Raw genomic sequence first — 72,089 nt, forward strand, 5'->3', positions numbered from 1 at the left:
CTCTTTGGGGGAAAAATGGAAGATAAAATGTTGAAAAGAACATAGAGTGTTCACTGCATTTGGTCAATGTTGCATTACAACTTTGAAAAAAAAAATCTTCTGGGAAACTTCCCACCTGTGCAATCTGAATGAAAGTAGTTCCTGTCAATTTACTCATGGGTGAATGCTGCCTCTTTGTGGCAGGATGCCATGGCAAGTGTGCCTTGAACGTGAACTTCATGAACAGCCCTTGAGACACCTGCTAGGTGAGATCATGGGGACAACCACCAAGCTGCACTGGAGCACATGGCTCATTTGGATTCAGATGGATATTGCCTGCTCATAAATACTCATGTATTTAATGGCAACATTATGAACATGGAGGACTCAGGTCAACTTTTGAAAAACTACCCATCACAATTGTCTAAGGAGTTTCACACAGTTAAAAATCCAGACATTATGGAAAACCACAGGCTGAATAAATAATATAGGTATGACAAAATAGAATATACTGAAATGAAACAATCAATATATAATATATTACTTACCATGATCCATGGATTAGATGATTACCTCAGTAAATACAAATGTGCAATTAAAATATCATTAATAAACATATTAATTGGCACATTCAGAAAAATATAATCTCCTGCATCAACAAAAGCATATTTCATATATATACATTTTGAATTTTTTTGTAATCAGAGGTAAAATTTAACTATTATTTCCTAGATTATTAGTAATGGAGTTGTCACCATTCACACATAGCTGTCTTTTGCACACCAAGTAATCAGTACTTAAATCCCTCAAATTTGACATAGTTATCAAGTGTTTATTCAGAAACTATTTAAAAAATTACATGTGCTGGGATACATATGAGACTGTAACAACAGTAGCCCATCTTACAGAGATCCTGTTTCTCATTATCATCATTGCTTGCTGCCCACAGGGATAAAGACAGTGTACAGTCCGTCATTTGGTCTTCTGAGGTGTCAGTACACATGGACCTGTACAAATATAACTGGGTTTGGTTACACAATCAAAAACTGGCTACAATAGTAGTCAAATCAATACATCATTTTGGTTCACTACTAAAAATACTTTCAAATCTTCTCTAAGAAAAACCCCAGATGTCCATACAGTTTTCACATCAAATGGCCCAATTAGTTGCCCTCACTTGGTCTTCGTGTACACACTGGGATACCATCACCTTTTTATTATTATTATTTTTAAATTCAGATTCAATTGGCTGGGTTGCACTGGCTTTTTAAAAAGTTTTGCCATGAAATGCTCCATATTTTTAAAGATTTAAAATACCATCCCTGGTATCACTAGAAGTTTGGAAAAACAGCTCCTAATACAATTGGACAACTCTGTGAAAAATCATAGGCTAAATAGTCAAGGAAAGAGGAAATGCTAAATGTGCATATAAAAATAGGTGCTACAATAAAATATTTGTATATTTCATCAATAAGTTATTTTGACTAATCAATTATGGATCATATAGCTCTGTAATTTTAATGATTTGTCCACATCTCTAGCGATCCTTTTAAAAAATTTTTTTCTCTTATTTTTGGATCACAACACTTTCCTTGTTGCTGTGTTGTTTAATTCAAATGTCCAGAATGCATACAAACACATCCTTTAAAAGCAAAGAAACAGAGTAAGAAGGGAGGTGAGAGGGAAGGGGGGGGGGTGGCAGAGAAAGAGAATAAACTTCCTAGTAAAGCTGAGGGAGGGAGGTGTTAATATCTCCATCAAAGCCATTTAGGCCCACCCATGGCTTTCAGGGGGGACGGTGGGGTGAGGGGAAGGAAGGGCGGGAAGATGTGGGAAGGTGGAGCCTAGCCACGCCCACTATTCCAATCCCGCAGCACTTCCAACACTCCTACCTCCCCACCCCCCAAAAAGAAAACAAAAACCACCAACTTCCTGTGACTTCCCTAAGACCTCCCATGCACACGGCCGTCCACAAAGCCCTTCTCTCCTCCCCAGCACACCAGAAGAGAAGCGATGTGCCCAGTGGACACACATGGGTTCCCGCGTGGTCAAATGAAAAAGGAATTTGCACACCCTTTCCGTTGTCTTCCGCGGAAACGGAGAAGCCCCGTGCCAAGGCACTTCACCCTAAACGTGGAAACAACACAATGAATCCAACGTGTTCACTGTGTGTGTGTGTGTGTTTGCGTGTGTCTGCTTGCTTGTGGGGTTTCAATGCCAACGCTCCCACGGAGGGTCCTTGCTCTCAGAACTGACTGAATGTGGTCTGTTTTTCCAGCACTTCGAGGTAGTCCGGCTCAACGTTTAGTTTAGCTTTTAACTCCAGATACTCGTTCCGGTTGGGTTCTACAAACACAGCACTCGGGGGGCTGTAGAGCACCGGTTCTCGCAGCCTGCTGTCCCCGGCCCCCGGGTGCAAATACTGATGGGGGCGTCTCAGGTCATAATTGGGGGAGAAAGTGTAAGCAGCAGGGCTGCAGGGGAACTTGGGGTACTCCGGCAGGCTGTTGCCCGCGGGGGTGCTGGAGCAGTGTTTATCGGGCTCTAAAATGCCCCTGTAAAAGCGGTCCGCGTCCTGCACGGGCGCCAGCAGGTCCTCCCGGGGCTCGATGGTGCTGACGCTGTAGGCGGGGCTGCGCAGGTGGTGGCTTTCCCGCCGCTCCTCGTCCCCGGGCTGCAGCTGCAGCTGCGGCGGGGGCGGCGGCTGGGGCTGCGGCGGCGGCGGCGGCGGCGGCGGCTGCTGCAGGTGGTGGTTGCTGCTGTAGGTGACCTTGAGCTCGTGCAGGTCTTTGTAATCCTCCACCGAGTTGCCTTCCCGCGATCGGTAGATGGGGTTTTTGCACATGTGACCCAGGGGATGGGGGATGTACTCGTACACGTGGCCCGCGGGCGTCTTCACCTTGGGCAGCGCGGGCCCGCGGTGGTGCACGTGGGCGTGCGGGTGGCCCCCCGCGCCGCCCCCGCCCCCGCCGCCGCCGCCGCCCCCGCCGCCGTACACGCTGTACTGCATGTTGAAGGAGCTCACGTCCGAGTTGTTGGTGCTCGTGGGGTCGCTCTGGTTCTTCTTCCTGCGCTTCATGACCAGCACGAAGAGACCCGCGGCCACGAAGACGGACATGATGAACACCAGCAGCAGGCTGAGGATCAACACCGACAAGGGCACCGACGAGGCCCTTCCGCCGGCCCCCAAGCCCGCGGGGGGCCCGGTGCTGTTCAAGCGCACCCCCGGGGTCACCACGCTGGTCCTGGCGGGGACCTGGATGGACGAGGGCGTGGGCGTGGAAACCACCACGTCGGAATAGTCTGGACACAGCAATTCCGACTTGAGGGCGCGCATGTCGGTCTCGGCAAACTTCTTGGGCGCCTTGCAGATCACCTCGTCCACCAGGACGCCCGCTTTGAGCTGCTCCACCCACAGCTTCATGCCCACCACCTCGCACGTACAATCCCACGGGTTGTCGTGCAGGTCGATTTGGATGAGCGACTTTAGCTGGTCCAAGACGCCACTCACGGGCAAAGAGGTGAAGTGGTTACTCCTCAGGTTCAACCTGAGCAGCGTGAGGCCAGAGAAGACCCCCGAGGGCATGGCCTGCAGCAGGTTGTTATTCAGGAATAGCAGCTGGAGGTTGGGGACTGGATCGAACGTTCCAGACTGAATCTCGCGGATGAGATTATACTGCAGGAAGAGATACTGCAGGCTCTGGAGGCCGTAAAACAACTCTGGGCTCAGCCTCTCGATCCTGTTGCCATTCAGGTAGAGGCGTCGCAGGTTGCTGAGATCCCCGAAGGCTCGGTCCTGGATCGTGGAGATCCGGTTGTTCCCCAGGTGCAGGAGGTCCAGCCCCATGGCCTCGAGGAAGTCGGCCCTGCGCACCACGGCGATGTAGTTCTCCGTCAGATACATCTTCTTGGGGTTGTAGGGCTTGGGCTGCAGCTCGGCAATGCTCTCGATCTTGCGCTCCTGGCAGTTGACGTTGAGGCCCAGGTCGGAGATTTGCAGATTACAAGTGCACGCGGTGGGACACTCCAAAGGCACCGGGGATTTGGTCTGGTAGGCAATGCTGGGGCCATAGTTACTGTAGCCCAAGTCCTTAGAGGGCTGCCTAGAGGTGGGGCGTACTCTGGGCTTGTTGGGTTGGCGGGTCCCCTTAGGAGGTTTCAAGGGGGGTTTGTAAACAGCAGAGGAAGAAGTAGCCACGGAATTCACGGAGGCTGGAGTGGTGTGCAGGTACCCCGTGGTGCTCAAAGGCGTTTGTGGCCTCATCTCATAGTCTGAAATCAGTTTTCTGGGGCAAAGTTCCTGCTTGGATACCTCATCCAAGTCCCGGCCATGTAAGCGGAAGGGGGTCTCGCAAACCACATCCCCCACCAGGGCGGAGTAGGAGATGCTGTCCAGCCAATCCTTGAGAGAGATCAGCTCACAAGAGCAATTCCAGGGGTTTTCCTCCAGCTGTAACTCCACCACTTTATCCATGTGCTGCAACAGGCCCACATAGGGCAGAAGCTTCAGTCGGTTTCCCCGCAGGTCCAAGTGCGTTAAGGGCACGAAACGGAAAAGATTATTGGGTAAACCTGACAAGAGATTGTCATTGAGAATAAGCACCTGCAACAAATGCAGTTTCCCAAAAGCATTGGGTTCAATGACACTGATGTAATTGTAATCGACCTGTAGGTATTCCAGATTCTCCAAGCCAAGGAAAGTATCATCGCGCAGAAGTTCCAGTTTATTATTGTTCAGGTGCAACCTCCTTAAACCCCGCAGCCCATGGAAAGCCCCCGTCTCGATGTCTTGGATTACATTGCTACCCAGATGCAAAATCGAAGCCCCTGTATAATTGACAAACTCATTGGGATAGAGTCGGTTCAGAAGGTTTCCAGACAAGAGGAGGTGATAGACTGGGAATCGGGGAGGGCTGATTTCAGAGAGGCTGATGATCCCCCGGTTTTCACAGCTCACAGTTAAAATGCCGTCCTTTTCTTCACAAGGACATGCATTGTCACAGATTTCCCCATAATAATCGATGGTTTCTGCACACGAAAGGACGAGAGATGTTACAGCAAATGCTAGAGTCTGCAGCATCCAGCTATGCATTTTTCTGTGAAGGTCCTGTTCCAAAGTTACTGGGGGGCAGCAAGTGTGCATTTTACCTCCTGCAAGGGAGAGAGGAAGACAAGGAAACAATAGGATATGACCAAAAACAAAATGTAAGGATGGATCAGAGTCTCTCTTCCCTTATACTATTGCTCTGAAATCCAGGAGGAGATATGAATGACACCCCCTCCCTGCCCCAGTGGAACATAACACACTCCAGACTTGATTAAATTTTGATATTCATTGTGATTTAAAGGCTCACTTCATTTCCTAATGAGCATAGCACCAATGTGCCACTCTTTACAAGACGAGGGCAGATTGGAGTCCCATTTTTAGTGTTCTCTGCTCCCCCCCCTTTCCAAAACCAATCCATAAATATACATAAAATGGCTGTCAGTTCAGTTTCATGGTTCTAATTTAAGAGAAAAGAAGCATCATTTTACAATGCTCCCCACCTCACCTATTCCCTCCCCCCTTCTCTTCAGTTAACAGTTCACCAGGAAGGTCTCTCATTTTTTTTTTTTAAACAGAAAAGCAAGGAGCCACAATACTTGGGTTATTTTAATCCATCGCAAGAAATGTTAGGGTGGGAACCTAAAGAATACTTTTCAGAAGCGAAAGGGATCCAAGATAATGCATCAAAGGGGGCCAGGAGGAGCTCTTAAATCACCAGTTGTCTCCCAGAGCTCTGGATGGGTAGGAAAAGGAGAGTGTGCTTGCTTTGATGGTGGACTTCACTATGACACTATTAAGCACATCAGCCTCCTAATTGCATGCACGGTGCCACTTAGCAGCTCTTCCCCGAGAGCGCCCTGCGACCACTTCTCTTCATTGATCATGCCTGCCACGCCACCAAACCGCATCTTTAAGCAACTGAAATAGTTCTGCACGATGGATTACAAAGAACTCAGCGAAGGCATCCGCAATCTCGGATTACCTCTGAATACCTTGAGTTTAAAGAGGACATTCCTGCAGCTTACCCATAATCAGCTAAAAGTAAACCAAGGACCAGCGCCAAAACCTCCCTTACCTCGGGCTCCGCGTCTATTTGCCACGGTATGCAAAACTAACCCTACTGAATTAGCTGGATTTGAAAGGCGCTACCACCTCGCCAACATCTCCATTTTTAGATGCTTATTACATTTAATTGTCCATGCCCCCTCCCCTCCCATTTTTTTTTCTAAGTGAAAGCGATCCGGGGTAGTTTAAACAGCAAAAGAGAGGGGTGAAAGGGAAGAGAGCAAATGACATAGGTCAGGGCTATAACGTCCGAATTCCATCTCTCCAAGGAATCAATCTGACCCCCTCCTTTCTTCTCTTCCCTCCCCCCTCCCCATCTCTCTCTCAGAAGGCTGCTTTTGACTTGCGACTCTTTGTGGACAGTAGCACTCTGAAAGGAAGGGCATGAGTGTGTGTGTGTGTGTGTGTGTGTGTGTGTGTGTGTGTGTGTGTGTGGTTGGCTAGGGGGGTCGGCGCTCAGAGAGGATAGACTGGCATTTGATAGGAAGAAATGTGTTGGGCTCTGAGAACCGATGCCTTTTCTCTTTTACGTTGCCTTCTGCCTCACCACCAAAGTGTAGTGTAAAAAAAAAAAAAATCGCAATCCCTCACCTAAAGCCCCAAAGCCAAGATGTTTTTGAGGGAGGCACAGGTTCAAGCCTGGACACCTTGCTTTTGATGCCCAAGTCGACTCTAGCACGCGTTATTAAAACTGCCTGCATTCACACGCACACGCACAAGTGTGCATGCGAATCTTTCACGTTTGGCCACTCAGATGTGGCGAGACGAAATCGGTACCACCCGTTATAAGCCTCGCTAGCATACCCACCCTCCCGTCACAATGGCAAACGTCTCCTGGCATAAAACACCCTCTTAGGAAAGCAAAACGTTTACCTTGAAATTTGGGTTCTCCGCTGGATCAAATCTGCACATCCATTCAACTGGGCTGTGTCCCCTCCCCCACCCTCGCTGTTCCTCCCCGCCCCCATTCACCTCCTTCCTCATCTGAGAGCCCATGGCAAATTGTGTCCAGCCAGTATTCAACTCGAGCGTTTACAACTTTAATTCAGTTCTGCTTAGCCAGGGTGGGATTGCTGCTTCTTGCTCCACTCCCGGCCATCAACGGAGACCGAACATTTGAGAAAATAAAGTTGAATGAGCCGGCGATGGCTAACATTCCGACTGGGAAACGCACCGGAGATGGAGATTCGCGGGTACATATCACATTTTCAGATTATCAAGGGGGAAAAAAAAATCTGGAGAGCGGGGGCGAGGGACTGTAATAGTTCTTACACCCCCCACCCCCCAAAAAAAGAAAAATAGAGCCTAGATCACAGCCGGGTACATGCCTGCATTAAAAGCAGCGTGGAGCTGCTCGGGCTGGAGCCCAGTACCCAGGCCCAGACCCGTAGCTCGGGACACAGCTGCCCGAACGACCGCCCAGGCAGAAGCACCCGGAGTTCCAGGACGCGAGGATCCCCTCCCCCACGCCTCCCCAAAGCGAAGGAAGGGTAAAGGGAGGAAGAAGGGGGGGGGGGGGAGGAGAGGAAAAGAAAGCCACTCCGCGACACACATACACACACACACACACATACACACACGAGATGTGTGTGTGTGTGAGAGAGAGAGAAAGAGAGAGAGGAGAGGAGAGGAGAGGAGAGGAGAGGAGAGGAGAGGAGAGGAGAGGAGAGGAGAGGAGAGGAGAGGAGAGGAGAGGAGAGGCTCTTTTACAAAGTAAACGCCAGACTTACCCCGTCTCGCATCTCTGGGGCCCACTCATCAGAGCCATCCTTAGGACCGTGCACTGGGCTTTTGAAGCCCAGGCGGAGAGAAAGCCGCCAGCAGCGCGGGGTGAACCGCTGGAGGAGAGCGGCGCCTGGACGCCGCCAGCCCCGGGCCGCCGCCGCGGTGGCGACCGCGGGTTCCGGGGCTCCCCAAACGGCTCTCCCCGGCGCTCTCCGCGGTAGTCGGAGCGGGCAGCGGGGTTTGGGGGGGGGGGGGTGGAGGAAGCGGGAAGGGGGGGGGGGAGATCGCCAACGGTGGGAGGGGAGGAGGGGGAGGAGAGGCGCCTCGCGGTAGGGGCTGGGAGCCCGAGCCGGGCGGGGCGGTAAGGGAGAGCGCGGAGCGGGAGGCGGGGGGCCGCGGGGAGAAGGAAGCCAGCCGGGCCCCGCCGGCTCCGCCAACGTGACGGTCAGCCTGGGCGAGCGCTGGCACCCGGCTCACACTCACGCTCGCTTGCACAATCACACCCACCCGCGCTGGGGTGCGCGATCGGCGGGGTCCCCGGCACCCTAGTCCTCACCTCTCCCCCCTCCCAGGGTGGGTACTTACACTTCCCATTTGCACCGGGGGGTAGGGGGGCAACTTTCTCCGACCCAGCTGTAGCCGCCGCCCCCTCCAGTCGCCTCTGGCTCCTCGCACCCCGGGGCCTGGGTTGGCGCGGGCCGGCCCTCCCCTCCCCCCTCAGTCTTTCCTCCTCTCCTTCTTCACCACATTCCGCCCCCCCTGGTCAGTGGCGCACGCCCGAGGACGAGCCAGAGGGAGCCGGGCGCCCGGGTGTGCGCGCCTCGCCCGTCTTCTTCTTGCAGCGCACGCTGTACATGGTAGTGAGGGGGCGAGAGACGGTGGCACTGGCCCCTCGCCGGCTCCCGCGGCGGCGGCGACACCGCGGCTGCGGCTTCTCCGCGCTGCTCCGCTCCCTCCCCGCTCGGCGACCACCGCACTGGGATCCGCCGCCGCCGCCGCGGCCCCCGCGCCCAGCCCGCCGCCGCTGCCGCCGCCGCCGCGACTCCCTAATTAGTATGTGCACGGCTCCCGCGTCCTCGGGGCTATGGCGTGGCTCCGGCCGTGTGCGGGTTCTGTTTCTCCATCGCTTTCCCAGCTGCGGCGCGCGGCCGTCAGGATTCGGAACTCTCCCCCCTCCAGGACCCGCGTCGTCCTTCTGCCCAGCCTGTGGCGGGTCCGGCGCGCCCCGCGGCTCGGAGCAACTCAAAGAAAGTCGCGTCTCCTCTCCCGGGGATCCAGGAGGTGGCACCACGGTAAGCCCCGTCCGCGGCTCTCCGACGCGGGGGCTCCGCAGCCGGCGCCGGGCCCCGTCCGGTGGGGCACTTGTTTATGGTCGCGCCGCCGGTGCCAGCCAAGCTGCAGCAGACATGATGGGCCTGGGGCGACGCGAGCGCCCGGCGGCCGATAGGTGGCAGCCGAGGGCGCTGGCGCGTCCCGGGGTTCCGGAGGCTCAGCCCCGGCCCCCCTCGGATGTCAAAATGTGGAAGACAGAAGTCTGGGACCATGTGCCTAAGACGAGCGTGGGACTGTGCGGTGCCCGGCTCGGAAAGGGAGGCCGGGAGATAGCTGGACGGTGCTCCCCGGTCAGGGGCTGCCGCCCGGCCTCTGCCATTCACAGTGCAGCTTGAACTTGGGGCGCAGACCCCAGGAGGGGGTGCCTCACCCTACCTGGGAACCCGGGGCTTTCCAGCCTCTTTTGCGTGTTTCAGTTTTTTTCCCCCCCACTAGTTTTAGGCATTTCAGAGTAGTTCAACGGACAGGGAAGGACTTTCAGAGAGAATGTGGATGTGTATTGGGGTGAAGGGGAAAGCTGGGAACGCCTCAAAAGGGTGCAGTCTCCATAGCAAATGAGGGTTTTTCTTCTTTTTTCTGTTTTGAAGAGTTACCTGCTAAACTCCACCAGCGCCATCTCTACAGTAAGTATTCTTGGCTCTTGCGGTGACACGACATCAGTCCATCCCCAGAAGCGGGACTTCACTTTCTTAAAAGGTGATTTCCTCCTTTGTTACTATGAGGCCTGCAGTCAACCCCAGGGACCCAAGAAGAGTTGCCCAGTGCCACCTGAGCCCCACTCCTGCCTGTTCCTTTAATAACTGGGTAATTTTACTACGTACATAGATTCTCTCCCTTTTCTGTAGCAATACGTTTTTAAATGTGCTTTAAATTAAAAGGATATTGTTTGGTCCTTAGTAGTATTGGGGATAATAGGGTTGCACTCTTAAGTAATATGAATAGATTACACATGTGTCATCTATGGTGTATATATCATATATGTGATATCCTAACTGATACATATAACATGAATATCTTTCCACAATACTCTCTGCAAATATGACTATATTACATGTTATTATATGTTGCATTAGAAATTTATCTTGAGGTGGTTAATATTTTAGTCTCTTGAGAATTTTTTTAATAATACTTTTCGGCTTTCCTCTGAATCCGATATTTAATATTGCAAATTAAATATCCTTTGTTAAACCACGGATGTTTTATTTAGAAAAAATATTGCTTATTCTGTGTAAAAACAAAAAATTAATCATTATATTGGAGGATAACGATAAAATCTTACAACAGAATTCTGCATTAAATTTAGAAATATTTTAATGGAGAAGTAGTAACTCTTTGTCCCCAAATCATATAACAGACTTAACAAACTTTACCCCAAAAACAATTTTTCCTATGGATTTTAACTAGTTATTCTCTAACAGGATGGTTTAAAAGTTTTATAAAAAATATAAGCATGAGATAAAATCATACTTTGTTTTCAAAATATATAAATTTAAATGCTCACAGTAAATATTATAAAGATATAGCTTTTAAATGTACACGTTTGTCACATAAAACATTGAGTCTTACCAGATTTTTTTATTGTTCATCAATTATACAGGAATTCTGAAACTTAAAATATTTTAGCCATTACGTTTCTTGAGACAGGTAATACATAGTTATTTTACTTTATTGATTTTCTAAATTGTCACAATTCCATTAATCACAAAAATTCAGTTTTATGTTTGATTATTTTAGGCTTAAGCATTTGCTACCATAGTTATTTTTTTAAACTGAGAAGTGATTTTAATATTTGGTAAATTTATTTTATAGTTTTGTAAGAATCCCTTATGCTAGCTTCTAAGTTTCCTCTCGTGTTTCAAATAAATAAATGTACAGTTTCTACCATTAACTCTTATGTCAGCTGTCATTTTTTTCTACCACTAGGTGTCTCTACAAACTACACTGCAGGAAAAAAAAAAGAATTTTAAGAAATGCATGGCTTGATAAGCTAGATCATCAATAAGGAAATTCCTAGCTTTTAATCAGTAGACTTCTACTTGGTGTGAATGTGTAATATTTCCTAGGAATCATATAAATGAATTGCGCATTAGTGAAAAATTTGAGTCAAGGCTTTTATTTACATAAACATACCTATGTTTTGTTCTATATTAAGCAAGATAATTTCTAACAGTATTTAGGCATATTTTCACAAAATATTAAAGCAGTGGTGGTTGAATACATGTAATTTGAAGCAAGAGAATAAAATTACTGATTCAGAATTAAGGTTATTGCTTCATAACAATTATTTGATTCAGTTGGATTTAAAAAGACAAAACTATTTGTCTAAATGTTTGTGGAAGTAATTTGTCATATTATAATTTATTCACAAGCAAATATTATTAAACATATAGTAAATATATTAATATATTTTCCCTAATTGGTACAACTTTTGGGCCACCTATTAAAATTAAAATATCGTACTTATCCTTTGGAACTGAATACATATATTTTCAAGTTGATATATATTATTGCCTAGAAGGTTTGTTTAATCCTCTAAGTGCCTTTCTTAAAATATATTTTCTTTGTCCATCACTATGTATTGTCTTTACAACTATGAACTGCTTAGTTAACAGTCCTCATAAACAAGGAAATCATGTGGTAATGTGACAGGAGACTTGAATAGCATTAAAAGCTACAACCTGTGAAGAGTTCCTTTTGTTAGTTTCAATGGTGAGTTATGATTGGACAATTCTGTTAGACATCAGACTTTTCCCAAACTGGATGTAGTAAGTTACTTTTGTGATATTAAGGACTAAAAAGTATGTGTAACTCAATTTAGTAATTGACACATATTGACAATCTAAATTAAAATGTATTTTCTTAAGTCATTGAAATGGAAGACAAATCAACTACATACCTACAAAAGAAAGAAAAGCAAACATCTTCCTGGAAAGAAAGAAAAGGAGTCATTATTTTTTATTGTTGATGCAGCCGTTAAACTAATTATAGGTTGTATGTCTGACTAGACTCATACATGTGGACTTACAAAAAACTATTCATAACATATAACAATGTTTCTGGAATCCAAAGGAATGAGAAAACTTACTAGCATAACAGATTATTTACACACCATGGACTTATTTAGTCTTAGAAAAAATGTTTTCATAATTTTCGAATGTATGTAAAATGCTTAGTTTTCTTCCTTGCTTCATACACTTTGTATAAATACACTCTGAAAATATTTCATAGTTACTTACTAGTATATCCTCCTTGGGAGACAATCGGGTAACATGGACCAACATTTTCAGTATAGTATCGTTCAAATATTTTTTTTCCAGAAAGTAGCCTACAGTTTTACCAAATTAAAACATACAAACTAATGTATGAGCAGAAAATCAATATGGTGAAGCTTACATTTGAAAATTATTAAGAACAGTAAAATCTCTAGATGAAAAGTAGCATATATTACCTATGCAATGGCATGGTCTTCTACGTGAATATCAATGTATACAGGAATGGCGTCTTTCATTATAATAGCATATATGGCATCATAGAGAGATGGGTGGAGATAGATAGATAGATAGATAGATAGATAGATAGACAGACAGACAGGAGAGAGATGTAAGAGAAAGAGGAACGAGAGGGGAAGGACAAGAGGGAACAAAGGAGAAGCAAAAGGGAAGAGCAAGAGGGAGAGAAGGAAAGGTGAAAAGGGCCTGAGTTGGGGAAACTGAGAGATAAAGGAGAGGGCTAGAGGAAGAAGAGAGACACAGAGACAGAAAGACATAGAGGCAGAGACAGAGTCAGAAAGACAGATAGAGATTGGGATTTGTTCTTGGAAGATATACCTATACAAATCCAGAACTGGCGATTGCTTCTTAGAAGACAGGAATACTTGAATAAAATGTAGACTAACATTATTAATATACTCTGTTATTTAGTAGTTTAAAATTTCATTTTATGTACCAATTGCAAGTTTTAAAATAAAGTTGAAAATAAAAGTATGAACTTGAAAAATAAGGGCATAATTTAGAAGAAAGTTGAGGGACAGATGGAGAGCTGAGTCTGCTCTCAAAATGATTTCATTGTTTACATGATAAATTAGTATGAAAAGAGACAATAATGTTTTTAATATGAATGCAAAATACTTAAAGAAGTTTCTCTTAAGAACTCTTAATACAGTGAGACTTAATTCTAGCTGCCAGCATCAGCAATAGAAGAACTAACAGAAGCTAGTAGACAGACGATAGTGTGTACAGATAACATTAGCTGTATTTTGTGTCCTTTATGTGAAGAGAAGGATCCGAAGGGTCAAATTATCATACTTACTATCATCCACAGTACTGTTTACCCTACCCACATGAAGATGAATGAATACATAATTGTGAGATTTATTAAATATATATACTACCATCAGACCTTGTTAGAACAAAGACTGCTACCATTTGGCCTGTAATGACCTAAAAAATATTTGTGTCCCACTGGAAAAGAGGCTGGTTAATTATATAGCTAGATTAGTTTTTCTATGGATGTCTCTATTAGAATATCTTGTGAAACATTGCTTCTTTGTTCTCACATATTTCTAGTCATTTTCAGAAAACATGTAAAAACAGCCGTTATGCTTTCCCTTTCTTTCAAAGAAAAACAGTTAATCATCAAACATAGCTGTGTCCCAACAATTTCAGAACCATTTCCTATATAACAATGCCTAAATATACTTCATGCATTCAAAATACTCCTTTCCCTCAAAGTAATCAGTTTTCTCACCTACTGAAAAAAATTTGCTCTTTGACCCAAAAATCTTTCCCCCTTTTTTTTTTTATTATCCATTGTTCTAAAGAACTGCCTCTCCAACAGAGGAATGCTCTCAGCTTTCCTTAACCAACGTTGTACACTTGAACATCTAAATATACTCTCACATTGTCTATCACTTCATCTAGGATGGGACTTTCTAATGTGTTCTTTTTATTCCATATTAGACTAGGATTTCTTACTGAGATTTGTATCTTATTATTTGATATACCTTTAATGGCAAGAAAAAAAGAACTCTAGAATATTCCCTATGTATCAAAAAGTGGTATTTATTAATTTCTTCATTCAACAATATTTGTTTAGTATCCACCACATAATAGACCCTCTCTTTCATATTTCAAGTGAAAAGAAGATTCACAACAGGAAACTTAGATACATAAATATTTGGACTTTTTGATGAATCATCTATATTTTCAACTCAAAGTTAGTATTATACAGCATGTCAAAATACTGTTACATAAAGTTTAGATTCGGATGGAATTTGGTGTATAATAGGAATGCCAAGCCGCTAAAGGAGGCTGACCAAAAGAATCGGCTCTGATGAGTGATCTTATCTGTTTCTTACAGTACAGCCTTTAAGTATTCAATTGAGCATTTGAAGTACTGGTGGTACCACAGAGAATAATGAATTTGATGATATTTATAGTTGTCTGTGTAACTTTAAATAGCCATATGTGTATAAGTGATTACCTTATTGAACTCTACAGGATTACACCAGTAATCATAATGATATTGAAATTGTGTTTCTTGCACAGTTTCTCAGATACATCGGAAATCTAATTATTATGAACAGCTCCACTCATAAGTAATGATGATGTTTATGGTAACCTAATAAATAAGGCCAATTATGATTTGCAATGATAGGGAGCCAAGTTTGCATTCTATCAAGGGTCTATATTCAGTTCTTCTAAATGTCATTCACATAATGGCTTCTACCCTTCATTTAGAGGTTTTTATGGAATTTTACAGGCATTTCATTTCCCCATTAACCCCCCCCCATTATATATTATATTATATGTTCCCTATAAAGAAGGAAAAATAGATTAACTTACATCAGTAAAATTTTATTAGAAAGTAACTATTATTTTAGGTATGTGAAAGAAGCTGTACTCCTCCTCCTCCTCCTCCTCCTCCTCCTCCTCCTCCTCCTCCTCCTCCTCCACCCCCCTCCTCCTCCTCCTCCTCCTCCTCCCTCCTCCTCCTCCTCCTCCCTCCCCCTCCTCCTCCTCCTCCTCCCTCCCCCTCCTCCTCCTCCTCCTCCTCCCTCCCCCTCCCCCTCCTCCCTCCCCTCCCCCTCCCCCTCCTCCCTCCCCCTCCCCCTCCCCCTCCCCCTCCTCCTCCCCCCTCCCCCTTCCCCTCCCTCTCCTCCTCCTCCTCCTCCTCCTCCTCCTCCTCCTTCTCCTCCTCCTTCCTCCTCCTTCCTCCTCCTTCCTCCTCCTTCCTCCTCCCTTACCTGGGGATTGGGACTCAGGGCCTGAGCACTGCCCCTGGCTTCTTTTTGATCAAGGCTAGCACTCTAGCACTCTACTTCTTCAGCTTCTACAGCACCACTTCTGGCTTTTTCTGATTATGTGGTACTGAGGAATGGAACCCAGGGCTCCGTGCATGCTAGACAAGCACTCTACCGCTAAACCCACATTCCCAGCCCTGTACTTTCTGTATATCTCACAGTGGGGTATTGATAGAACTGAAAAAGAAAGACCTAATGAGACTAATGCTTTAAGAATGATCTGGAATATGATTTATACAAAAGGTGATTGTCAATCAGGAAAAACAACTTTACTTAAACTTCTGCATTACATGATACCTATTTTAATACAGAAATTAGACCTTGAAATGTAGTGGTATTTTGAAAACTAGAGTGGGTAGATTTTGAATGGCAAATTACAGTTAATTTATTAATAGATTTCTTCAAAATGTTCTGACAAAGGCTAGATAGATATCATTAAGAAAAAAGATATTTGTATATTTCAGCCATACAGGTAATAGCTAGAAAACTCACCCTAGTCTAAGAATCTACTATAATTTATTGAAATCAAGGTGTATTTAAGTTTCATAAACCTACCTAAGTTTTAGTATATAATTGACCCGAATTTTCATATTATTAATCTTTTATGGAAAAAAATCGTGAAACTTACCAAGGAAGATTCATTCTTTAAGAGTGTACATCTGAAATAAGCAGATTGTAACTTGGCTCAGAACAATCAAATAATTTTCAAAGGTCTTCTGTTTATTTTTGCCTTTGCCTTTGCATATGTACATATATAAGCGAACTTATATACTTATTGTAGATGATGAATTCATGTGTTTTCTTCTTTAATGGCAGCATGACCATCAAGATGGCGAAACTTAGCATGATAATTGTTAGAATTAAATCTCTCTGGGAGAATTATATTATTTACAGATTAACTTTATATGACAGACTTTGTTATTCATTTTCATTTTGAAACTTAAGATATTGATAATTGTATGTTAACTTCATTAAAATTGCTTTCTTTTTAAGCTCAGTTCTCAGTTTTGCTTTACAATTACATCATACGTTTTACTTCTAGTGGGTTAAAATTTTCCTTCAATCTAATTCAATGTGTGTGTGTCTGTGTGTGTGTGTCTCTGTGTGTGTGTGTCTGTGTGTGTATGTGTTTGTGTGTACCAGTATGAGATATTGGACATAGAACTTTGAGAACTCAAACTTTTTACACTCATGGCTGGCACTCTACCATTTGAGCCACACCTCTAATGGATGTTTTAATTGGGACAACAGACCATAATTAGTGTTATATGACTTATTACAGTGTATGCTTCAATTTCAACCAGATATATCAAGGAAGAAATAACCAAATTCAATTAGCATCACTTTTGTCGATGCAAGATTTACTCTTCAGCCAACCTCTCTTTCAACATATGTTGTCATGAGTAGCAACTGCTGTTCAGATAAACTACACTAGTAACTAGATTACTAAACGAATCATAATTATGATTTTTATGATATTTTTATACTTAATGTATTTCTTTAAGGCACTTGAATGGTAGAATTTCCTAGCTTTTGATTTATGACAAAGCAACAATCTATTTGACTGAATATAGTGATATACAATGTAACTTTCCAGCCAAATCAACCAAATAGTCACAGATGGTTTACATATTAGTTTTCATTAAAAATAAGTTATACACACATACATGTATACATTTGTTGGTATCATTGGTTATATGTATGCATATATGTATATATTCACATATGTACATATATTTCCAATAATATCAACAGTTAAAGGCAAAAAATGGCTCTTTGTGGAGGAATTATGACAACTTTTTCATGTATAATTTAAGGACACCCTCCTATAACCCTTTTTTAGATGAGGCTAATATGGATGTTTTAAAATAAAAATGTATTGATATATTTGTTACTTTTTCAATATGCATTCAATAAGATAATACATTTCCAAATAATGATTACATTTCTAAAGAAGTAAGAAATACATTAATAACAAATGACTAGCATTCATCGAAATGGTGGTTTAACTTATTACTTTAAAACCTTTGAGTTATTGATTGATCAACACATGAAATAGTCCACCTTTGTTGTGAATACAATGTGCATTTCTCCACAAACTCAAAGAAATTGAGTGTTATCACAGTTCACTCTTGTTCTCTGTGTAAACAGAATGACATGTGGAAGGCTACGATATATTTATGAATCTCAAATTACTACAATTTTGGGGGTATTAAATCATTATTTATATCTATATCTATTCAGAAATAATGTGTATAAAGAAAGAATAGGTTTATCTGTCCCCCTTATGATCTCGTCATTTTGTAGCCACCTTCTCACCTGCACTGAGAGCACCAGCAGTGGCATTTGAATCAGCAGAAACTCCAAGTTAAAGAGCAATGTCCATATTCACAAAGAAACATTCACAGCTGTCAGGAGTTCAATGTCGAGAGATACATTTGGCTGCTACCGTCTTGCCAGTCCACTGGTAATATATAAAAAACAATAAAATAAAATAGAATTTGATAACATTTCCTCCTTGGGAAAAAAAATCTCTGAGAATGATGAATATTTTCCTGACCACTAATAAATACTTATGCATTTTCAGCACATAGAACATCATTCTCCTACATTTCCTTGCCTGTAGTGGGTTTGGAGAATATCTGTTTCCATTGCCATTTAAAGTACTTATGTTACAATAAACTATTAATGAACTTCTTGTGTGCAAGCACCTGTGGACACCTGTTGGCAGGGTGTTTGTAAGATTTAGCATTGAAGAAATTGCACCATGAACAAATGAATGCAAAGCTGCGTGTGTGTGTGTATGTGTATGTGTGTATGATAGAGAGAGAGACAGAGAGAGACAGAGACAGAGAGACAGAGTCAGTAAGAAGGAGAGAGAAAGCATGATTAAAAAATGACATCCATAAACAGCTTTTTGCATTTTCACTTATAGTCAATGACATGAGTGTACCTAATTATCTTCTGAAATGTATAATATAGCTAAGCAGTAAAAATAAAAACTGCAATTGCAGATAAACCTTTTTATTTGGAATAACCTATCTTAATTTTTTCAGTGTTTCTCAGGATCAATGATTATTATGCTGAAAATATTTAGTCATATATTCTGTATGGCCAAAGAGATAGCAAATCTAAACTTTCAATTGTATTTCATAAAAAAAATGTAATGTGAACTAGGAATGTGAATCATATGGTAGAGTGTTGACAAGGAAAGAATCTTCCCTCCAAGACCTATCCAAGAAAATCTTAGCATGCTTTTGTAAAAGTTTATAAAAAATTGCAAACTGAGATTTTTAAATGCTTCTTTAATAGTTTTGGTTAGTCTTCCAAAATAGAGATAAGTAGATTAACTCACGTTTGAATTATTCTTCAGCCTTTTCATGATGAAGAATCCACTTGAAAATATAGTTACTAATAATTGTTGAGTTACTTAGGTCAAGTTCTCTAATGTAGAAATATGGCCATAAAATCTAGTACGTATGAAGTTAGTATCTTATAATTACAAGTTAAAAACCACCTAGACTTTTAAAATGTTACTTTTTTTTCTTTTACAAATTTATTTGTTATGTTTTTCTTTATTGTTTGTTGGATTTGTGGTAGTGGTGTTTGAACTCTGAACTTTATACTTACTAGGTAGTTTCTCTACTACTTGAGCTACATGCCTGGACCTGTTTTGTAGTCATTGAAGTGACGATAAATGAGAAGCTAGTTGGACTGATTTTGAGAACTGTCAGAGCCCTTACTGTATCCTGGATACAAAATATTATATGTACATACTCACCTATTCTGATTCCTACTCAGCTGGGTTACTTATTACCAGTATGTTTAATATATATGCATATATATTAATATATGCATCCTCATGAAATAAGCAATTTTATTATAGAGAAATATTGGACAAACATTTATGATCACTACATTCCGAAAACAATATTTCTTTCTTAAATATGTTTTGCACTATGATTATTTTATTTAATCTTACACATGAATTGTGGAGCATTCAGCTTCTAGATATTGCCTTGTTATGACCTCAAGTTGTTTAACAACCTTGCTTTTATAGCTGTGGAGATGGATATCTAAGATCTCTTTGTCTCTGTCTCTGTCTCTCCATCTCTCACTCTCCCTTTTTTCTCATATGCCTGTGTGGGTACATCCACCAAAAGTGAGGGAAAATGAGAAAGTACTCACAGTAAGTGCATGTATCAGTCAGCTCATTTTTGAAGATGGAATTGTCCATACAACAACTTGTGTGCCCTGTCAAAGTTACTCTGTTTTTTCAGCAAAGGACAAATATAATTTAAAAATTAATGACCACCAAATAATAAATTCAGGACTTTTGATATACAAGTCATCATTGGAACTTGTCTACATGTATTTTCACTCTCGGATTATAAAACCAAGTATTTGTTAACTTATGTTAGATTGTTGTATTCAAAAATTCTCCATTAAAATAGAAATCATTTTCTATATTGTCATGCAATATTACACTAAATTGTAGAGAATGTGAGATTTATCATACAAAAATGTGGCCTCTAAAGACATAGGGAAAAATGACAAAAAAAAAAAAAAAAAACATGAGCTACTCTTGATATCATCTCAGGTATGGGTTCATTTTCTCCACCAATTAAAGAATTAAATGGCAGGAATGTGTTAAATTTCCTACCGGATTTACTTATATGCAAAAGAAACAAATAAACTTCTTGTGCAAGGTGTCCTGGAACCAGGTATCTGCTTTCTTTCTTAGGGCTTGCTAGATATGGGGCCTCTGTTCTCTGAAACATAGCTTTTGGTCCATTTAGTTGAGGGCTGGAGATGTGCTGCAAGGAGACTTCTGATTGGTTCCCCTGCTTTGCAACATGAGCATGGAAGATGTTCTATGATATAGGATGTACTAACTTTGCTTACTAGTATGGAAAATGCTCTTGATTGAATGAAGGCTGGGGTAAATACCATGACTCTGAAAGGCACATGTGTGTTTGGGATATGTAGCCTGCAGGAGCAATGGATATTTCTTACTATTTCATTCTTTTTCTCCATGTCTGAGCTGGTCATGGCTGACACCTTCTATCCCTTATTGTCTAGCTAGGGAGGGGTAAATTCTTCTCACCCTTAACATTTTCACAGAGGTCTTTGAGTAATTTGATAGTAATGCACGTGTGTGAATTGGAATAAATAGGTCTACCAAAAATTGGCAATTTTTAAGACACTATAAAAGGATTATCTTAATTAACATTTTCTATTTTCCATAATATTTTGTCTAAATCCAAGCTTTATCTTTGTAGGAGCCCTCCAGTTAATCAGAGCTGAATTCATTGACAGCTTGCTCTGGTTAATTATAGCAATGCTTTTACTGAGTGCCCTAAGGAATTAATGGAGTCAACCACCACTTCAAGACTCAGCACACCAGAAATCTAGAAGAAATATGGTGACATCCTTGCAATATCTAAGGTATTTCTTATTTTAGTAAACTGCACCAAATCTATAGATCAATGTGTAATTTCAGGCCTTTAAAAATAATAGGCTTAAATGAAATTATGATGTGCTGGGGGTTGGGAATATGGACTAGTGGTAAGAGTGCTTGCCTCATATACATGAAGCCCTGTGTTCATATATATCAAAAACAGCCAGAAGTGGTGCTGTGGCTCAAGTGGCAGAGTGCTAGCCTTGAGCACAGAGAAGCCAGGAACAGTGCTCAGGCCCTGAGTCCAAGGCCCAGGACTGGCAAAAAAAAAAAAAAAATATATATATATATATATATGATGTGCTAATTCTTGGACCAACTACTTAAAAAATTTCATCTGTGATTAATTTTTGCAAGATAAATCTCAAGAAACTTTTAATTAACAATTCTTAAGTTATTGAATAAAACATGGCATTTTATTTTTAGCAGTTATTTGTGCCATTGAGTTGAGTAGCAAGCAGCCATTAGTATAGCCTTCTTATCTTTGGCCTAGGCATCAGAGTGGATCAAGAACTTTTAATGTCCAGTTTTGTGCCTGTTGTTCATATGATTTTACTGACAGATGTATTTTATGGGAGGTTTTGTTTTTAAATTTTTGTTGACTTCTTTTTCACCCACTTTCTATGAAGCTGCTTTACTTTTTTATCCAGGTTCATGTCTTTCATTCCCACCTGCTATCTATCAAACTGTAGCACAAGCTATAGTTACAGCTTGGATGGCTTGTGGTCTCATTTGGTGCTGGTTCATTGGTGTGTACTTAGAAGGAGAGGTCTTGGAACACTCATCCCCTTCCCTGAATTACATTTTCTTTGGGGGTATATCAACTCATCATTTTGGCACTGTATTGTTTTCACATCTTCCCTGGAATATTTCCTTGCTCTTCTTTCCATCTTGAGATGCTTACCTAGGTGGTCTGTCTTTTCACCATGGTAAACACATTCCTTTTTTGCGAATGTAGCTCATTTTATGTCTCTTTTTATCTCTTAATTTTAAAGTAATCAACTTCAGTCTCAAGTACCTAGGTTGTACAATAAAGGACAAAATTGCACAACATACTATTCCCTTTCATTTATATCCTTCTAACAGTAATTTTGTATTGTTCTTGTCAATTGAATCAACTATTTTCTTCAAAAGCAAGAAAAGCCTTTAGCATGGGTTCAATTTTATCTTGTTGGGTTCTGTATGACAAGTGGCCAGATTTTGTGTCTAACTATCTATTATGATAGGATAATGTTATTCTCAATATTTGTGTTGGTGGAAATTGGAAAATTGTAAACTCTACAAACAATGGCAAAATACTATTGATTATGAAGCATCAGCAAAAGTAATGTATGCATACTAAAATATTTTAATATCTCATAGTTCTCCAGGCAGCCTATACTTCCATGAAACATACTGAAACTTTTCTAGAATGTAACATGGCCAATTGGACATATGATCAAAGGAATATTTAAAACCTTTTCCTTAAAAAATGATAGCACTATTAAACTTCATTTTTCTTGTTTTGCTCCTCAGAATTTCGGAAGAAAAAATTAGTGAGTTCTATTTGAATTTATTGAGTCAAGTGCTTGTTGAAGTAATCTAAAAGTTAGACATAGTAATACAACTGAATAATACAGGGACTGGTTTGTTTCTGAAATTTTTATTTGAGAAAATCCTGATTCATTCATTCAGGCTGCTGAGAGGTACTGTGACTGGAGAAATGCTTTTGGCATAGGAGAGAGAAAAGCTGTTTCTCACCGACTGGACTGTAAAAATTCCAAGATCTTATCATGGCAGAGAAGTACATGTGTGAGGAAGATCTTTGGTCATGGGTGGTGCCTTCCAGGTGTGCCTTGTGTACAAGGAAAGGAATACACACACAAACACACACACACAATTAAGAAGCACCTTCTAAGCTTTTGCCCTTCTTTACCTTTCATATCTTAACCTTATGATTCCATGATAATCCTCTTTTTAACTAATTTCGTCTACCTTCTCTCTTTCCTTCTTTAAAAAATTATTTTATTTGTGACCTATCTAAAGAGACTTTGAGGTGAATTCAGGTGATCAATGAAATACTGCAATAAAGCCAAACAGAAGCATAAGTCAGAACATTAGTAGTGATATTAATGAAAATAGAAATGTGGTTAATGAAAAAGTGTGTATGCAAAGCCCCTGTGCACTTGCTGAGGACATGTCTATTTTTCTTGTCCATGAAAGGAAAATAATGACTTACACTATGTGCTTGCTATAAGCAAAACACACAGCAATCATTATTAGACATAAATATGCAGCAGTGGCTCGTGGAAATCATGGAGGAAGTGTTCCTAAAGCGAATTTGCAATAATGGACTCAAGAGAACATAATCTTCACAAGTGTATTCAGGTTATATAAATAGGTGAATTTGAATGTTTTACGTGGTTCTCCATCACGATTGCTGACATCATACTGAGATGATTCTCCAGGACATGGATCACAAGGCTGAATCCTTGACATGCTTTAGAATGTAATGTGGAAAATGGATGGCTGTTCTTCTTTTAGACTCAGCCTCTAAATATCATTTATGTTACAAAAAGGTCTTAGATTAAAGTAATTAGAAGTTGAAGATTGTCCTGGCTGCCTATTAGTGCTCTAACAGCTTTCTGTACTACATCAGTAAAGCACAAACATTGCCAATTAGTTAAAGGGAGCATTTGTTTGAAATTTCATAGATTTGGGGGAACTAGTAGGAGGAGATAGAAGAAGAAGGGAACTGATGGAATGCTTGTGGCTAGGCTAGAGGTCATGCATATGAGTCTACCTAAAGAACACAGCTGAAAGTTTAACCTAGAAAACTGTAAGGCATTTTAGTCTTCTGTTACTTAAATAAATTTTAAAAACCTAATTTCAAGTTTGTAAAGAGTTTTTTTACCATTAATTTCACTATAATTTTTTTTGAAATTATGTTTGAAATGGAATTTTTGTTTTATTTATTAGGTGTAATATATTCAGAGCTTTTACTAATTTAATGAGAATTATTCATAATAATATAATATTTTAATGATAATAATTAGCTGTTTCTTCTATGGCCATTAAAGTAGAATGTTCTAAAACATAGTTGTCTTGATGTCAGAAGATGTACACGGTTTTGTTTTCTATAACAGACTCAGGCGTTTGGAGCATGCTAAAGCTAAAGAAGAGTAGAAGGTAGCAATCTCTCGATATTGAATGTTGCCCAGTTTATGGATTGTTCCTTGGTGAAATAAACTGTGTCAATATTTTTCTAAAGCTTTCTGTTTAACTATAATGCTAAAATGGAATGGGGGAAGTAAAATTTAGAACAACCCATACTTCATTCTATCTAGAGTTATTAACTCACATTTTTAAAATTTGTGTTGTCAAGGTGAGGTACAAAGGAGTTCAGTTACATAATAAAGTAATAAGTACATTTCTTGTCCAACTTGTTACCCCTTCCTCATTTTTCTCCCACATTCTCTGCCTCCTAAATTCCCTCCCAAGTGTACACTTAATTTAAAACCTATTGTCTTGTAAGTATTGCTTTTGCATTGGTTCATCTTTTACCCTTTGTCTCGCAATTTTAATGTTCCCCTCCCTTCCCTAATTCAGACAAACACATATAAAATACCTTGGCTACCAGTATCAAATACAGTGACAACAGAGGCTAAGTCATAGGAAAAATAAACAGAAGAAAAAAGAATTTTAAATGGTACATTAAAAACAACATCAATGAAAAGCCACTTGGTTCTATATTTTGGAGATCATTTTGCTTAGCATCATCTTATGTGATCATATGTACATAGCTACTGAGCTACTGTGATCATCCACTAGGACTATCCCAGACATATGCTAATTATTACCAATGAAGGAAACCACAGAGTTTATGTTTCGTTGGGTCCAGCTCCCTTCACTTAGTATGATTTTTTCTAAGTCTGTTTTCTTATGAATAAAACAATGCCATTCTTTCAGATAGAAACATAGAATTCCATTGTGTATATATATCACAATTTCTTGATCCTTTCATCTACTGAGGAGCTTCTGGGTTAGTTCTATATTTTAGCTATGGTAAGTAATGCTGCAATGAACTAAACATAGAACTCCCCTATCACCCAGCAGCCCCACTTTTTGGGCATTTACCCAAAGGATCACAAACAAGGTCATACTAAAGCTACCAACATAACTCACATATTTATAACCACTTGATATACAAAGTTCCTTTTATATGAAGTTTTGCCTTTTATGAGTTTAGATTCCCTTTCATGTATTGAATGGGAAATTCCAGAAATAAATTCTTTGTGGGTTTAAATTTCATGACATTTTGTTCAGTATGAGGAAATCTTCACCATTCTCCTCTAACTCACTTGGGAAGAAGTGAATTCTCTGTCCAGTGTACCCAAGTGGTGTATATTACTCACTCCCTACTCAGTAGTTGACTTGGCTATGGGCTTCAATGTTACAGTATTTGCTTGTGTTCAAGAGATCATTACAAAATGGCCCAAAACTACATCACAAGGCCTACCATTCACCTCAACATGAAGGTGTTGTATCAATTCATCACAAGAATGAAAATGAAAGTGGTATAAAATATATTTGAGACAGATAGATCACATTCACACAACTGCTATTATAATGTATTATTTTATATGTTTGATTTTATTATTGCTAATCTATCACTTTGCCTAATATGTAAACTTTATCATAGGCATTTCTAGACAGGAGACACACCTGTAGAGTTCAGTATTGTCTTCAGTTTCAGCAGTCCATAAGAATCTTGGAACTTATCCAATGCAAATAAGAGAGAATTACTCTAGTATTAAAATGCTCTAGCTGTATGGATTCTGCAACAAAGAGCTATATGCTATATATTCTGTCCTATACAAGGTTTCCTTAAGTCTTTGTGGTGTCACAGGCTAGGGACAACCTAGTTATTATTCTACAAGTCTTCATAAAATCAGGATTCTACCATGCATTAGCCTAAAATAAAGAGTGGCAAATTATTTTATAAAATTTAGATCAAGATACAGATACTTTTTGAAGTTTTTCACACAGAACATAACACAGCATGTAAATAGAAGGTCTGTACTTGGAAAGGAACAAAGTTTTATGCATTAAAGGGAGGGAGGAGGAGGTAAACTGTATTCCAAGTCAAAATAATTAAGTCTTCATCTCTTCACTAACATGATCACAGTCAGGAACTCACAATTCTGAGTGTTCTTAAGTAGTTTTAGGAACATTATCTGATCTGCCCATTTAATTTTCATTATGTTATGACCTTTTTAGAGATTTATAACTTTTATTAAAATGTAACTTGAGAACAGGGCACCCAGTAACTTTTTCATAATTGAACAGCACTTTAGTATTTTTACAGCAGAGTGAGATTTGAAGGGTACCTTCGTGTAACTGCAGAGCTTTCACTTATAAACAGTAAGCAGATCTCCTCTTGTACTATCTGTGCAATCTAACACTGTAGTCAGGAGCCCTTGAAATTTGCTCAAACAGGATTGTATTATGCTGAACATGCAAAGTATTTACCTTGAAGACAGGATATCAATGCATTTTACAGTGAACATATGTAGAAATAATATTGTAATATATTAAATAAAATGCTATATTAAGTTTGCCTATTTTTCTATATATAATATGTCGACTTTTCAAACTTGATAAGTAGGAATTTAGAAAGAAAAATCCAACTAAATATTTGACAAATAAAAAATGGATGATTTTTATGTGATTACTATTTTTTCCTGTTAAAAAATACAAGTCTTGGGTTGGGAAAGTGGCTTAGTGGTAGAGTGCTTGCCTAGCATGCATAAAGTCTTGGATTCAATTCCTCACCACCACATAAACATAAAAAAACCAGAAGTGGCGCTGTGGCTCAAGAGGTAGAGTGCTAACCTTGAGCAAAAGAAGCCAGGGAAAGTGCTCAGGCCCTGAGTCCAAGGCCCAGGACTGGAAAAAAAAACAAAAGTCTAGATCAAAGTAGCTGCATTCTACAGTCATTGCTTCCTAGGACAGCCTGTATTCCAGAGTACTTTTAGGGATATCAAGATTTTAATATTACAATATTTTTGAAAACCATTCATTGAAATTTGAGTTGCATAAAATTATTTATATATATGTATATGTATATGTATATGTACAAATGATGTGTTTGGAGGCAAAGAAACTTTCATTAAATTATAACACTAATCTGCCCATAAGCATTATAATTACTTGCACAATTTAATAGGGATAATATTAAAATAACATTGTAGCATTTATAGAGTGCTTGCTGGATACACATTATTGCTTTATCTTTTTTAATCTACTTCCTCATTCAATACTAGAAATTATATTTCCATTGTTTACACTGGAGCTAACAGAGGTTAAAACATTCATGAATATTAAAGGATAACTAATTGATTAAATTGGAATTCAATTCCCAGTAGAACATTGGTTCAAGGGGGTGATGTTTGTAGGAAGAAATGACTTTGAGTTGTAAGACTCATTTGGATATGTTTCACACTTGTCCTTTATCTTGCTAAACAACATTGGAAGAGGCTAAAAACTAATAATCTGAGTGAGAGATGATGTTGAGTGAAATGAAGAATCTTTAATATTTTTTCCTTTTAACACAAAAATATTATGAATTTACTGTATAGATACTTTTCTCTCCAGCATTTTATCCCAGTGTTTTAAAACAAAATCATGCAATGTAACCCAAATGGACTGTTTAATCACCTCTTTAACCCATCTATCATAGATAAATAAATAGACACAGACATATGATATCTGTTGATGGATAGATGATAGATAGATAGAAATATTGATAAATAGATAGTCCAATAGACAGACAAAAGGCTGAGGCAATTTCCATTGAAATGAAATTCCAACTGGAAAATTATTATGATAATTTTAGGAAAAAGAATCATCATGTTTGTTTTCCTATTAGTGTTAAACAGAAGACTACATGGAATGAACTCATATTTTCAAATAACTCCACGTCAATTATTTTAAACTTACTATTGAATAATACTCCTTAATAGATAATTTAATTGAATAGGAAATGTCCGAGTACTTTGCAAGTTCAGAAATATTTTTCTCTTAGGTGAAATATAACACCAAAAATTATTTTAAATTTCATTCACTTCTCTATTCTCTGCTAAGTCAATAACTTCACTAGAGAAATCTATATGATTAGTACTTTCAGTTTAAAAATTACGAAGCAATCTAAATGGACAATTATTCAGTTGGGGAGCCTCAGCTATTAGAAGTTAACAGAAATTTGTAACATTTTTTTCTACTAACAATCACTATGCTAATTTTGTTTTGTTATGCTATAGCTTTAGTAAAATTGGAGTGTTTCTATACAGGGCTGACTATACACACTTTTCCATATATTATATATGTTTGTGATTGAGGATCCATTATTTCCTAGTTCCTTAGAATGCACTGAAATGGAAAACAATTGATATTTTATGCAAAGCCATTATGCTATTTTGCATGCCTTTTATACACTATTTTATGAAAGGGATCGGAATTGATGGTAACCATAAAGAAAGGAAATCTCCACATAATGGTCTTTTACAATACTGACTTGAACCCAAGAGAATATGAGAAAAAGACATTGTCCTTCCTTAATTTCCTTGATTTGCTGTTTGTGTACCTCCTGATCCAGAAGCAGATGTTTGAATAACAAATAATTTTCTCGTTTCCCATTATAAAATTAAGTCTTTATTGAATAAATGAAAATTAATTCCAGGTTTGAACTGGGAGAAAGATAATTCAGTATGGTGCTTTATAAAAGCTAAGTTATTTCACGTAATAAAATGATATCAGGAACTATATTTTACCAAACAATCTAAACTGCCTCTAATTATAATATGAAAGTATTCTTCAGTATTCTACTCAGAGTATATCTAATCTTGTATTTACAGATATGGAATGAATCATTAGTACAGCATTGCTAGAGAAATAGATATTATCAATTTTACATATAGTTTGTGCTTAAGAAATCTGTTCCAGTATACCAGAACTTTCACTAAACAAAATGAAAGCATATTGGAACAGTTTTATTATTTTTGTTTATGCAGAATAATGAACATATAAAGAATTGCCTAACATTGCATACAAATTAGTCAATATTTTAGAATAAGTGTTTATCATTTTTAAAAGTGTATTGTGTACAAGAACATATTAGTTTGTGTTAAGTGAGAAGGCCTATTTATTGTCTTTACATTTTATTTCCATGTTTACCTTAATTTGAGACTCTCTGAAAGTCACATAAAGAACGTGGGGAACATTATCTTTTTTTCCCCTTTTGTAATGTCTCACATTCTCTCTTAGTATTAATGTTTATCAACACCCTAATTAAGACTCTGACCCTACCCATTTTTGCATTCTTCCTAAATATGCTTTTATATGGGCAAGTTGATTCACTATAGGACTGTGCAATTATGAAAGCATCGTTGAGATATGTAGTAGAATAGCAAATGGGAGAGTTGCCATTGCTTCCATTTTTCTCCATGTGTCTCTGAATTTATCCTTTTCAGCAACTGTACTCTTCATATTTTAGATAAACATACCTTGCCTTAGCATCTGATTTCTCACCATTACCTAATCATAAACCTTCTCCAGTCTAACGACCGCACATCATTTGATTATGGCTGTGAACTTAAAAATGTGATATACTTAATATGCTAAGGTAAAACTTTTGCAATTTGGGTAGGTTAAATTGCATTCCCTCATTTATTATTTCCTTCATGGTGAACAGTTACTTTTAGTGTTTAAACTTGTTTTTCCTCTATGGAGCAGCTTTGTAATTTCATTAGAATTAAATAAACAAATATTTTAAAATATACACTGAAACACTGACCAAAAATAATAATTAATACTTTGTAATTCTTTACATTTTTTTACTATCATAGTGTATAATTACTCATTAACTTCAAATGACCTCCATTCCTTATACTAGGTACTACCATTGGGTATAAAGCAACATTGCTAAGCTAAAAGACTCATTTTATTTTAATCTGCTCAACTGTCTCAAACCGTAGATTCTGATTTCTGTCACTTTTGTGGAAAATCGTTTCAAAACATTCATGATAAGTATTGGCATGGTTACTACCACCATCCTTTTCTTTGTCTTCTCTGCATTTAACATTGATGAATATGTTCCCATTGGAACAGCTCCTCTTAGGAATTTGCATTATTTGTTCATTGCAATATTCTTTCCTTTATGTAATTTAACATACACATTCTTCATTGCTTAAACTTACTCTTTTATTACCCTCTTATAGATTTTTGTGACTTTAAATTCAGCCCACTCATTTAAACCTGGAATTAATTACTTACATATAATCTCATCTTGAGTTTCAATCATGAATTTATTCATATCAGCTGGATCTTTCTACAGAACAGCAACTCAAACTCTATACATCTTTAAAATAATTCTACACTACCTTTGACATAAAGCCCTTGAAGAGCAATCTTCCTGTTATTACTAAATCAATCTCACAGCTATTCAGCATTGGTCCAGATCTATGGTGCTGTGGAATTGACATGAGAAAGAATTGCAGAATGGTTCAATGCTATCAGAGGAAGGAGGAGTATGGGTAGAAAATATTTCTTATTTTCAATAAAATACTACATATATTATATTTAGGACAACGAAAGATAGCAAAACAAAGTATGTATTGTGCCTTATATAAGATTGATAACACATAAGTACATATTATATGATTATTGGTATTTTCACTAACATGACAATTTAGGGCAGCTTTTAAAATGCTGATAGATAGTAGGAGGAGTCCTTATCTTCTTCTAACCCTCTCTGCAACACTCCAGAGTATTTTCATGGATCCAGGTAACTACCCTTTCTACTTTTATTTCCAATTGTTCAGGAAACTCAGCCAATTTATCTCACACAATGGTTTAAATCTAATCCTTCCCTGCTATTACTACTGTGACAGACCATTCTCAAGGGTTTCCTGACCTTTAATCCAGGGAATTATGGGAAACTTTTTTTCTTTCTTGTGATTTATTTGCCTCTAAACTTTTTTCTCACACAATCTTTCCAATATATCCCTTCTAAGGCAAAATGTTGATAAAGCACATTTTAAATTAAAAACCCCCGCTACTTTGGCTTGCCTAATTGGATAGATTCCAAATGGATTTCTGAAATTCAGAATGCTACATAATGAGTCCTTGATGTTTGCTACTAAAATATTTTAACTATACATAGCTATGAGTTAAAATTGTCCAATCACCTCTGTGTGTATTCACTTCGCATCCTCTTTTTTCCTGTTTACACTTGACTATTTGTCTCTCTTGATGTCCTATTGAACTTTGTTTTTGGTAAGCAGTAAAACTGAAACTTCATCTCTGTCTCCTTGAAGGTTAGAAAAAGGGAAGCCTGGTCTCTTCAGGAATTTGCACAATTGCTTTTTATTCTTTATAAATTGCACATGTATATGGATATGAACACATTACATTTACCATTAGTATATCTGATCACCATCATTTAAGATGCTGCTGATATTACTTATACAAGCTACACCTTGGGTAAATATTGTAGCATAACACAGGCATTAATCATCACATTATCTCCAATCATCTCTTCTAAATTTCTGAAACATTAGACAAAATAATGTGAATCTGAAAGAACTAAAGTAAGATAATTTAAGTGAATCATTACTTGGCAGCAGTTTTGTGAAAGTAAATAAATTCATTAGATATAACCTTTTTGGCTATAAATAATAGACACTATGTATGATGAATTCTAATTAGGCATTGAATAGATTAATAAAAAAGGGATTGTATCAATCACATTTTAAAAATACTAATTAGTTATATTTTTCTGTGGTAAATTATTATAAATAAGGTGGTTTTAACTGCTACTAAAATTCTACATGTTTTTTACTTTTATTCATTAATTTGCATATTAACATATGCTACCTATTACTTAAGTTAGTAAACACATTTTACTCATTTCTGATAAAAGTTATATATAGATCACTCACAATTAATGAGTTAGCATATTACACAATATTAATATTTCTACAATAATAGTACTTATTCACTTAATTTATTGACAATGAAAATTTAACATCTGAAGTATTTCCTTATATTTAGATGTATAATAATTAATATTAAATTCTTCATGTTTTGTTTTTTATAAATTTGTGGATTAAAGTTTATTATTAAAAAATAAATTCATGAAAGCGGCTCTGTAGCTCAACTGGTAGAGTGCTGGCCTTGAGATGAAGAGCTCAGGGCAAGCTCCCAGGCCCAGAGTTCAGTCTCATGACTGTGCCCCCCAAAAAATCATGTGTAATAAAGTAAAGTGGTTTAATTATACTAAGAATATTAAGTTTAATTGAATTAATAATTACAACTGTTGACATAACAATTACAGTTGATATACTGTCCATCCTTTTCATAATCAAAGCATTCCTTATTGTGTAAAGCTGCCAACTGTCATATTAATGGTATACATGAATAGAGATATTTTTATTGTAGGCAGGAAGGAACAAAGAAAGAAATAATGTGTGTGTATCTATCTATATGCCAACAATAAAACAGGGAAACTCATCAAAACTTTTTAAAAAGGAGTGGAAAGGAGGAAGCATGGTTAAAATAATAAAGACTGGCAAATTTCATGGGAGTACGTTTAGTGCATGCTATAAATATCATATTGAAATCTCTTTGTACTGCTAACTTTTTCTGGTAATAAAAAAATAAAAAGTAAATGTCATCTCCTCTCAGATACATGCTTATAAAAAGCAAGGAAACAATTTTGATATTCATTTTACAATTGAGGTATTTTCCCACATCAAAATGAGTAAAACTAATTTTATTAAATTAAAGAAGTACTAAAATTTTTAAGGAGGTTAATTAACTCTATTATTTTTTGGTTTTTTAAATATAGTTCTCTTCTTAATAGTTCCCTTCTTCTTAACCTTAATATATTGTAGTAATAATGTCTATCATATTTATGTTAAAATATTTTTCTTATTGATTTCAAAATATAAATAAGTTTGACTTATTGTTGAGTAATGTCAGCATCAGGTATACAGCTTAGTTTATTCACAAATATTTGTAATCAAGAAAATCAATCAAAGTGCTTATCCTTTAAAAGTTATTATATATTGCTTTAGATACTTTCCTTATGTTAAGACAAAATAAAAACAGACTGAAAATATAAACCAGATTTACACTTTTAATTTAATCACTACATATCAACTTTTTTCACATACTATTTTGATTTAAAATTCTTTATTGGTTATGTTCTATTTGTGCTATACTGGGAATGAACTCAGGGCTTTTGCTCTCACATAGCTTTTCCACTCAAGGTTGGTACTCTATCACTGAGCCCTATTTCCACATTGTAATTTTTTATTGGCATGAAAAGCTGCTTTCACACTAGAGTATCAAGACAGTCAAAATAGATTAAAGTTTAATATAATGTAGAGATATATTACACACATCATCTTGATGGTATGATCACATTTGGTCATTAAGGCAGATCACAGTTGTAGTAATATACAAAGTAATCAGATGAAAGGAAAAATAAGTAAAGTAATTTTATAGTGTGATAAAGTAATACCTGCAAAGCAATGAGAGGGGCCTGAATTGAGATATATCTGATAATTATTTGGATGGATTTAGAAAATCATGAAGATTAAAAACATAATAATGGTAAATTACAATATAAGGCCCATAAAAAAGAACTACTAGGTTTCTGAACAAGATGATGGCCATTGGCTCCTAGATGAATGAAAGTGATAGCTAGGCTCTCGTGGCTCATGCCTGAAATCCTGGCTACTCAGGGCAGAAGGCTGAGATCTGAGGATCTCGGTTTGAAGCCAGCCTGAGGAGGAAACTACCTAGTAATCTTGTCTTTGATAAACTTCAAGAAAGACAGAAGTGGAGCTGTGTTTCAAAGTGGTAGTGTACTTGCCTTTCATGGAAAAGCTCAGGCAAAGTGCTTAGGCCTTGCATCCAATCCCCAAGTCGGACCAAAAAAAAAAAAAAAGACATTTAGTTATGCAAGTATGGATATCCTTAAACGTTAAGTAAAACAAAGTGTAGGATAAGAACATAGTTTAGACATATAAAAATAAATTTAGACATTCTGAGTCAGCCACATTTAATTTATATCTTCTTTGAAATGAATTACTTGACTTTATATTTCTCAAGTTTTTGTAAATTATGGCAGCATCATGGGAAACAAATTAATTATATTAATGTAAATGTAAGCACTTAAATAGTTATGATGTGCATAGCCAATTGATATTAGCTTAAACAAACACTGAAAATGTGGTGTCTCCTTTATTGTATCATCTGGGGTAAAATTTTGTTCTAAAGAATTTGTTCTGAAACCAGATGGTCTTGAAGGAATGTGCAGCAGCTTGTAAGGATGAGATAGAAAAAATTATCATAAATTTGGACATTTTGCAAGAATACCAAGTTCTTTGATCAACTGATGGGAAAGAGCAATAAGATGGTAATGGATATCTTCAAGTTGTTCAAAGTCATTCAGCAAAGTAACTGAAGTGCAAATAGAACCCATCTGATTCTAGGTATGTCTATCCCTACATTTTATTTACAATGAAAGATCGTCAATAAATGCAACTCTTTCACAATCATTGAGGCATAGATGTAGTCAACCCAGGTATTTTTAGACTCTATACTGTTCTTTTGTCACACATGCACACTCACACACACATAATGTATATCCATCTATCAGTGAAATTCTGTCTTATTTTGTCAGCTTTCTCATTTAAATTTCTCTCAAAAAACTCCAAAGAAGTGTTTTACATGATCCCTACCCAATATCTTAAAAGAATAAATATATATAAAAATATTTTTTTCTTTTCTGCATTAATATACAAAATCATTCAACCACGATGTAATATTCCACATTTTTCTATATTATTGTTAACGTGAGTAATATAGTCATGACACTATGTGAAAATACATTATATATACATATATATGTCTATATAAATACACATATATATATATTTGTCTTTCAGTATTCATTTCAAATGTAATGTTAACACATGGATTTAACAGCAGAAGTAAGCAATGCCTCTGACTCATACAGGTAAAAAGAGATAGATAATAAATACATGGTTAAGTATAGTTTGTTATAATAATTGTAAGCATTACAGAAAATGAAACTGGACAGGGTAAAAATGAATGTCTGCAGAAGAAACAAATTTAAGTAAAATGATTAAAGAGTTTCTGATGAGAACAAATGTGCAGAGTTGAGAGTAAATTATATTTGAACATCATAAAGAAACTTCATGGCCCTGAAAAGCACTATCAGATAATGAACGTGAAAGGAAATTAATTTGGAAATATGACCAGAGATGAAGTCAAGGGTCTATCAGGCTTCAGTAATAAATCTGGGTTGATATTTGCTTTCTAATTCACTGGGAACTCTTCGGAGGATTCTCATAAACGAAAGCATATATAATTAGAGTTCTTGTTAACTGACATATATCCCAATGATTTTTTAAGAGAATATTCTCTTTGGCATGCATGTCTCAAATCTGGCAAAATGAAGCCTTTGCATAGCCACATAACATGAACTAGGTCAGATCAACTGGGAACTAGAGGATTTACTCTAAGAAAGGATTTCATAAAAGGAGCCAGTAAATGCTAGTAGGGGTCAGAAACCAAGCTTGTGTGTAGGGCCAGGGGCTTCTGCACTTGTGAATTTCACCATACAAATTTCTTCATTGCACTGCTCATTCTTCACAGCTTTGTAGCTGGGCATAATTAAGCAACCAAAAAAGCAGATAGTTGAACTCGTCCTAAGGCTTATTATGGAATGAGGATACAATTCCTCAAGGATTAAAGAAAAAGCAGCAGAGGTATCTTCTTTCTTGTTAGGGAAATTGTCAGTGTCACTGTAAATAGATTTGGAGTAGAACATTGTATTGGTTACTTTTGGGGGGAAAAATGCAGTTTCCCAAAGGATTTAAACTGAACTGTTATGACAGAGGATAGAAATGCAGAAGAAATTATAACCAGATTGGAAGAGGTGTTAGTTTGATGATATTATTCTTTTTAATTTTATCTCAATATAACACATTTGGAGGGGTTGTTCTGATCTGATCTTAAACTGAGACACTGTTATTCTTGAAAGATAGCTTTTATTTCTGGGCTGGTATAGGAGCACTAATGTCCCTGTAGGGGGCAAGGCCAAGGGCATGCATGTCACATTACCAGTTCTACTAAGTGATTCATATCATTGCACTTCCCCTCTAAGTGGACAACATTTAGGCTTACATAATATTGGATGAGAAAGATTAAACACATAGTTTTCAGTTGGGTTTCCAAACTCAATTGGATAATCTCGTGCTCCTGTTATTATTGAAGGAACTAGTGGATGTAGGACAATTGGCAGACTGCAAAGCAAGAAGAAGATAGAAATGGTTCTAGGAAGCAATTGCATCACTTCAGAAATATTTGATGTTGATTTAGTCACCAAGGTAATTGTAGAAAATGATTTAGGTTTTTGGATGGATAATACTGACAATAACTTTCCTCATAGGATGAGGTTGGAAGCTAAGTTTTTATCTTCCAAATGACTCTTGAGAAGTGATAAGTTGAAAGTGGGCTAAGTTGATGGAGAACCCATTATATAAATTATGGAGAAATTCTTTAATTGGAGTCTATAGGATGTATACTTTAAGTTGAAATGTTGAAAACTATAAACTTAACTTGGGCCCAATGATAAGGAAAATGCAGCAAATATTAAATAGATGCAGTGGAGTGAGAACAGCAATGTACTGTTGATGTAACAACACAGTCTTTTAGGATAGAGATCCACAGATAATGGGGAGGAGAAAAGGACTTATTCTCTCAAGATCTTTTCCCAACCTTTTCCATCGGATTTAAGTAACAAGAGTAAATAGTCCATGAGTAGTATTTGTTTAACATACTAGAAAGTTCTCATTATTTTTTTCCTGATCAGTTTTCACCGCCCTAAATAGAGACCAGTCTATCTCTTGCTAAGATGTTATCCATAAAGATTATTTTCTCTTCCAGAAATTTTTCTTGTGTCTCTCTCTTTAAGATATACTAATTTGAATGTTCAGCGTTCAAAATGGCAGCCTTACCCAGAATTTAACATCATATACTACAGAATTCAGAATTTGCACATGGAAGAATTCTGAATATGTGATTAATGACTATTGGGTATAAATCATTTTAGAGGTTCTTGTTAACACAGCAGTGGGTATGTAATACAAAGATGGAACCTTGTCCCAAACTGAAGAGCATGTGACTCAGTCTGAAACTCTTGAATTATTGAAGCATTGATTTTCCCCCCCTTGTCTTTGATGAGCTTCTTTAGAGAAAGCTTACTTTGCTATCTTTCACTATTCAAGACAAAATATTGGATGTACCGCAGATCAAGCAGAGGACAGTGGAAAGGGGGCCAAGAAACCCATCAGTGTAGCTTTCAGTGCTGTTAAGTTTGCCAATAGTCTAGCCAAAAGCAATTCTCAAAGCTTTATATGGACCATCTCAACTCATAAATCCATTGAGCCTTGGAATAAACCCAGGGCTATTAATAAAATCTGTGCATTACTTGTCTCTATACTCTTGATATATCCATTTATGATTATATAGCCATATAAATAAATGGTCGAGAATTCAGATATTCTAAGGAGAAACAAAATATTTTTTTTAGGTGTAGCACTGACATCCAAGTGTATAGATTGTGAGAAACATGAAGATTGTTATTAATTAAAATTAGATATTTTAGCAGGGTATAATATAAAGTTGGTAATAATTTTGAAGTGTGTAAGTAGTAAGTACAAAATATCAATTTCATTGATTTCAGCTTTTACTTTTATTCTTTCTACTATTTTGGAGATTTGCTTGTTACTGTTTGTCTAAGATCCTGCTTTACGGTTCATTATTTCAAAGCTTACTTTTATCTTTAGAAGTAGGCATTTATAACTATAAATTTCTTTCTTATAATTAATAAAATTCCTCAAGTTTTATATGATTTTTATATACATTTTATTTTTAGGAATGTTATATTTCTTTCTCCCTTATTTCTGTGACTGTCCATAAATCTAATAAATATGTATTGTTCGATGTATTTATATATTTAAATAGTTTTTTTCTTATTTTTAATTCATGGTTTCACCCCATGAGTTAAATAATTTAATCAATATGCATTTGTTAATATTTGCTGTAGATAATAAAATACTATCTATTTTAGAAAAAGTTACTGAGAGAAATACATAGAAGAATGTGAATTGTGATGGAAGGACAGGCAGAATGGGGAGGGTAAAGAAGAGTAATGGAGTGATATAGTTCCAATTGCATATACACATATTCCTTCCTTTGAACAATTAATACACTAGTAAAATAAAGTGCCACTGTATTGCATCCATTGGCTTACAGGGAATATAATGATTGCATCCACAAGAGAATCACCTTCTTTTACTATACATTTTTCAGTTTGATTGAGTGTGTGAGAAAGGAGACTGCTCTAAAAAAATCAGAGCTGTGAGAGTTACACATTTGTAACAGATGATTTTTAGATATGATTAGGAGAGAAAGATGGATGCTTGCATGACTGAGGTGTAAAAAGGCAAGGTAAAGCTTTGAGGATCAACAAAGTGAGTTGCAATCCGTTCCTCACTGGCCACAGCATCCAAGGACTCAGTCAAAAGTGCATAAAATTCCTTGTTAGTGTCACTCACTTTCAGGCTTTTTATAACATTGTTGCTAACGCAGGAGTTTAATCATTAGTGAGCAATGTGAATTCAAATTGCCTCACAAGCTGACTGCATAAGCCCTTTAAGCATCCTGGTTTTCTTTTCTCTCTCTCTCTCTGAAGAATCAATTAATTACGAAAACTGAATTATTGAAGTTTTATTTTAGAATATAACCTTATCTTCAATCCTCACAAATTAAAGAAGATGTACTTATGTACTATTATAAAAATAAAAAGACCGGGTTCTGGCAGATTTTTTTAGCCATTTGTTTCATTTCCAGACTTCATCAAGATTTATGAGAATTCCTCTCCTGAAGTGAACTCCATCCCTCTCTTCACAAATCAAGTGTATGAAGAACAGGATTCACTGCAATTTACCCAAAGTGTAATAAAATGAACCAGAATAAAGCCAAAAGTTCACTTTTGCAAAATATGAATAATGTTTCAGAAGAGAATAACACTCATCTTAGCTTGCCTCCTTACAAATGCCCCTGAAAGAATTTATGACTGGAATGAATGACTCGTCCAGTGGATGCAGTTTTTTTAGGATAAGATGTAAAATATTGCAAGAACATTTATTACTGCATGGCTGCATCTGAACCATTCTCAAATGATAGGCTTGCAAATCACAGATATCATGTTCTGGGGGAAAAGAAAAGGAAAATAATATAAAGTAAAATTGAGCTATTTGAATTATCTTTTTTTCTTATCTCCTTTATATTTAGTTCCCTTAGAAAATTTAGTAGACTTAAGGTAGATTACATGCACAATGACATGAAAGTGAGAATAGTATTGTTAGTTTGGCTATTCTTTCCAAAGTTAAAAAAAAATACAATGACCACACACTTATCAGCTTGTTCATCTGCATTATCACACTTTTATTACAGGAAGATAAAATACTGCAGAAAGTAGAGTACAATTAAAACAACTTGAATTTGTGTGTGTGTGTGTGTGTGTGTGTGTGTGTGTGTGCGTGCATGTGAATGCATTCCTGTGTGTACCTCACAACACTAGAGCTTGAGCTCAGAGTCTGGAGAGTATATCTAAGCTTTACTCTCTCCAAAGTCATGGTCTTCTCTCACTTGCATGACCTCCATTTCTAGGTTTTTTTCTTATTAATTGGGGATACGAGTATCATGGACTTTTCTTCCCTATTTGGCTCTGAAAAGCAATCCTCAGATCTCAGTCTCCTGTGTCACTAGAATTCCAAACATGAGTTACAGGTGCCCAGATCTGAACATATTTCTTTAAATTTTTTAATTGTTGTTTTAGAAGTGATATACAGCAGGACTACCTTTACTTACACAGAGTGATGTGTACATTTCTTTCTTTTTGCTTAGGATAAGCGGCTCCCTCCTTCTCTCTCATCCCTCCCTCCCATCCTGGCCCTTGAGTAGCTTAGTTCACTTTCATTATCCAGTGCAGCTAATGGGCCTTTCTGCTCTACTTTTTTCACCTGCTTTGTACTGATTCGGTGCCCTTTCTCCCACCTTCCCTCAGATGTGCACATTGATACATCATATGTGAGGTAAAGAATGCAGTCATCTAAAAACAATAAGACAAATTAAGAAGAGGCCATTTGTTTCTTTATCTTTGGGATTTTTCAGTATGTATATTATTTTATTATACATATGAAGAAGTGCTTGGCTATTTCAATTTGGTGCTTTTCTTCTAAAGTATCCTCTTTTGGTATCACTGTGTATGGGTATCTCGACTCCTGTTTACTTTGTCATATTTCGTTACACTTTAAATCTAACTCTTATTCTTTAAAAATATTTATAATCCATTTTGAATTCACAGTATAGATAAATCAATATGTTTAAACTATAGGTCATATATATTAACTAACCAATAACATTGATTTTATAAGACTTATATGGAAGTGTAGGCAGATAGGATGTGTGTAGTTAAGACAGGAAAGGACAATCATGAAAGAGGAAATATAATTGATCTATGAAAGCATAAGTCTTTACAGTAGATACTATTTTTCACTTACTTATTATCTTTTAAAAATCATATAACTTACAATTTTTAAGACAGTATACCCTAAGCACTCTTGTTTCAGCAAAAAGAATTAACATGAATGAACTGTGTAATTTTTCCTTCCATATTTATTGAGGTAAATTACCAAAACTAGATAAGCATTTGTTTTCATGTATAGTTAAATTAGGATAATGATATGTACTTACTGTGGCTATTGCATGGAGTAAGAAAAATCATTCATGTAATGGAATAGCCTTCAGAAGTGACGTAAATGGCTGAGTATAACTTATAATATGCGTATTTTCTAAGAGAGAAGTATGATAGCTTTTTGTGAATTTAAAAAATACTCAAATCTCTGGTCTAATAATTCCATTGGCAGAAATTTGTCCATTTTTTCATTTACTCATAAACTGTAAAAACATTTCTTACAATATATTACTTTTACAAAATAATTTTTCATTTTTTCTCATTCTGTTTTCCTCTTCTTTGAATGTATTGGAGTTCCAAATTAAAACACTGTCCTTATATTCTATCATTTGAAATATAGCCCAATTCTTTATACTCTTAATTTTTGTTTTCAGCTAGGGTCTCATGCTTTTGCCTAAAGTCAACCTACATGCTTGGCGTAGAACAGAGCTCCTTTCATCTCTACCTCCTGAGAAGCTAGATTACCATTTGCCATGCTATGACTAGCTGAAACAATGCATTTCACTGTTGAACTTTTTCAATTCTTACTACATACTTAGATCATCTTTATCTTTTTATTCTTTTATCCCCCTTCCGTTGCTCAATTTGGTCTTCTTTATTAGTTTCCACTGACTTTCATGCTCTCATTTTTTCTTTTCGCTGTTGATTCCAAAATGAGAAGAGACATGTGACACTAGTGTTTCTCAGTCTGGCTTATTTTGTGGAACATGGTGCTCTCCAATTCCATTTACTAGATGAAAATTATTTCATTATTAGGCAAAATTTATTCTAGGAAAACAATCCTACACACATGTAACAACATTCTCTTATTAAACTACAGTTCATTCATAAAGATGTCTACTAAATAGAAGATTATTTAATATGATTGGGTTGATAAGTTTTCACAAACAAAAATAACTATTTTTTCATATATCTCTAAGGACTTAAAGACACATATTCCAGAAAAAAAGAATAATAGCACATGGGGACAAGTAGCTTTGGTTCTTGGATATTTGCAACACTCACTTGCCCTGTCTATGTTGTAGAGACCAGTTTTAAATTCATAAGGGATGTTTTGAACTATTTTTGTGTTTTTATAACAAATAGTACAAGAAATGTACCCAAGACCTAAGATATGAAACTAATCTCTCTGTACATCAATTTACAATAAAATAAAAATTAAAAAATAAAGTATAAAAATAACATCATAGAGCTAAGTATATAAACAGTTTCTGTTTTCTTTTTATGTAAATATTTTATTTCTCTTTTTAAATATTATATGAAAATTAGGACACATTCAGCAGCATGAAACACAAATGATCAAATATCTAAAACATGAAATATTAAAAAGTTGCCTTACTAGCAATGCTTTTATTCACACTTAAAGTTAGACACCCTCATACTTCTTTTGTAAATATGTCAAACATGCATCTCCAAAACTAAAATAAAATTTCTCCAACTTTACCAGAACACCATTTTCATAACTCACAAATTTGGGACAAATTACCTAATGTTACTATTCACAATAGCATATTAAAATATCTTCACATATTTCCAAAGCAACTTTTTGCTGGGTGGTGGTGTCTCATGCCTGTACTCAGGAGGTTGAGATCTAAGTATCACAGTTCAAAGCCAGTCAATGCAGGTAAGTCCATATGACTCAAATATTCAATAAATTACTCAGAAAAAGTTGGAAGTGACACTGTGGCTTGAGTGGTAGAGTGCTAGCCTTGAATTCAGAGAGGCTCAGCCTTGAGCACAGAGAGGCTCAGGAACAGAGCCTAGATCTGGAGTTCAGGTCCCAGGACAGTCAAAATTAGAAAAAAAATTCACATTTATAGCTCTGTTGTTATCTGGAGTCAGTCAAAATTGTTGTTTGTCTTAAATTTCTTAATCTAGAGTACATGGTTTTTTCTTCTTTTATTACAGTATTTCATATCCAGTAGATATGCAATTTCTAATTAGAAATAATTAAAAATTATGTCTTTCTCTTCTTTGAAGTATAATCTATGGCCATATTGCACAATAGTCTCTCAGTCCACTCCACAGATATATATTTTGAGCAGTTAGATGAGCTAGTGCTTAGATATACTTTAAATAGACAGGAAAATCCATTTCTAATCTTCATGAATGTGTTTTTCCTCTTTCTTTTAGCATGCTGCTTACTCATTCATGATGGCTGTTTGGATATCCCACTCTTAGTGGATATTATTTACTATGCTATATATATATATATATATATATATATATATATATATATGAAGAATAGTGCATCAATGATGTAAAACATGACAGATACATTTTTTTCAAAATTTTATTATCAAACTGATGTACAGAGAGGTTACAGTTTCATACATTAGGCATTGGATACATTACTTGTACTGTTTGTTACCTTGTCCCTCATACCCCCTCTCTCCTCCCCCTTTCCCTTTCCCCCCATGAGGTGTTCAGTTCACTTACACCAAACAGTTTTGCACGAATTGCTTTTGTAGTTGTTTTTATTTTTTTACGCTGTGTCTCTCAATTTTGGTATTCCCTTTCAATTTCCTAGTTCTAATACCAGTATACATGGTTTCCAATATACTCAGATAAGATTATAGAGATAGTGTAGGTACAACCACAGGAAGATGATACAAGAACATCATCAATAATAGAAGCTACAGATACACATGGGACGTTGAAAAAATTATACTACGTGAAGTGAGCCAGACCCAAAGAAACATGGACTCTATGGTCTCCCTTATTGGGAATAATTAGTACAGGTTTAGGCAAGTCACAGCAGAGGACCCCAAGAGCCCAATATCTATACCCTTATGAACACATAAGATGATGCTAAGTGAAATGAACTCCATGTTATGGAAACGATTGTTATATCACAGTTGGAACTATTTTCGACAGATACATTTTGAAAAGGTTTGATTCAGTTCCAAATACATCTGATTATTTTTCTAAAAAATAACTTTAAATGGGGCTTAGACACAGGAGCCTATGATCAAAGACAGATGACCACTATTCTTCTAATTCAATGGAGATTTAAAGGCTCTTTGTCTTTTTCATAAACAAGGAAGGCAAGAATGAACCTGATGTAAGTGACATGAGGAATGTTGGTACTTTCTATTGAGCTATTTCCCAGGGAATTTGAGGGAAATTCTTAATGTTCTCTATTTTCCAAGATGGCATAATCATAGGTTTTCAGTGTTGCTAGTAATAGCCAGGGTGACAAGAATAATTTATTTATGTATTATGTGTAACTTAGTAGTAGTGTGCTTGCCTAACATTCACAAGGTTCTGGGTTTGACTCCCAGCAATGCAGTAGGTATGTATGTAAGTATCATCTATCTCTCTATCTATATGTAAAACTGTCTATAATACCAGCAATGATTATGTTTACAAGAAGCCATGATATTTCTATAATATGCTTTTGCCTAAAAGTATTGATTTCTTTTCACAGTAGAAATGACAACAGTACTGAGAAGCTGACATGATCCAAAAAAAGATGAGTTGTTGATGAAACATGTAATGTCTCCGTTGTTATTTTCTTGAATGTGTTTGTGAACAAATGGGAAGCTACTTGAGTTAAAAACCAAGCCAAAAATAAATAAGACTGGTAAAGGATAGAGTTCTTATGGAGCGCCTGCAAACACAAGCTAGTAAGAAATGGGTTATTACTATAAATATGACTTTATTTGTACACATAGTTTTGTAGACATGTGGAAGTACTAATTATACTGATTCAAAAAAAATTCTCCCCTGAAGAATGTTGGGATTATCATCATAGAAATAAAATTAACAAAATGCTAAATACTCTTTTAGCTGTGAGGCAAATAGTAGGATTGAAATAATATGACACATTGATGGCACAATCTAGTATTTTATGCATAATGTTGTCTGTACTCTCTATTTCACAGTGATTTTAATAAACAAAAATTATAAACATTTGAAATACCCAGAAGAATAGTTTGCCAAGTAATTTATTTAAATGACTAAGCAAAGCTGATATCGTATTTCCTTTCTGGGTCTTAAAAAAGTACTTATTCATTGATAATGAATGTCAGGTTTCTAGGAATATGTAACCTTGAAGAAGAAATGACATAGCTTTTCTATGTGAACTAAGAATAAGATAGATATAGTGAAGTTAAAAACATCTTAATTCCCTAAGTCTCCAACCAGAGTCCCTGTTAGCATTTCAACAGAAGTTTCCCATATACCTTCTGTCTCAATGATTTAATCTACTTCATTTCGTAGCTGAACTTAGCATTACTTTAAAAAAAAAAATAGCTGTTATCCCTTTTTGACTACTGTTGCTGTTGGACTTTGAGAAAATCATGTGGATGAATTTATGTAATTAATATAATTATGTAATTTATATAACAATTATATTTTTGAAAATAAAACATTATCTTTGTTGAAGTATCTCTGCTGAAAAATGGTCTTCAGGTCTTCAGTTAACTTGTCAGGTATGTTAGGATGGGTTACAAAAAGGTTGGTACAAAATTTTACTACTTTCTGAAAAAAAAATTAAATTGCTAAATCAACTAGATAAAATATTCCTAAATATTGTGTGGTAGCATTGAACTAGTTATTTATAGGCAATTATGTTTTTATCTTTTCTTTTCTTTCTTTTATAAAAAGTATTCTACATTACAAGACAGTCTTTCTTAAATTTTCCACCAGTATATTAGCCGTGTATACATATACTGATTTTATTTTTCAAAAATTCCTTATTGGGGGCTGGGAATATGGCCTAGTGGCAAGAGTGCTTGTCTCCAAAACATGAAGCTCTTGGTTCAATTCCCCAGCACCACATATATGGAAAACGGCCAGAAGGGGCGCTGTGGCTCAGGTGGCAGAGTGCTAGCCTTGAGCGGGAAGAAGCCAGGGACAGTGCTCAGGCCCTGAGTCCAAGGCCCAGGACTGGCCAAAAAAAAAAAAAAAACCCAAAAATTCCTTATTGGAATTTTCAGTTTGTTTCAATTTTGAAAATCAAATCAATGGTAATTACATATTAATGTTTTCTTCATTCTGTATGAGCAAGTATCGGGTATTTAAATTTGTCATGATTCATTCATTGGCCGAAAGCAGTACTTTAGTGAGGACAAGTTATTGAAAATACGAGAGAAAGGCTTCATACACAGTATCCTGGCCCCAAGATTAGACCCAATTACATGCATAGAACACTGCAGCAACAAAACTTTGATAGCCCCATACTGTGAGATAAGGGAGAAATTGGGGTGTGTGCTTAGGTGTGGGTTAAGCGTTAAATTAATTAGAAATTTCTATCATGGGAATCAAATTTCATTTAAATTGAGGATTTAATTTTACTGGGGATACATGATCAATTACCTCACATTTGTGTTGTTAATTGAAATTGTATGGGTTTTATACTTTGCTATATTTAATTTGCAATTTTTTGACTTTGTTTATTTTATTTTTAATGAATTTACTCTCAAAGTGATGTACAGAGGGGTTACACTTTCATATGTAAGGCTTTCAGTACATTTCTTATCAAACTGGTTAACTTCTCCCACATTTTTTGAATTTAGAATTTCCAAATACAACATGGAGTTCATCTCAAGATTTATGATTTTAAGTAGCTACTTAATATCATAAAGTGGTTTTAAATCAATCCTAGAATTACCTGGATTTTTGTATGAAATCTTTTGCATACATTTTTGAAGCTAAGGTAACTGCTCAATGGATTGTGTGTCTTATTTCTTTCTTATTTCCAAGATAAAAAAGAAAAAAATAATCAAGGTAGAAAATGGATTGCAAGTATGTGAGTAAAATTGTTTGCTAATATTGTGTCATTCTTTCCTGCAACACATTTTTATAACGTCCTGATTTGGTGACTTGGTAAGCAGGAAATACAATATCAGAAAATAAAACAAAGGGCTCATACACATAAAAAAATGTGAAACATGGTTTTATGCTAAACATGTTACCACCTCAAAAGCTAAATAATTGTTTGTCAAACAGGCAATAAATACTTCTGATTTTTTTTTCTGAAGACATAAACAAAGAGAAACAATTTTACCAGTCTGCATTATGTTGATTTGTTTCCATGACAACAAGGTAGACTCTTGTTTCTTTTAGTGTTGTTTTTAAAAATGTGATGCTTATTAACCATAAACATTTATTGAGGGCAATCCTCAATGAGTATTATAACTACAGTTGGTTATTCCTGATGTGCTGACAGTTGACTGTATTGTTAAATTTTTGTTTAATATTCCAACTAACTTTATATATTTTTAAAATTTTATGTAGCTACATTACATCTTGAGATGTGGTTAAGAAAAATTACATCAAAGAACAAGCAAATAGGGCTGGGGATATGGCCTAGTGGCAAGAGTGCCTGCCTCATATACATGAGACCCTGGGTTCGATTCCCCAGCACCACATATACAGAAAATGGACAGAAGTGGCGCTGTGGCTCAAGTGGCAGAGTGCTAGCCTTGAGCAAAAGGAAGCCAGGGACAGTGCTCAGGCCCTGAGTGTAAGCCCCAGGATTGGCCCCAAACCAAAACAAAACAAAAAGAACAAGCAAATACATTTTCTGAAATGAATTTATAGTGCATAGCTGTAACACATTAAAGCCATTTGACCAAAAAATATGTCACTGAAACTATAAGAAAAGAAGGAATTAAAAAGATGTAAATTGGGATTTTGCAGTAATTCAAGTAGCAAAGTACAGAAAAGGTGAAAAAAGAAATATATATATATGTATACACACACATATATAAATGTAATATATATGTATATATAACATACATATGTAATGTTCAGTAACTCCTTTATATTCCTCTGGGTTTATTTTTTTTAAGATATCACTTACATTTTTCCATCTCCCGACTCCCCCGTCCCCTACCTGCACTTCTGTCAGGCTTTCATGTCTCTAAAGGAAATATCATTCTTCCTGAGCAGAGACCAGTTCCTTGAAATGTTATTAGAGCCAGAATTATTCTTGTAATATCCTAGGGTGAAGTCAATTCATTTAGTTATCTATTACATGATAAAATTTCAGATTCAGCAGTGAGTGGATAACAACTGTGAATAAGCTACCATATTTACAAATACAACTGCATCCCCTTATATGGGTTGCCTTCGATGCGTTATACCTTATTAAAACTATAATGAAAATTTTAGCCTGTACATTTGACATTTATTTCTAGGATTAAAATAGTTGGAAGCTGACAATAGAAATCCTGATAAAACATTGTGTGTGTGTGTGTCTGTGTGTGTGTGTGTGTGCTGTGTGTGCATGCATGTGTTTTGTTTTGTTGTGGAGATAGTTTCCCTAACTTTTCCTTTGCTAGACATGGATTTGTAATCCTTCTGCCCATACCTACTTTCTAATAGTAAGCATACCTATAATGAGTTCCAGTCTATTCAGTTTTTTTTATGGTATGAAAAAATGTTTTATATCTAGTCAAGTCATGACAAGGAAAATGAACACTTTTGTGTGTGTGTGAGAGAGAGAGAGAGTGAGAGAAAGAGCACAAGAGAGAGCACAAGAGAGACCGCCCTCTTGCAACTTCACTGATGGTAAAGTCGTACTTTCACATCCTTCTACTTGCTGGTTGATTGGAGATAGTAGGATATGCTTCTGTTGGGTTTTTTTTGCTAAGGCTCCAGGCTCCAATCCACTACTTTCAGATCCCAGTCTACTGAGTATCTAGGATTGAAGGCATGAACCACTGGCTTCTGTCTCAGAGTTTTCTTAATATACTCTAGAATGCAATATCATTTTGTTTTTATTTTTATTTAATTTGTTGTCAAGGTGATGTAGAGAGCGGTTACAGTTATATACGTAAGGTAGTGAATACACTTCTTGCCATACGTGTTAGCCCTTCCCTCATTTTTCTCCCACCTCTCCTCCCTCCACCTCCATTCCCAATTTGTAATATTGTCTTGTGAATATCACTGTTGGGTTGGTTCCTTGTTTCCCCCCCACAAAAAATATACAAGTCCAGATTCCTGGGCAATATTTTTCGGAACCGGGATAACATGACATTATTATTTTTAACTAAAACTATAAGGGGTACCTTAAAAATATGTTGAAATTGCATTCAATGTAGGCAAATAGCATGCTAGCATTGAATTTGTATTTAACTACATTCTCCATTTTATCCATGACAGTATAAGAAAATTTTCAGAATTATTGCTATAGGGAAAGAGGAATACCACAATGAAAGAGAGGAGTAGGTTTTATTGTCATATACGTGGAAAAAACTTTAGGAGATAACCCACAGGTGAAACATTCCCTCTTATGATAGCTACATTAAAAGAAACAAAATAACAACAAAACTGTTATATTTTAGCAGTATCTTTATCAAGAAGGGAACAATCTGAATGAATAATCTAGAATGTTTGCTTTTTCAGCATGTCTTCTCTTAGTGGATAGAAAATAAGAACAAAACCTCTTATGTCTCTTTTTAACTAAAAAAAAATCCATAACATCAAAAAATACTATCAGTAGCAAAAATATCAAATCATTGTAAACTTAAGTAGCATACCGGAAGTATTTTTTTAATATCTCTAAGCTTAATCCTATTTTCCTCTAAGTACATTTGAATTTAGACATTCAGGTAGAAAAAGAAAGGTAATTCTTAAAATATAGACATGGAACTTTATACTAGAACTTTATGCTTTTTATTCCAGTGAATTTGTAATAGAGTCATTACTACTGTTTGTGTGATTTTTCAGAGTCTTAACTTTTTCTATTATCATTGTTGTGGCTCAGAAATGAACTTCAGGCTTTGAGTATGTCAAACAGACCCTCTACTGCTGAGTTCCAGTGCAATACTGGTATAGTCTTGCATGCATGGCAGAATATATATTTAGTAACAGATATAGTGTAATTAAATTTTATTTCTTCTAAGAAGAATAGAAATCACAAAATCACGATATAATGACCTATCTTTAATGTACCTTAACATTCATAGCTAAGTAATTTCAATATTGTTTCAGAAATGTTAAAAGTTTAAACTATCTGGCCTCAAACACTTTGGCGATCTCATAGGAATCTCATATTTTTAACATAAAATGAAGACCTATACACAGATAAATACATATGAATATATGTATGCACACACATATACTTTTTACATTAGTCTTTACATTCTTTGAATATCAAATATCAATAGCCTACAAAATGCAATTGCCTACAAATGAGTCAGAAACTTCCCATAGTTGTTTGTGTTTTATACATGCTTACAATTTTAAATTATTTTCTATTATTACGCAACATAGAAGTTCACAACATGGCATAAGGAAGAAATGAAGAAACATAAATCATATGTAAGCATATTAGAAATAAAAAGGCAGGAATCAATACAAAAGAAAAGCATAGTACATAAAGCAAGATAAAGCAATCAATATGAGTGGATTATAGTATACAATTACAGTTGATTACAGGAAAATCCACTTGAGATTTTAAAGAGGCACAACAAATACCATTTCAAGTAAGCTTCAAATAAGCAGGAAGGATATTTCAACTGTTCACAGTGAAGTTTATAAGAAAATGGACAAAAGACCATAAACAATTCCTAAACATTTTATAAAATAATTTTTGCAAGTGAGGTCAAAACACTAGAAGAAAAATCTAGTCCCTTCTTTGAATCAGATATTCACAGAATTTATTTACAGATGTTTTATTAGATATTACCTATTTATAAGGAATTAGTGTGATGTGTTTCTTTTAAATGATATTGAACTAAATATCACCACAAAAGTAGTAGATTGAAGTGATAGTAATTATTTTTGATTTCCCTCTCATATTCTTCAGGTCTATTATTCTTAGTTGAGTGGTTTCCACACAAATGATTTTTCCTCCTGCCAGTTTGTATCTGGGGCTACAATGGTTCCATAGACGTCATCTCCCTGTGTCTCCATGGACACTAGGCTTTTGTAAATCATAGTAGCTGGATCTCAAAATGTGTCTCCCAATAAGACTAACTGGAAAGGTTAACCTGTTTTCTGTAGGAAAGGAATAAATATCACGGTTCAAAAGCACAGAGGATATAAAGTTCTGTAGTATTAACTTGGGAAACAAAAACTGCCACATTGATGTTATATTTCATTCATATTTTCCCTTGGGAAAACAAAGTAGTGCTGGTATAAGCTTATAGTTTACTGCAAATAATTTTAAATAATGACTAATGTTTGAATATTCACATGATATGTGTTGGAGAACATCACCCAAAACTTGATCCACCTGTTCAATATATGAATGAGTAGCTCTTTATGTGTCTATTTCCAGCACACATCACCCTTCCACATAGTAAAAAAAACAGGATTTGATCAAGATATATGTGTTTACACAGTGCTTCTTTTTTTTGGCCAGTCCTGGGCCTTGGACTCAGGGCCTGAGCACTGTCCCTGGCTTCTTCCCGCTCAAGGCTAGCACTCTGCCACTTGAGCCACAGCGCCGTTCTGGCCGTTTTCTGTATATGTGGTGCTGGGGAATCGAACCTAGGGCCTCGTGTATCCGAGGCAGGCACTCTTGCCACTAGGCTATATCCCCAGCCTACACAGTGCTTCTTAAATGGCAACTGCTTTGTACAATTAAGGCTAATAAAAAATAAAACATAAAAACTGTATTAGTCTCCCTTATAGAGAATAATTAGTACAGGTTTAGGCAAGTCAAAGCAGAGATCACAGGAGCCCAATAGCTATACCCTTAGGAACACATAAGAGGATGCTAAGTGAAATGAACTCCCTGTTATGGAAATGATTGTTATATCACTGTTGTAAACACTTTCAACATGCCATATGTAACTGTAGCTTCTATTATTGATGATATACCTGTATCACCTTCCTGTGGTTGTAACTACACTATCTCTGTGTCTTATCTGAGTACATTGGAAACTGGGTATACTGGTATTAGAACTAGGAAATTGGAAGGGAATACCAAAATCGAGAGACACAGGGTAAAAAAAGACAAACAACTACAAAAGCAATACTTACAAACTGTTTGGTGAAAATGACCTGAACAACTGAACAACTCATGGGGTGGGGGAAGGGAAAGGGGGTGGGGGAAGGGGGGAATGAGGGACAAGGTAACAAACAGTACAAGAAATGTATCCAATGCCTAATATATGAAACTGTAACCTCTCTGTAATTCAGTTTGATTATATATATATATATATATATACATACATATATATATATGAACAAAGAAAACTGTATTAGCAAAGATCAGGTAGCACAGTCCAATGATACTTATTTCTCATAGATCTGGAAACTGGAATTCAAAGGTTGGAATGCCAGCACTGCTAGCAGTTAGAACTTTCTTCCTGGCTTGCTAGTGGATGCCTTTTCAGCATCTCTTCTCTTAGAAGATAGAAAATGGAGCAAACCCTCTCATCTCTCTTCTTACCAAAACACCAATAAGAACATCAGGGATCTATACTCTATGGCCTAATTTAGACCCCTAAACTCTTTAAAGCTACCTACTCCAAATATTTTTCATGTGAGGTATAGGTTCAACAAAAGTCAATAAACTTTAGGGGCTCATATAGTATAGTCCATATTATAAATATTAATTATTAGCTCATAGAATCAGCCTTCCCATGGAGGACATCCTATGTACATCCTATGTATTCATTATATTACACATTTTCCTTCTTTGTGCCTCCATTACCACCTACATCCTGAAAGTCTCTGTTTGAGGGAAGTCATTGTTCTCGTTAGATGGTCATGTAAGCATCAGAAACCCTGATACTTTCATACATCCTTCCTTATTCTGTTTCCTCAGGCTATGCAGCAAAGAAGTAATTCTTCCATATAATACATCATGCTATGTACACTTAGTTATCTAGCTCATTATATGCTAAAGGTTGGTATGCTTTTACAACACATTACCGTGGCAGACTTACAATGCTACAGTCATCATTGACACTTTTGCTGGGAAGTTTTCGGTTTGCAAATGACCTTTGAAACTGTAAACTCCTGATGGAATATAACACTTTAGATAATGCCCCAGTAGGTGAAGGTAAAACAAGACATCACCTCTTTTCTGAGGGATACTGGATTTTCACTGAAGCAGAACAAAATATTTTTTTTCTAAGGCAACATAACTCATAAATAATCAAATGCTTATTTCCATGGTCAATTATGTAATTTCTGCCAAAATTAAAGCCAAGGAGAGTATTTTGCCAAGTGTCACATATCAAGAAATTTCAGTCATTTTAAAACTGACATCAGGACCCAAGAAAATAAAGGTTTACTTTAAATAGGTAAAGATTCCAAAATAAATCCAGAAGACTGTCACAAAATGAGGTCATGCTGTTTCCACATCTGAGATCAAAGAAGATCAAAATAATTCACAAGACTTCTTATAAGTGCCACATGGCTGGTATATTTGCAATGATTAGCTTTGACTTCCTATTTTAAATTGTTAAGACCATCAGAAAAGGAATGCAACAATGATTGCAAAACTGACCAAGAACTGTTTAGTATAAGATAAACATTAATTTTCTATTACTAATTATAGTATTATTTTTAGTAGTAGTATATTGATCTTTGGGTTTGAACTCATGAACTGGGCATTGTCACTAAGAATTTTTGCTCAAGCCTATCACTCTATGACTTGAGCAACAGTTCTGCATCTGACTTTTTGGTAATTATTTGGAGTCTCAGCTTGAACCTTGTCAAATCTCCACCACCTGAGTACTATGATTATAGGAACGAGCCACTGGTTTCCAGTAATTATTTCTTTTACTGGGGGGTGGTGGCACTTTCTTATATGTCCTGTGAATATTCAAAATTCATATGGGATAATCTCTAGATCTTTATTGAGAGATTACATGCCGTAAACACAGTTATTAAATTCACTACTAATATTTTTTTGAAGTAGGGAATTTAGCATCTTCATGCCTAAATTATTGTTATAGATAAATTAATAAAATAAACACCAGAAAAATACAATGGTTTTATATATATATACACATCTGTATGTATATATACAGATGTATATATATATATATATATATATATATATATATACAATTTTGTCTTCAGTGGATTCACTACTGACAAGAAATCCACATGTTCAGCATTATCACACTGTTATTCCAGTCATTGCCACCAATATTGAAACCTCAACCTCGAAATCTCTCTAGTTGACTCTTGGTTCTGTAGACTATCAGCATATCATTCAAAGTTAGGTATTTTGAACTTTATATTCTAACTTTATGTACTATTATAGAGTCTGTATTTCAATGAGACCTAAGTTGACTCATACAATTATCATTATAAAGGAAATATTTTAAACATTCAGCAGTTGTGACTACCAGGAAAAGACTATTGAAAATAGTAGTTCTGAAAGCCTGAGGTAATAATTTATACTTTGGAAATTTTATAGTCCAGTAGTAAATCAAACATTTGGATATGCAGGCAAATGCAAGTGATGCATTCTGGAAGGAAGGAAATGGGACAAACCCCTGAGCGCAATGAAATGAGTCATCAGATTCAGTCCTTTGTATCAGATGTGAATGGCAGAGGTCATACTGGGCCATTGTAGTTGAGAGGACACTAATTTTAAGACTTCTATTATGCCATATATATTTTTTTTTCTTTGAAGAAGAAATGACCATGTGATCCAGGCCAATTTTTTTTCTTCTTCTGTACTTTGTGGTGACCATGCCTTTATAAAAATCCTGATCTCTCTCTCTCTCTCTCTCTCTCTCTCTCTCTCTCTCTTCTGTCTCCCTCTGTGTGTCTCTCTCTGTCTCTGTCTCTGTCTCTCTCTGTCTCTCCACTCCTGCCTAAAATTCCGCAGGTAGTTTTGTTTTCTTTTTTAATCACACATACATGTCTGCTTTTTCCTTTCATAAAAGCTGAATTCAGTTAAACCATCATGCAGTAAGAGGCAAAGATATATAGAAACTCATTTTCACTGACAGTATCCTTCAATTTGTGAAAATATTTATTTAAAAAATGGCCCAAACTGTTGTCTTATCTAATAATCCTTCAGTGATAGGACCTGTTTGTTCATTGGATTGTTTTTGCTTGCCTGCTTTAAATTGGAAAAATAAGAATCTGCATACTATGAGCTAATCTTTCATCTTTGTTGTCTTTGTTGTCATGCATATATATGAGTGTAAATGCTTGGATAATTATTTTTCATAAGAATAATCACTTTTCAATGGAAAGAAGAAATTATGAGGTGGAAAAACTTTGGAAACAATATACCCAATAAGTGTATTTTAAACCAAGCTGAAAAAATAAAAAAGGACAAAGTACTAATATCCTGGAGACATTAGGAAGCTCTGTGTAGTGTCAAAACACAATTAGAATAGGATACAGAATTAAAGGAATAGGGATGTGCTATAAATTATTGTGCACCTTCATGATTATGCCTTCTGAATTGTATGCATATGTGTGTGAGATGGATATTTAACTAAGAGACCATTTCAGCTGAGTTTGAAAGATACAATTATTACTTATGGAAATGGATAGAGATGGTGATGTTTGACCATTCAAAAATTGATCTAGACTCAGATTCATAAGCAGGGAGTTTAGGGGGATTTCTCCTGGAGATGAGAATCTACAGAGAGAGATTTGTGAGGTAGTAGGGAAGAACATTGGATAGGAGGCTTTACAAATTTCTTTCAATAGAAAAGGCTCAGATCAGTTTCATTTTAATGAAATAGAGACAATAATATATTGCAGTGTAATGGTGGCATGTGTTGACAATATGTCATATAGATACAGTTTCATTAATCTTAGTAATTCATGTACATATATCACATGCAATTAATAGTTGTAGTAGCATTTAGCCTTAAAACTCTTCTTAAAGTAATGAAACTATTCTCATTTCATAGATAAAAAAGCATGAGTGCACAAAAAGTTATGCCTACAGGAGTGTGATATATGGTAAACAAGACATTATTTGTGTTGTTATAAAAAGTAAACAAAAACCCACAACAAAATATGTTTAAACATACTCAGAAGTTTGGGTGGATAGGCCTATAGTTTAGACTGCTGTTTAATTTATTTCATAAATGGAAAGACATTATCAGTATAAATAAATTACATTATATTTTTTGCCTCTATACATGATGATCTACCTTTGACTCTCAAGAAAAGTGAAAAAAAAATATAACACTCTGTGCAAAAACAAAAACCAAAAAACCCCAAACAAACAAAAACCAAAAAAAACGATGACATCTAGTGAATCTAGGCTGTGATGTGAAGAAGGCTGGAACTTTGGCAAGACATATAGAGAAAATAATATTTTCCTGGTTTACTTTTAAAAAAAAAATCAGAGTAAAACTATAGTTTAAAGGGTTCCCCCCCACAGTTTTTTTGTCAGTCCTGGAGCTTGAACTTGGGGCCTGTGCTCTGTCTCTTAGCTATTTACTGAAGGCTAGTACTCTACCATTTTGACTCACGTAAACACTTCAGTTTCCTGGTTGGTTGGTTGGAGATATGAGTCTAATGAACTCTGCTGCCTGGGCTGGCTTTGAACTATGATCCCACAATCTCAGCCCTCTGATTAGCTAGAATTACAGACATGAGCTACCAGTACCTGACTGCATTTCAGATACTTGACACTTAAATCTGATACAAATTAAATATGTTGAGCCACTCTACTTAAATATGGATTCATTATCCTCTAGATTTGGCCTAACATTTTTATTACCTCAGCTTATTTCATTGTGAATTTTATTCAACTTGCTGTTATTTGTAGTTTTCTAACATCGAATTTTTCTTTCTTGGTCTATTTTGTTCAAGAATATATCATTAAACAGCTGATCTAAAGTTATTTCAAGGAGAAAATTTTATGAAGTTCTATGAAGATTGAAATAGTTATTCTACTTTCATACCTGATTTTCTGTGTATGAAATGTTTTCAATGGAAATAATTTTTCATTAGGAGGATTAAGCATTAATCTTAAAAATTTCTAATTTCTAATTCTTTGCATGAGAATTTTGGTATTTTTTTTCCTTAAGGCATCTTGAAACTCATCAGTATGAATAGTTCTTTGGTGTTCTACAAATAAATGCTTTTGTGAATGTAATTTTCATTGAATTAATTTCATCAACACTAATCATTTAGTAGGTTTTTTTTAAATTCTGAGAAGATGAGATTCTGTAATTTAAAAACATTATTCATCATTCTCTTTGCCTTGCAATGTCTCCTGAGAAGTTATAAATCCTGTATACATTCAGATTATAATCTGAACACAAAATTGAATGAATTTTTATTGTGTATTTTTCATTTGCTGCAATTTTGACAAATTCTTCAACTTAATTATTGGCCCATATGTTATTACCCTGTCACAGTTTGTTTTAAATCCTCCAGTTTGGGAGGCTTTGTTCTTGAACAAATTTTTATGTTATGATATCATGATAGCAATACCTTTACTTTTTATTCTGAGGCTATTAATAAGTTTTCATCTTTGCATGTTTCCGTCTTCAACAAATAGCTTCTATTCTGTTTAGGTGAGAAACTTTATTCTGATATCTAATAATTGTTATTGCTAGCTTACTTGTCAACAGATGCAACTTACCACCATATTCAAGGAAGAGGCCTGAGTGTGATGACCTTGGACTCAGTGTTGTCATGGTGCCTAGTGGGAAATTTTTCATTCCAGCATATCTGAGTATTTTGTCCTGACAAGGTATACATCGCAGAGAAGTCTGCTCTGAATTTATTCTGAGTTATGCCTACCTGCAACAGTTAAGTCTAGTCTCCCAGCATTTGGAAAAGCAAAAGCAAAAAATGAGAAATAGAAGAATGTGAGGTTTCAGTGTTCAGCACTTATTTTTCCCTATTTTAAAATAGTACCTACATAATCAGTTATTTTAAGATTTTTACAGGTGCAAAGCAGTAATTCTACATTCCCAGTCATTTCACATAGCTAGTGGAGGTAGATATGTAAACCCCTCTCACACTGTTTCTTAATTCATTTTACCTTATTTTAGTGATTCCCCTTAGGTCAGGCAAGGGTATGCTCTATTATGCTTTACTGAAACTGCTTCTCACTATATCAAATCCATTACTATTGAAAGTAAAACTATTATGTCCCATTAGTGTTTACAACACATAGAGAAGTCATTTTTTGTCCACAGAACTGTTGTTGTAAGTGTGTGTGTGTATGTATGTGTGTGTGCATGTGTATGTGTATATTTACATTTGTAATAGCTTCCCAATTATGCTGTTTAATATTTATATTTTTCCTCTTTGGCACATTTATAAATCTAAATATTTCACCTAATGTGCATCTACTAAAAACAATGTATTATAAAGTTATGACAATAAGCAACAGCAACTACTTATAGAAGATTAATTCTGATTTTTTTGCAAATAGAATTATCAAGATCTTTAAGAACAAAGCAGGTAAATAGTAGCCAACCAATTATGAAAAGGATACGTTGCCAATTCTATTATTGTCTTTGTCCATATTTCATTTGGTGGGAACATATTGTGGCCATTTTCATTAAAAATATAAGAATACTAAGAAACGTCATTACAAAAACATTACCTATGAGGCTTTTGTAGTATGTCTCATAAGTTTTTAATTTATGAACAAAACTGTAAATAAAATTGTATAGAGCAGAAACTTTGAGGATACTGGGTTTAAGAATACAGAGAATGCTGATTAAACAGAAGGCATGCAAGTAATCATTTGAGGTGGCAGAAAATGTTCCTATAGAAGAAATGCTCTAGTATTGTACAAAGAAGCAGATGAATAGTGACAGAAATTCAATGAGACTGCACAGCTCTATATGTTTCTGGGAGATACACATTTTTAACTGGATCATGAAATGGATTGGGAGATAAAAGGAAATCTGCAGTAGATGAGAAGACAGGCATAAGATTTAGGGTACTATGAAGGCTTACAAAAAATCCTGCACAATTCAGAAAATGGGAACTTCAGATGCTAATTCAGAGCAAACAAAAATGTGAATTTAAAAGGAGTCATAATTAAAGGGAAATGTATTTCTTCATAGTACTGGAGTAAGTGGTTTTGGATGTATGCATAGTTGTAAAGTGAATGGAGATGATCTGGTTACTTTAAGTAAAAATAATAAGGAAATAGTGATGGATTATCAGAGAGATGTAGATGAGGTTAGAAACCTGAGCTTAAAAAATGATTCTGATCAACAGCATATTTTTATTTGAAATAACTAAGTAGCAAACACATTGAATTGAATGAAATATTTAGGACAACAACAAATATACTGGCAAAGTAGACTTACTCAAATATGATTTATTAATATAAATTTAGGCATTTCATCAAAATATTTTTTCTAATTACATTAGTATTAACTCACATATAAAATAATAGCAATCAAACAATAAAACTTTCCTACTCTCCACAGAGATTTGGCAAAATAATTGCCTGCAAACTGAAATGAGTATGTGTGTATGTGAGAGAGAGAGAGAGAGAGAGAGAGAGAGAGAGGAGAGAGAGAGAGTAAAAATTGACTCAAGTAAATTGAAAGAATTTGAAATAGACAATGAAAATTTATACTTCAAAATCTAAAAGACTACAATATGGGTGCTAGCTACATCTTTTCACTCAGTGAGCTCTTCAAGCTTCCTGTCATCATTATGCTTCCCTTATATACTAGGAGATTCTCCCCACATGGTGGGAGTATGTATCGGTTTTCAGACAGAAACTTTATCTGGGTGTTGAATTAATGTCAGAGAGAATAACAACCCAAGTAACAAAAAGTATCTTTTGAATGGTTGTTTAAGGAACATTAATGTTCTCTCCCATTTCTTCAGTGAATCCAGTTCTCCTAATGACTTTTAAAATGGGAGCATGGCAGAAACTTCTGATGGGAAATATACCCACTAGAATTTTCATAAATATTTGCTATGATATTTAGTGGACATCACATATGAGCTATGATGCGGTTACAGGCACACCAGCAAAAAGAAAAGAAAATATTCTTATTCAACTCTGTTTTTTTTTATTTATGCATTAAAATATAAATAAAAACACAAAGAAGCCTATCATGTACTCCTATATAAGAAGATCTACCGTTGAAAAATATAATGAGTGAAGAGGTAATGAAGAACATGGGAGTTTAGGATTTGGGATGAAGGAGAGCTTCTATTTTAAATATGCTGTCTAGAATTGACCCACTGAGAAAACAATAGTAAAGCACACCAAGCATGGAGTGTGTGTGCGGTCACACCACAGAGGAGACATTGTTGCAGTATGGAGGATGAGATGCAATGTGTAGAGCAGCCAGATAGTATGTTGAAGTTACTGCAGTATGGAAGGTGAGACTATCTATGCTGCAGTAGTGAGAGTGCAACTATTCATACAGGAGCTAGAAGCTGCTTCAGTATGAAAACAGATAAACCATCACAGGCTCCTCATGGCAGTATGCCAATGGGATGCAGTCTGGAAGTAGCCATACCATATCTAGAAGATGATGCAGTGTGGAGGGTGCAGGGAGCTATGTAGGATCTACAGAGAAACCCTCCAGAATTGTAACAGGAAGCTCTTTCACATGTTACCAATATCATGAAGTCTAATGTGGCTAAAAATGGAGAGTGAGGAGATGAACTTACTTGTGATTGTGGCTTTTATTGTAAGTGCACAGAGTGAGAGAATTATCCAATTTATATTTTGGAAGGATCACTGAGTTGAGTTCAGACTGGATTACAGTGGGATCCAGAATTGGGAAATGAGTAGTACATTGAGTATGTGAGATAAGAGTGGGTGGCACCTTGAATGGAGATATCATCAGAGCCTTCTGGTGTTTGAAGATCTGAGAGGCAGACACAGGACACATGTCTACTGCAACACTGGATTTCAGCTTCTAATCTGGAAGTTCTCTAAAGGAGAAAGCAGAACAATACTGGCATCTATTGGCAGTCTCTCTCTCTCTCTCTCTCTCTCTGTCACACACACACACACACACACACACACAGGATTTTCTATCCATTATGTACCAATTAGTTGAAATCAGGCATTGAGTCTATTATTAATGCAGTTCATATCATGTTTATTTGTTTCCTAGGATGTCGTATTGAACTATCAAAAAGAGTGCTTTAAATCAGCAGAACTTTGTTGTCTAAGATCTTCAGATTAGATGCCAGAAAAAAATTTATTTCTAGATTCTTAACTTATTTCTACCTGGTCTCTATTATATATTAGGGTTATTTTCTTACGTTTCATGTAAACATGACTTTTGGAAAGGCCCTGTAAAATTTATGGCACTGGGATAGTCAAAACACTCATTTAGAAGGCACATTTATGAAAGGATTGCCCTTGAGTTACTCCCATGACAATTACCCACTACAACAACTTTCCAAGGGAATCAGGGATTTTACAAACTGAGTATTAAATTAAATGTTTTACATTTCAAGGGCCATTAAGAAATGGAAATTATACATATAATTTCTGTCAATATTTCTGAAATTCTTTGATTTGCTTCAAGGAAAAATTAGTATTGCTAGTTAAAAAGTTATTCATTATAAGGTATACAGATGTAAATTTTGTTTTTGTCTATAAGATCTTCATTAAGCAATTTCTATATTTAATTGCAATGAGTCATAATTATAAGTTTAGTCATTTTATTATGAGAAAGAAAAATATCTACAAAGAAATTCTCAACTGATTATGAAGGGAAAAAATTAATGACTTTAAGCTTTGTAGATAGTACATATTATTAATGTAAAACATAAATGCTAAAATTTTATAATATAATAATGTCTAGAAATGGACAAAAGATTGATAATATACATATGTTAATTCTCTTATTTTGTATGTATATATGTATATTCATATATGTTATACTAAAACTTTAGGTAGCTTTATAATGGTATTTAATTCAACATATCAATATATTGGTACAATGTATCTTGATCAAAATATATTTTCAAATCAGATATAATGAAATTCAAAACACAGAAAGGTTAAAAAAAATCAGGGTAGACCTAATCGTATTTCTATATTGTAACTTTGAGACTGAATAAGATCCTTGGTAGCTTCCAAAAATGAGTGCCTAAGGGTTACACCATTGAACCCGTAACTACCAAGGGAAAAAGTGGGAATAGGAGATTTTCATGTGATGTTTTTGTACTGAGCTTGGAGGATGGGCTATGATGAGGATAATCTATGCGTCCATCTGTCCATTTGTTTCTACCCAGAAGCCTAGTTTATATTGGAACTATATGTATGTGAGGTAAGATTCAAACCAGTTCTTTAGACAGCTCAGAAAAATTTAGTATATTTGGATTCAATGAGACACTGGGAGATCACACATTTCCTCCACTTACAATGCTAAGAATGTTAGAGGAAGTTCCATGCAGTCCCATTGGGAAGTGAAGCTTGGAGACATAATGGTCTTGATAGCTCATCTGTTATGTGGTAACCCAGAAACAAGGCCTTTTTTTTTTTTTTAAATCAGGGACAGAATCTTCATTGAATAATACACCTTTTGAAAAGATGGGTTGATGTTAATCTTCATAAGTGTTGTTTGCATATTATATAGTGTACTGTATTTTATTTTGGTAGCCTCCAAAAGTAGACATGTTATATTAACTTTGTTCCCAAATATTAACCAGTAGTAGTGATTTTATAAAGAACTGAGGACAAAATAGGCTTATGGTAAATAATCATAAGAAAAATCTCTAACCAAGTATATTTGTAACTGTTGTGTTCCTGATGAGTAAATTCAGAATATGCTTCTTTGGTTTTGATTTCATTTTAAACACATCTGTAAAAATATGCATTATGAATTTTACACCTTGGCTAATTACATCAATCAAAACAGAGAGGTGCTGAGTCTGTTTCTGGAATGCATTACTTTAAGCTCGGTTTACTCTTTGATGTTTCCTCTAAGAAGAAAAGAAGAATAAGTGATGGATTGAAAAGCAAATAGAATATGCTTGAACATTTGCCTAAGAGCATTTTATTAGGAAAAATGAGACATTTTATTTCTAACTTTTACCGTCAAAAGCTTTCTGTAAATATATAGACAGTATTCATTTAGGAAGACTAACAAAATTAAAAGTTGACATTGTGGGAAGTCATAACACTTTGAGATTTTATAGATTGTAATTCATAAGATAAAGTAGGACATGCTTTCATAACTTGCCTTGAAGTAAAAATAATGTGCAGTGTTCAATAATAACTTTATTAATGAGGAGACATTAGGCAAAAGTAGTCCATGAAACTTGAGAATGTTATAAATGTTGGAAGAACAAAGTAGGAAGGGCATAGACTTACACCAATAAAAAAAAAAAAACAAAGCAAAACAAATGAACAAAAAAACCAACAAATGTAGACAAAGGGAGAACAAAGGATAAAATGAAACAATAAATTAACAATGTAAATGTGAAAGTTACTTGTTGTTGGCTAGTTTCAGGTCAACATGAAAATCAGTAATTTAAAAAATATTTACTTTATTGCCATTATAGCAGTGATGTACATGTAAATGAGTCAGGTAATTAGTATATATATTCATTAACTGCAGACCTAAAACTTCTACTTGTACCTTTGCATATATGAAAACTCACTAGACCCTCTTGGGCTATTCCGTTTCTTGCTTTTAATTAGTCAATATTAAATATGAGATATGAATACAGTTTTAAGTATTCAAAGGCACTTGCATTTGTATCATGTTATATTTGCTATTAGTTTTTGCTTCTCTGTGGGTTAGAGTCATTGATATCAGGTCATTTCTATTGTATTTCTACTGTATTATTTTCTTTTTTGATACTAGGGATCAAAGCCAGGACACTGGCACTTGCTAGGCAAATGCTTTGCTACTGATCTACATCTCAGCCTTAGGTCATATCTTTAAGGACACAGTAGTGAAGAAAAGTAGTGAGAACTGGGCTTCAGTTTTCAGGGCTGAAGCTTAAACCTGGTAGCATTCCAGCAATACTAAGAAAATATTTTAGAATCGATGACCAACTGAAGGATGGCTTTAACTAGAAAATATGTTGGAAATCTAAAGAAAAAATAATAATAATGAAGAAGAAATCAGAAACAGAAATGTTTTCATACAGTTTCAATCCACGTGGACTGACCATGCCCCTTGCTTGGATTAAGAACATACTCAATTCCACATAGTAGCATGAAGGTATGTCACCTCCTAAGGAGGGTAACATTAAATAGAGAAATTAGAACATATCTTTTATTAAAACAATAAGATTGTACAGACAGATTTTATCATCACACATTAATGGAAAAGCACTGCAAATTGAAATCTTTAGTGACTCTTGTTTGGAATTTGAAGTATAGGACGGGTAAAGGAATATAAGAAAAAATAGAGAAATTTGCTGCAATATCAATTATAAAAACAAAATGCACACAAGTCAATCAGAGAAATACAGAAATATTTTAACTACACCTTTATAAAATGTTATAAACTTGTCAGCAAATATGTGAAAACCATCTATTTCTTTCTTTTCTTTTTTTTTTTTTGGCCAGTCCTGGGCCTTGGACTCAGGGCCTGAGCACTGTCCCTGGCTTCTTCCCACTCAAGGATAGCATTCTGCCACTTGAGCCACAGCGCCGCTTCTGGCCGTTTTCTGTATATGTGGTGCTGGGGAATCGAACCTAGGGCCTCGTGTATCCGAGGCAGGCACTCTTGCCACTAGGCTATATCCCAGCCCTCTATTTCTTTTTAATTGAGGAAATTTAATTAAAAACCTAAGAGGCTATTTATTCATTACCAACTCACCATAGTGAAAGTGAAATTGCTTTATTAAAAACTATGTGATTGAGTCCTAAAAAGTGAAATATTTATGTGATTTTGGTACAGAAATTCTAGAAAAGTATTATTTAAGCTCTTATTTAATGAAAGATATATTTTAAAAGGTTCATAACCTTTTATTAATAATATTCAAGTACATGAAACCACACAAGATAGTGATTGTTCAGTTGGTCGAGTATATAATAATATCACATTGCAAAGCAATGGAGTAAATGATTATCAACTACATGAATTTTAAGAGAATAATAACAAGATTGTGGAAGTCTCTCCTTGAATGATTTTGAGCAAATAAGCCAGGCTCAAGGGTATACTTCACAATTCATTTCCTTCAGGTTAAAATAAAGGCTGTATTTGCTTTGGGTTATATATTTTTTTACAATATTTGTGTGTGTGTGTGTGTGTGTGTGTGTGTGTGTGTGTCTTTACTTTTTTCGTACTGCAGACTGAGGCTAGGTTGTTGTGCTTGCTAGCATTGTCACTTATATCCCAGCCCAAGGCCATATTTGTTAAAAGGTGTTTTGAGGATAAGATTGAGATATGGTGACTGGGATGTAGCATAGAAATGATTTCAGGATAATAATCAGTTGCTATAATTAGATATCAAAGACTTGTTAATGTAAAAAATATACCTCATTGAATTGTACCCATATAACATATGCTCTTTTTATACTTCAGTAGAGTTCACTATACAAATAAAAATAAAATTTTATTTTAAAGTGAGGCAAAGTGTTAACTAACATAAGCAAATGTATGTAAAAAGAATGTTGAATTTTAAGGTAGTCAAATTTGGACATTATACTTCATTTATCCCTTGTGATGAGTTAGCACTTCACAATTCTTTACCTATATTTTTGGAATTACTTTTGAATTTTCATCTGTGGATAATTTGAAATAATTATCATCAACGTAATCTTTTTTTTCAATGTTTATGGTATAAAAAAGTAGAACTAAGTAAATGGTGACTTTACCTGTAATCACTTCAACCGTTGATGAGAAACAACAGTAGAAATAGAAAGGAAATGGTTTTAATCACAGTGTAGTGTTTAAAAAAAGCTTGTTTGCCTTCTGATGGCATTGGGATACTAATAAAACAAAAGTATCTCAGGCAACCAACTTTACCTTAAATCGCTACAGCCAGTCATCAGAAACAACAGTAGAAGCAGAATATAGATAGATAGATGATAGATAGATAGATAGATAGATAGATAATGTATATATATATATATATACTTGATTTATATATGTATATACATATGTTTTAATCTCATAGTGGTTTTTAAAATGGCTTGTTTGCTTTCAGAGGGCATTAGGGTACTAATAAAAGAAAAGTATCTCAGGTTCTTAAGATAACATTCTCAAGGAAAGTGAGGATGAAAGAAATAATCTTACTCCTGTGGTTTTTTCCAATAGCCTTGCTATGACAATTCTGTTGATAAAGAATATAACCTAGTAGTGTGAAATTTCTTTAAAAGAACTGCTTGGCTCTAATGTGACCATGTGGGTGCCATCAGTATGGCACTTCAAGAAACTTTTGAAATAAAGTAAGTCAGCATATTGTTATTATTTTTCTGAACATTGCTACAAAATATACAAGGAAGAGGCTCAGTGTTTGATTTTCTTATCTGCTTAGTATTATCTCTAAAGAAGACCATATAAAATTAGATTGTGAAAGCACATGGTCCTGAACATACAAAATGAATACTTCTAATATCTTTGTTAAAAGATAAAGTTAAAAGATAAAATGGTCATTGCCACATTCGAAATTAAAGAGTGTAAGTAAGTCCTAGAATATCTGACATTCGATCTTTCATTGTTCTTCAAATTTTCATTATATGTGTTAATACTTTCTTCTCCTTTTAATTTATTCACCTGAACAACACAAAATGATATTGAATATGAGGCAATGCCCACTTTTATTTCATTTATCAGAATGCTGATACCATCATTTCCTAAGACATTAAGCAAAACCATAATGAATTGTAAGGTTGTTTCTTGTCTCAGAAATCAGGAGTCAGACATCTTTCCAGGAAGAAAGTCTTATTTATATATATATACATATTTTGAGTGTGTATGAGTGATTTAGTTTTTGTTCGGCCCCTTTCTTCCATTCAGCTCATACTGATTAATTGTCTGTCCTGCCACCACCACTGTCTTTTCAGGTGCTTCTGAAAAAGCACAAACAAACAAACAAACAAAAAGAAAACACCTTATGATGAACATTTAGTGATAGTAACCAAGATATGAATGAGAAGCTAGCTATGTAAATAAGATTGTACTTTGTCTCACAAACAAGGCCATTAAATATTTTTTAAGCAACAACTTCAAAAGGGATTTTGAGGGCTGGGGATATAGCCTAGTGGCAAGAGTGCCTGCCTCGGATACACGAAGCCCTAGGTTCGATTCCCCAGCACCACATATACAGAAAACGGCCAGAAGCGGCGCTGTGGCTCAAGTGGCAGAGTGCTAGCCTTGAGCGGGAAGAAGCCAGGGACAGTGCTCAGGCCCTGAGTCCAAGGCCCAGGACTGGCCAAAAAAAAACAAAAAAAACAAAAGGGATTTTGAGTTATGTGTTCATACTTGGGCCTTTTTTTTTCTTACATTAATATGTTCCTCCCTAAATTTATATGAAAAAAAATATACTTTAGTCATTCTGGGATATAGAAGAAATTCATACTGACGGTCAATATATATCGACAATATCTCCAGATGATCTAAACTTTTTATAATGTCAGGGAATATGTGCATTAGTGGGAATGCATAAGGAAATATTTGTTCAAAACCATTGCACTAGTAGACAAGAGTATGTTAATAAGAGAAGATTTAGCTATGTTATAACAAAGCAGGGAGAGTTTTAGGGACTCACATGAGAGTGAGTAGGTTTGCCAATTTCACTGGGTAACATGAATTCCCTAAGTAGCACTGTGGAAGGTAGATATCTACCCTTGCACACAGACTGCAAGGTGTGAATATCATATTCTTTGAGGATTACTTCTCAAAGGAAAAGTTCATAGAAAACACACTATAGGTATAAATTTGGCAAGGGAAGGGGAAGATTTATTTCTCAATGGAGCAGACAGAGAATATCCCACTGGAAGTAATCTAAACTTAGTGCTAGGAGAAAAGTAGTATCATTATGCTATAGTCAAGAAGAATCTATCTGAAGTTTCATCAATTTTAGGGAATATAATAGATTTATTCTCCAGTTTTCTATTCAAATACATATCTATTCTTACTTTTATATGCCTAGAATATTAATAGTAAAAGTAGAAAGCAAAATTAAGCAAGACAGCAAAACTTACAAAAAAGAAAAGTTGCATAATAAGACAAAATAGCAAAACTAAAAAAAACAAAACAATAATTCCCAAATAAACACATCACCAAATATGAGAGAACATTTTCCAATATGCTATCATGTTGCTAATTTAGTCATTTTCTTCAGTGATTAGCAAGTTTCAGAAATAACGATGATCAAGCTTCAAAAAGACCAGCTAGTTATGTATCTAACAGAAACTGCTGTTTTATAGTTAGAATTAAAATTGCACACAAACCATTTTTGGAGATCTTAAACCTAAACCCATTGTCATGTTAACAAACAAAACCATTCAAAGGTCACTCCTATTTACAGAATATTTTTCATTCAATATGAACAGATGGTCTCTCGCTTTTACACAGATTGTACTTTAAAACAAAAGATTCATTTCTCAACTTTGTACAAAACATATACTCTACAAATTTTTTTTTCAAGAGAGCATCATAAAACTCTTTACAGTGAAATTTAGCATAAGTACAGAGGATTTCCTCTAGACTAGATTTTCATTGATAGGCTTAGGTGTCAAAGTACATTTGAATGCTTTCTAGATGAAATGCATTCTTAATTGCATTGACATTCAAAATTTTATTAATATTATGGAATAACAAAGATTTTGATGGATTGTAGAACAAAGGACTGTATAAAAGTTCTTTTATTTACTTTGCAACTAGCTCTTTAAAATCCACTGCTCTTTTCTTTAAATGCTAGTAATTATTAAGTAGAGGTGGAGGAAAGAAGGTAAGAATCTCTCAAGAGAAAGTTTATATGTTAAAAATTAAAAAAAAACTGCAGTGTCAGTATGTGGACAGTTGCACAACCCTGCTAATCCTTTTAAATCTCCATTATCATCATCTTCATCATGGTCATATCACAACCATCATAGGTGAACTCTGAAGCAAAAACAAACAAGTTAAAAATACTTCCATTAGTTACAAAATCTCCTCCAATAACTAAATTGTTTCCCTCTTCATCTTGGTAGATTTAAGAGCTTTCAATCTCTGTTCCTACTCTGAACATTAACCTTTCCTAAAATCCTCTACAGAAACTACTCTTGTTAAAAGCATCAAACACATACTTTCATACTGCCAAACACTTTATTACATCATCAATTTCCCCATCTCTGTAAGTGGTACCATCTTCCAAAAAAGCCATCTAATTGCTTAAACCATGAAGTTGTGGTTATTACTTAGCTCTTTCTTCCCATTCCTCTATAAAAAAAAATATTGAATGGAGTTGTACTTGTATCTAATTATCTTCTCTGCCACTAATTATTTTTCTGGAAATCTGTCTATATTTTTGATTACTGTAGTTTTCTTTTGTTACTTGTCCCTTTCCAATCCCCTTTCTACATGATATACAGAATTATTCTTAAAATGACTACCTAATTTTTTCCAATGATTTTTTATTTAATTGTCATTAAAATGGGAACACATTTAAATTATCCTTTTTTGATTTTTTTTTTTTTTTGTCCAGTCCTGGGCCTTGGACTCAGGGCCTGAGCACTTTCCCTGGCTTCCTTTTGCTCAAGGCTAGCACACTGCCACTTGAGCCACAGTGCCACTTCTGGCCATTTTCTGTATATGTGTTGCTGGGGAATTGAACCCAGGGCCTCATGTATACGAGGCAAGCTCTCTTGCCACTAGGCCATATCCCCAGCCCCATTGATTTTTTTTTTTTTATCTTCACATTCAACTTCATCATTGTTTTCTGTAACTCAAATTGTAACTGAGTTTTTGATCACTTTATTTTTAAATTTGTAATGCTGGCTGAAATTATTCAGTTTGGAAAAGCCTGGGGATACCATAGGGTTTAGAGTCCAAAAGTAAAAGAAAATTAAATTCTATTTTCTAAGTAAGACAACACTTAAATTACATGTGCTAGTGACATAGTGATTGAAGAATTCAATTGGTATATATAAGAGGCATTTATGTAATTTCACTGTATTCAAATGACCACAAACAAGGCCACATTAAACCTACAAGTATAACCATGTTCATTGCCCCATTAATTACCATAGCTAAGATATGGAATCAATCCAGATGTCCCTCACTAGGTGAATAGATCAAGGACATATATAGTATGTTTCCATCAGGAAGACATTGACTCATGGTGTGTGTGTGTGTGTGTGTGTGTGTGTGTAATTCTATGTGTCCATCAGAAAGTGAAGTGACCCAGACCCAAAGAAATATAAACCCAATGGTGTCCCTCATAGGGAATAGCAAGTACATGATTACCCTAGTTATAGCAAAAGATCAAAATAGCCCAATAGGTACACCCATATGATCACATAAGATGATGCTAAGTGAAATGAACTCCACGTTACGGAAACAAATGAGTGTTATATCAATGTTGTAATTATTTGCAACATGTCATATGAAACCATAATTTTGTGGGTTTTTTTTCTTGTCTGTTTGCTTTTTTTGTTTCTCTTTCATTCCCTCCCTGTGGTTGTATCCCCACTATCACTGTATCTCATTGATTACCCTGGATACTCTTTACAGGGGTAGGGTATTAGAACTAGCGAAGGGAAAGGGGATATAAAATTTGAGAGACAAAAAATAAAAAGACCAACCATTCGAAAAGCAATACTTACAAAACCATTTGGTATAAACGAACTTTACAACTCATGGGGGGAGAGGAAGGAGGGAGATGAGGGAGGTGGTAACAAGTTGAACAAGAAATGTACTCACTGCCTTTCATATGAATCTGTAACCGCTCTGTACTATACTTTGACAATAAAGAAAAAAATAAATACTACATACATTAAATATAAATACAATATAAATACTACATATATTAAATATAAAAACAATATAAATACAAAAAAAGACATTACCCTGCTTATACGAAAAGACATGGGAAAAAATATATTAAGTAAAGCAAGCCAGACCCAAAGAAACATAGGATTCCTGGTTTTCCTCATTTGTAGACTAGAATACATGTAGGATCTTCTTAGCCGAGGATCAATTACTAGCTCAATAGCTATGTACATATGATCATATAAAATGATTCTTATCAAAATGAACTTCAAAAAATGGAAACAAGAGGCTTTTCAGTGTAATGCTTGCAATTATTTCTTTTGTTTTTCTTTCTTTTCCTTCTTTGTGGTTTATTTCTTGTTGTTACTGTTTTCTTCCTTTTTTATTTGTATTATTTCTGTACCATTTCTATTGCATGTAAGTTTATCAGATTGGGGGAAGAAAAGGGAAATCACAGAAAGGTGTGACAAAGGGTGAACCCATGCAGCAGTGATACTAAAGACTATGATGGACATTCACTTTAACATGGGGCAAAGGGGAGTTGCAGAGAGGGAGTGGGAAAAAATGAAGCAGAGGTTAACTCAGTTCAAAATGAAATATACTCCTTACATTATTTATGTAACTGTAACCCAGTCTGTATATTTCCTTTACAATAACTGTTAAAGTATTTTTACTCCATTAGAGACTCTATTCAGACTCTATTATAAGAAGAGAATAGTGTGCAGTGTAAGGCTAGAATATAAAGCTCTATATTTTATGTAGATTTATTTTTAATAATCAGTAAGAATCTAAAATAAAAACTTGCTATTTCTCCATATTTTTTTTGTAAATTCCCTCTACTTTTATGTGTGTGCATTTGTGTGCATTTGTGTGTGTGTGTGTGTGTGTGTGTGTGTGTGTGTGTGTATTGGTCCTGGTGAGAGTACTCAGGACCTAGGCACTGTTCTTGAGCTATTTTGCTCAATGGTACTCTACTGTTTGAGCTACAGCTCTGCTTCTGACTTTTTGTTGGTTAAATATTGAAAAGATTCTCGTGTACTTACATGAGATGGCTTTGAATCATGATCCTCAGATCTTAGTACCCAGAGTAGCTAGGATCACAGGCCTGGGATATTCCTTTCCAGGCGGGCTAGCCCCTCTGATTATTAGTCATAGGGTAGGAAGTTTTGTTCCCCCCTGCCCAGCTTTTATGTCTCCTTTTTTGGTATCACGTAACATGATATTTTAAACATCTGAATATAGTAAAAGCACACATCTAGAATTCTATGACAATTTTATGATAAAAATTACCTTAAAATATAGTGTTCTTTTTATCAACAAGTTCTTCAAATAGAACCATCTGTTAGCATAACTCATGGAGAGAAATTTAAGGTACTAACAAGACCCTATAAACTTCTTTATGTTGTATATTGAACTTTGCTATTACTCTGTATGCATTGAATTTTCTTGTGGGTTTCTAAGGAATGTGGTATATATGAAGTATATGGCTGGAAAATTTTCTGTATTACAGGTTAGACATTGTCAAGTAACTC

The 72,089-nt window shown here is 35.7% G+C and overlaps 1 protein-coding gene and 1 long non-coding RNA gene across 3 annotated transcripts; one reads left to right on the forward strand and one right to left on the reverse strand.

Annotated features, from left to right (window-relative positions):
* Window positions 1–1,534: 1,534 nt before the first annotated feature.
* Window positions 1,535–8,798, reverse strand: Slitrk5 (SLIT and NTRK like family member 5). 2 transcript variants are annotated; one of them, XM_048341185.1, is made up of 2 exons: window positions 8,402–8,798; window positions 1,535–5,130 (listed from the first exon to the last, which is right to left on the reverse strand). In XM_048341185.1, the coding sequence occupies exon 2, from the start codon at window positions 5,120–5,122 to the stop codon at window positions 2,225–2,227; it is 2,898 nt and encodes a 965-aa protein (XP_048197142.1). In that variant the 5' UTR covers window positions 5,123–5,130; window positions 8,402–8,798; the 3' UTR covers window positions 1,535–2,224. The 2 variants fall into 2 exon arrangements, with proteins under 2 accessions (XP_048197142.1, XP_048197141.1); XM_048341184.1 differs by having other exon boundaries at window positions 7,822–8,798.
* Window positions 8,799–9,590: 792 nt separating this feature from the next.
* Window positions 9,591–37,668, forward strand: LOC125348176. Its single transcript, XR_007210315.1, has 3 exons — window positions 9,591–9,771; window positions 20,732–20,897; window positions 36,262–37,668. It is a non-coding gene; the product is annotated as an uncharacterized LOC125348176 (long non-coding RNA).
* The last annotated feature ends 34,421 nt before the right edge of the window (window positions 37,669–72,089 follow it).

Source organism: Perognathus longimembris, chromosome 3 (genome assembly GCF_023159225.1).
Source record: "Perognathus longimembris pacificus isolate PPM17 chromosome 3, ASM2315922v1, whole genome shotgun sequence".
NCBI lineage: Eukaryota > Metazoa > Chordata > Mammalia > Rodentia > Heteromyidae > Perognathus > Perognathus longimembris.

Coding starts and splice junctions, on each gene's coding strand:
- Slitrk5 (XM_048341185.1), bottom strand. CDS start 5,122: ATGCACACTTGCTGCCCCCCAGTAACTTTGGAACAGGACCTTCACAGA.